This window comes from Manis javanica, chromosome X, assembly GCF_040802235.1.
Source record: "Manis javanica isolate MJ-LG chromosome X, MJ_LKY, whole genome shotgun sequence".
NCBI classification, from domain to species: Eukaryota; Metazoa; Chordata; class Mammalia; order Pholidota; family Manidae; genus Manis; species Manis javanica.
Genome location: NC_133174.1, coordinates 112,619,088 through 112,690,722, shown reverse-complemented (window position 1 = coordinate 112,690,722; position 71,635 = coordinate 112,619,088). Strand labels below are relative to the sequence as shown.

At 45.8% G+C, this 71,635-nt stretch overlaps 1 protein-coding gene across 3 annotated transcripts; it reads left to right on the top strand.

Annotated features, from left to right (window-relative positions):
• The first annotated feature begins 42,376 nt into the window (after positions 1-42,376).
• Positions 42,377-68,957, top strand: XPNPEP2 (X-prolyl aminopeptidase 2). 3 transcript variants are annotated; one of them, XM_017663853.3, is made up of 21 exons: positions 42,377-42,709; positions 44,934-45,007; positions 46,485-46,595; positions 47,767-47,830; positions 48,759-48,863; positions 49,107-49,193; positions 50,085-50,231; positions 52,870-52,971; positions 53,635-53,716; positions 54,000-54,195; positions 54,984-55,073; positions 56,276-56,385; positions 57,101-57,178; positions 58,320-58,391; positions 60,364-60,424; positions 61,627-61,696; positions 62,163-62,267; positions 62,700-62,759; positions 63,194-63,270; positions 66,073-66,162; positions 66,815-68,957. In XM_017663853.3, the coding sequence occupies exons 1-21, from the start codon at positions 42,661-42,663 to the stop codon at positions 67,007-67,009; spliced, it is 2,025 nt and encodes a 674-aa protein (XP_017519342.2). In that variant the 5' UTR covers positions 42,377-42,660; the 3' UTR covers positions 67,010-68,957. The 3 variants fall into 3 exon arrangements, with proteins under 3 accessions (XP_017519342.2, XP_017519343.2, XP_017519344.2); XM_017663854.3 differs by lacking the exon at positions 54,984-55,073; XM_017663855.3 differs by lacking the exons at positions 46,485-46,595; positions 47,767-47,830.
• Positions 68,958-71,635: the final 2,678 nt, after the last annotated feature.

Sequence of the window (71,635 nt, the reverse complement as noted above, 5' to 3'; positions counted from 1 at the left end):
TGGTGTCCTTCCACCTCCCCTCTCCAGAGCCTGTCCACCTCACTCCTGCCCAGAGCTCCAGGCCAGCCCGTCATCTCCTCAGCTTGAAGATAACGGCCCCTCCAAACACTGCTGTCTGCCAAACCAAGGTTGCTGGAAGAACTGACACTGCCCCCTTAATGGCCAATCATAGTTGAACCTCTTGCTGTAACTTTAAACCGTGCACTAATGGAGGCCACCAGACTTTTAGCAAGAATGAAAATTTTGAAGTTTGAGTTCTTCCTCAAAGATGTATAAAATAAGTGCTAATGTGTTAATTTGTAAGTAACAATCTCTTAATGTCTGGGCTGGTTAACTTTAGTTGATGTGGCCCAGCAGGGGCCAAGACTGTGGAGTCCATCCCATGGCAGACCACTGTCTTTCATTCCAGTCCTAGCTGTGGACTAAGCCCTAACTGAACCCTGACCCTGACCTTAGCCTGAGCTCCCAACCCTAGTCTGCCTGCTTCAGATGGCATGTGAAAGGCTCAAGTCAAAGCCATTCCCAAGGTAGGCAGAAACAACGTAAAGACATCTCATGGGAATGACATTGGTTAAATGGTTCCTTCTGTCTCAATAATGAGCCCTCACTGATTCTGAAGATGCACAGAATAATCTCCCCCAAAGAATGATAGAGCTTTGGAACCTGCCCTCTAGACACTTGCCATCTCACTGGCTGTGACAGCCACTAGGAGTCCAAGGCAACGCATGTAAGGATAATGTGTTCTGTCCTGCTGGATCAAGACTCAAGGACCTGGAGGGGTGTGATGCCATGGTGAGGATGGGCCTAGGTCAGGGAAGGGGGTTGTCAGGCCACGCTGGGTGCAGAGAGCACTCTGCTGCTCTCTCATAGATCTTCAGGAGCCTTTCTCCTTCCTCGATGCACTTGGGTTATACCAACCTCCAGCAAGAGAGCCAAGGATAGGCCTACTGGTAAGACCCACTGTCTGGGAACTCAGCCCAGCCCTCAGCAGAGAGACTTGGCCTCCATCCTTAACATGAGCAGACCCAGCCTGAGACTAGGAAGTGTCCTGGTGTATTTTCCAGGCCAGCCCCACTTTCCCACCTCCCAGCACTTGGTCAGACCATGTGTCTAGAATTCTGGGTCAGAACATGTGTTCCCCATAAATAAGAAACCTAGAAAGAAAATGTGGAGCAGTTGGCTGCAGCCAACCCTTGTCACCTCAGTCATTCCAATGTCCCCCTCAACAACAAAGTCTTCTCCAGCCATCTGGAGCCAGCAAGGTTCTTGCTCAAAGGTTTCTTCTACTCCAGAGACTTTATCACTTCCATCTTCTGCACACTCGGGTTTTTCCTGGGATCTAGGCTTGCTGTGGGGCTCTCCAGGGGATGGATGGGCACCAGAGATCTTGGTACCCCTGATGCAAAGCTATTCCAAGCATGACTCATAAATGGATCCTTATGTCTAGCTATTTCAGAGAAAGTGCTCACTCCCCATCTGCTGCCTAAGGAGCCGAGTCTCTCCATCAGGCTGGGAGCTCTCATGGGCAGGGCCTACCCTTTCTTCCTTCTTGTGCTCCTGGGAACAGGGCTCTTGCACCCAGTGGAGGGCTAAGGGGGATCACTGGGAAGGGAAACCAGGAGGAGGCACTTCTTCAACCAACAGGTGTTGGGTACCCACTTTGCCCCAGGCTTTAGACTAGGTCCTGGAAGCACAGTATCAAAGCAGACCTGGTACTTGGCCAGGAGCAGCCAAAGGTGGGCTTTGATTCACCACCACTCAGGTGGTCTGTGCAGGGGGTAGAGATGTTAACAATAGCCCTAAAGGAAAGCTGTTGCTGCTTCTCTCCCTGGTCTGCCCCCTCTGCTCCAAGGCAGACCTGGGAACCAACTCCTCCTCCTCCCCTTGGCCTTCAAGGAAACACCAGTCTAGTTCCTTGTAGATGTATGAATGAATGCTCCCTGTGATCTTTCAGCCGACCTGTGCTGCTTGAGGTGGGGAAATGAGTGCAGGAATGTGCTGGTGAGTTGTGGGTGGCTGACCAGGGCCAGTGGAGCCACCTCCAGTCAGGATCTTCAGAGAAAGCATCTCGTCCTTCCCCACTGCCCTTCCCCAGCAGCCTCCACACCTGCCTGCTCTGAGTAGACACTCCAGCAAGGCAGCGGGCTGGGAGCCAGAACTGTACTGTGGAGGAGGCCCAGGCCGATTGTCGGGCCTGGATTGCCTGGCTGAAGGGGAGAAACAATGCCTTGGGAGCAAACCAGTGAGGACTGGCCCCAGGCAAGGTGGTAAGGTAGAGGTCTCAGGAGTCTGCAAGGATGGTGTGGTGTGCCCGAGGGGGCACTGCTCAGCTCTCCCTCCAGAGAGCCTGCGGTAGGGAGCAGAGTTCACAGACAGCCACAGCTGCTCTGCTACGGCATCCACGGTGGTGCTGGCACCACAGCCATGTTCCCCGCAAGCTGCTCCCAGCCAGTGACTAGTCTGGCAGGGAGGACCAGTCCCAGCCCTACCCTGCGATGTGGGACTCCTCCAACAGGCAAACCTTGCTCAGGGCTTTCCCACCAATCTGGCCAAGACTTTCTCAGAACTGTGCTGCAGTCCGTGACTTCCTGCCCAAGCCTCTTCCCTTTTCCCTGGCCTTTCTCAGGCATCAGTTCCACATGATGGTGGGAAGCCTCTCCCTGCTACTCCTGCTTCCACCCCTGTATCCTTCACAGGTATTTCCCCCAATAAGTCGCTTACACATTTAACCCCATCTTGATGTCTGCTTCTCAGAAGACCCACACTGACAGTAGGCAAAGATTCTGTGGGTCAAGACGAGCAGCCTAATAGATACATATTACTCTCTGCAGCCCAGAAGGTCCAGGGCCCACAGGCAAGAGAGCATTGTTTTGCCAGGTCTGAGGGAGGAAATGAGCATGGGCTCCTTTCTGATGGCCTAGGAAGTGTCTCCACCTCACACAATTCCAGTCCTGCTGAGGAAGACCTGTACCAACTCTCCCCCTCAGCTCAGGGGTCTCCAGTTTCCTCAAGTAGAAGTCCAGGAAAATTCCACCCCCCACCACAACATGTCAAAGTATTTATTCATTTTTAATTCAAAAAAGAAATCCAGGTGTACCTCACTTTACCCAAGAACTGTGTCTTTGAGAAGTTGAGTGCAAATTAAATTGGGGGAAACCAGATCCTACTGTACATGCCTCAGGAGGCCCACAATGAAAAGGAACTCTGCAGTACATCAAAAGCTGGTCAGCAGGCCATGTATCTGAGTTGAAAGACAAGTTGACAGTAAAGCTGATGATAAAAGGTCTCCTTTCACCTGCCCCCAAGGCATTTTTACAAGGTGGGTATACTGTAACGAAGTCAAGCAAACAGTGATTCCAGCAAGTCTCTGGTCTTGGGGAGCTCCCAGCCCAGTGCGGAGATAGACAGGATCCAACTGGAGAATAGGCCACAGAGGATGAGTTTGCGTAATATCTGGATGGTGACACCACTTCAAGTTCACTAATTCTAAAAAGCAGGATTGAATTTAGGCAAGAATCATCAGGGAGGCCACTGAGGGTCCCTTTCTGCCTCCCCTGTCTACCCAGTGGCTCCGGAGTCCTACTCTGCTCCCTGGGCCTGGCCAAATAGCTGGCTGCCTGAGGAGGCGCTAGCATGGTGCCCAGTGCCAGAGATAAGGGGAGAAGATGTGTGGGCTGGTTGGAATGTGGCCAGCCCGCAGGGCCCAGCTGCAAGGCACAGGGCTAGGTTGACAGTGCTGGCCAGTGGAGGCAGAGTGACAACTGCTGCTATTGCCTCCAAAGTATCAGTTGAGGTTTTCTCCTTCTTTGGGGTTTAGAAACTCTTTCCATTCCTATCATGCCTTTGTTTGCTCTAGTTTTCCTTCTCTTTGTAACTGTTAATGGTTGTGCCTGGAGATGAGGCAGGGAGGGCAGGGCAAGAGCCAAAAGAACAGTGTAGTCAGCAGAATGTATTCTGGGGCCTCACAACTTCTCCTATAGCACCCCTCCTCCCATTCCTGTTGTCTGGGCCTTATAGGCAGTCCCTCCCAAGGCTTCTTCTCAGGTGATGACTAACAGGGCTCCCACTCTATCCTATTTTATCCCCTATCACCACTTCCCTAGACTGTAGCCCATTCTCTCAGCATCCAGCTCTGTGCTGGTAAATGAGGACATTCGATCTCTTCTGGGCCACCTTCTTCTCTTATTGGACATCCTCTCCCTGGACAGTCATTACCATGGCCTCAGTTACCATGTTTATGCATCAGCCAGAGAAACTTTGTGAAACTCCAGGACATTCAGTAGAAACCCCAAGAAAAGTCGTATCTTAGCAGTAGGTATAATCTAGCCCCAGAATAGATGCTACTCTAGGCCTCCTCTAATGAACTTTTAAACAAGTCTGGAAAGGCTCAGGCTGATATGCAAGTGATGTAACTGCCTTTCAGAACAAAGTTAAAGGAAGACAGAAAATCCAGGCACTCAACAATGAAGCATTTACAATATCTAAGATCCGGTTTTAAAAATTAGTAGACATGTGAGGAAGCAGGAAAATGTGTTGCTTCCATAGCCAGGGGGAAAAAAAGCATTCAATGGAAACAAAGCTAGAAATGACAGAGATGGTGGAATCAACAAATAAGGACTTTTAACACAGCTATGATAAACATGTTCAAGGACTTATAGGAAAACATGAATACAGTGAGGATAGAATTTTTTAAGTGTGTGTGTGTCTATATACCAAAAAGAATTTCTAGAGATGAAAAATACAGTATTTGAAATAAAAAAGCCTCACTAGATGAGCATAACAGCAGATTAGACAATGCAGAAAAAAAGATCAATGAACTAGAAGAAATAGCAATAGCAACTATCCAAAACGAATCACAGAGAAAAAAAGGCTGATAAAAAGTTAACAAAATGAATGGGTAAACAAAGCGTCATATATCCATACAATGGAATACTATTTATCCATAAAGAGGCATGAAGTACTGATACACACTACCATATGGATGAACCTTGAAAACATTATACTAAGTGAAAAAAGCCAGACACAAAAGATAACAATTTATATGATTCCATTTATGTGAAATGTCCAGAATAGGCAAAACTATAGAGACAAAATGTAGATTACTTGTTGCTTAGGGATGGGGGGTAGCTAAATAGTATGGAATTTCCTTGGAGGTGAGGAAGATGTTCTAAAATTGACTGTGATGGTGTTTGCACATATCCGTGAATATACTAAAATATACACTTTAAATGGGTGAATTGTGAGGTATGTGAATTATGTTTCAATAAGCCTGTTGTCTTTTAAAAATATTAATAGAACCTCAGTGACCTATGGTTCAGTATCATACAGTCTAACATATGTGCAATTAGAGTTCCAGGAGGAGCTGGAGCAGAGAAAAAAATTGAATAAATAATGACTGAAATTTGGCATGTCTGATAAAAACTATAAACTACAGATCCTAGAAGTTCAACATAGTGCAAAAAGGTAAAAAGAAAATCAAACCAAGGCATATCATAAGAAAATTGCTGCAAACCACAGATAAAGAGAAAATGTTAACATAGCCCTAGAAAAAGAGATGCATTATGTTCAGGGGCATGAAACTAAAGATCACCACAGACTTCTCAACTGAAATGTTCCAAGTCCAGAAGACAATGAAGTGAAGTCTTCAAAGTATTTAAAGACCTACACTATAAGAAATGTTAAAAGAAACTCTTCAGGTTGAAGTGGAATGATACCAGACAGAAACACACACTTACAAAAAGCAATGATGGGCACCAGAAATGGTAAACATGTAAACATGTGGGTAAATATGAAAAGATTTGTTTTTGTTTTTCTGCATTTAAAACTTTTTCTATATGGATAATTGGCTACTAAATGCCACTGACTTCTTCACTTAAAAAGTGGTTAATTTTATGTTTTCTGACTTGAGCCTCAATAAATTATTTGAAAAGATATAAATTACTTTTTAAAAAAAATATCATTGGCATACAACCTTATGTACTGTATAACAAATACACAACACCATAGTTCATTTACCTGTATTATCAAGTCCTCACTGCCTCCAGTGAGGTCACTGTCCATCAATGTAGTCAGATGTTACAGAATCATTAACTGTATTCTCCATGCTGTACTACCAACCCTGTGACCAACCTATATTGTGACTGTGAATTATTGTGCCCCTTAATCCCCTTCTCCCTCTCTCCCCACCCAATCTCCCCAGCCCCTCCCCCTTGGTAACCACTACTCCCTTATCGGTTAGTATGAGTCTACTGCTATTTTGTTCCTTCTGTTCTGCTTTGTTTTTATACTCCACAAATAAGTGAAATCATTTGGTATTTGTCTTTCTCTGCCTGGCTTACTTCACTGGGCATAATACCCTCTAGATCTATCCATGTTCTTGCAAATATGGCAGGATTTCTTTCCTTTTTATGGCTGAATAATATTCCATTGTGTATATGTACCACCTCTTCTTTATCCATTCATCTACTGATGGACACTTAGGTTACTTCCATATCTTGGCTATTGCAAATAGTGCAGCAATAAACATAGGGGTGCATATGTCTTTTTGAATCAGGGATCTTGTGTTCTTCAGGTAAATTCCTAGGAGTGGAATTCCCAGTTCAAATGGTATTTCTATTTTTAGTTTTTTGAGAAACCTCCATATTGCTTTCCACAATGGTTGCACCAATTTACATTCCCACCAACATTGTAGGAGGGTTCCCATTTCTCTGCATCCTTGAAATCATCTTCTATTTCTTGTCTTTGGATAGTGGCATCCTAACTGGTGTGAGGTGATATCTCATTGTGGTTTTAATTTGCATTTCCCTCATAATTAGTGATGTGGAGCATGTTCTCATGTGCCTGTTGGCCATCCATACTTCTTCTTTGGAGAAGTGTCTGTTCAGATCCTCTGCCCGTTTTTTAATCTGGCTATTTTTTGGGGGGAGTGTTGAGGCATATGAGTTCTTTTTATATTTTAGATGTTAACCCCTTATCAGATAAATCATTTATGAATATATTTTTCCATGCTGTAGAATGCCTTTTTGTTCTGCTGATGGTGTCCTTCACTGTACAGAATCTTTTTAGTTTATGTAGTCCTATTTGCTCATTTTTTATTTTGCTTCCCTTGCCCAAGGAGATGTGTCCAGGAAGAAGTTGCTCATGTTTATATTCAAGAGAGTTTTGCCTGTGTTTTCTTCTAAGAGTTTTATGGTTTCATGACTTACATTCAGGTCTTTGATCCATTTGTTTTGAGTTTACTTTTGTGCATGGAGTTAGACAATAATCCAGTTTCATTCTCTTACATGTAGCAGTCCAGTTTTGCCAACACCAGCTGTTGAAGAGGCTATCATTTCACCATTATATATTCATGGCTCTTTTATCATATATTAATTGATCATATGTGTGTGGATTTATATCTGGGCTGTCTATTCTGCTCCATTGATCTATTGAACAGACATGAGTCTGTTCTTGTGCCAGTACCAAATTGTCTTGATTACTGTGGTTTTGTAGTAGAGTTTGAAGTCAGGAAGCATTATCTCCCTAGTTTTGTTCTTCTTTCTCAGGATTGCTTTGGCTATTCAGGGTCTTTTGTGGTTCCATATAAATTTTAGGATTATTTGCTCTAGTTCATTGAAGAATGCTGTTGGTATTTTGATAGGGATTGCATTGAATCTATAAATTGCTTTGGGCAGGATGGCCATTTTGACAATATTAATTCTTCCTATCTATGAGCATGGGATAGATTTCTATTTATTGGTGTCTTCCTTAATCTCTTGTGAGTGTCTTACAGTTTTCAGAGTAAAGGTCTTTCACCTCCTTGGTTAGGTTTATTCCTAGGCATTTTCTTTTGGATGTAATCATGAATGGAGTTGTTTTCCTGATTTCTCTTTCTGCTAATTTGTTGTTAGTATATAGGAATGCAACATATATCTGTGTATTAATTTTGTATCCTGCAACTTTGTTGAACTTAGTTATTATTTCTAGTAGTTTTTGGTGGATTCTTTAGGGTTTTCTATGTACAATATCATGTCATCTGCAAATAGTGACAGTTTAACTTATTCCTTACCAATCTGGCTGCCTTTTATCTCTTTGTGTTGTATGATTGCCATGGCTAGGACCTCCAGTACTATGTTGAATAAAAGTGGTGATAGTGAGCATCCTTGTCTTGTTCCCAATCTGAAAGAAAAATCTTTCAGCTTTTTGCTATTAAGTATGATGTTGGCTGTGGGTTTGATACACACCCTCTATACCCATTATGTTGATGTATGTACCCTCTATTCCCATTTTGTTAAGACTTTTTATCATGAATGGATGTTGAATTTTGTCAAATGCATTTTCAGCATCTATTGAGATGATCATGTGATTTTTGTCTTTATTTCTGTTGATGTGGTATAAGATATTGTTTGACTTATGAATACTGTACCATCATTCTTGCATCCCTGGAATAGATCCCACTTGGTCATGATGGATGATCTTTTTTTTTTTTTGAGAGGGCATCTCTCATATATATTGATCAAATGGTTATTAACAACAATAAAATTCTGTATAGGGGGGTCAATGCTCAATGCACAATCATTAATCCATCTCAAGCCTAATTCTCGTCAGTCTCCAATCTTCTGAAGCATAACGAACAAGTTCTTACATGGTGAACAAATTCTTACATAGTGAATAAATTCTTACATGGTAAACAGTGCAAGGGCATTCATCACAGAAACTTTCGGTTTTGATCACGCATTATGAACTATAAACAATCAGGTCAAATATGAATATTCATTTGCTTTTTATACTTGATTTATATGTGGATCCCACATTTCTCCCTTTATTATTATCATTATTATTATTTTTAATAAAATGCTGAAGTGGTAGGTAGATGCAAGATAAAGGTAGAAAACATAGTTTAGTGCTGTAAGAGGGCAAATGTAGATGATCAGGTGTGTGCCTATGGACTAAGTATTAATCCAAGCTAGACAAGGGCAGTAAAACATCCACGGATGCAGAAGATTTCTCTCAAAACAGGGGGGGTGAGGTTCTGAGCCTCACCTCTGTTGATCCCCACTTTCTCACCTGATGGCCCCCCTGCGACTGTGCCTGTCTTAGGTTGTTTCTCCCTTGAGGAATCTTACCCGTCTCTGGCTAACCAGTCATCTTCCGGGGCCATACAGGGAAATGTAAAGTTGGTAAGTGAGAGAGAAGCCATATTGTTTGAAAAGGTTAGCTTTTTACTTCTTTGCAGATTTATGCCCTGTGGCTTCTATGCCCAGCACTTGTCTTGAGGTATCTTTACCACCTGGAGGAATTATGATACTCGGTAAATTCGATATGAGGCACGAATTCTATTTAAGGGTTGTAATTAGGAAGGAAGAAGAAAAGCTATAGAGGTAGCATATGGAAGAAAATATGGGAGGATTGATTATTTCTTTGACATATCTTCTTGTAGAGTAACTTAAGCATGTATAGGTTTTAAACTACTAACTAACTTGCACTCACATATTAACATAATAGGAATACGGTGACATAAACAAAGCAAATCTATAATTACCATCCATCTCCAGTGAAGCCAAGAAAACCATTTAGGCACCCTAGGCATTTGTGAAAATTTGTCTATGATATGATGGATATTGTCCAACTGTACTTGAACAGTCTGAGAGAAATCAGACAAATTAAAGCAACCCATTTTTGGGATCTGTTCACATCCCATATGTTCTTTTAACCGTAGATAGTCTATAGTTATAAGATTTTGGAGTGCTACAACTTGCACCCCTCCCAACTCCTGGTTGAGTTCTAACAGTACAGATCCGGTCAAGTTCGTTGTCTCACTGTATGCACATGCCAGCCTAGACATCTCCCTCTTCATTCCAATGGCAAGTCCAGGAAATGGTGGGGTGGATGCAGCCACAACCGCAGCATCGTCCAGATCCCTGTGGAGGCTTTCTGATGATCATCCCCTGGCACAAGTCCTCCAGAGAGTGCTGATGCCAGAAGCTCCTCCTCATATCGTATCTTAGTTCATTTTCTGGGTATCCAAGCTAGGCCTTGATCTTCTGCATAGAAACAAACAGACCCTATGCCCACACTTTGACATGCCCTCTATACCACTGTGTAGAACTCATTGGAGGTCAGCACACAGGAACTGTTTTTTTTATTAAGAGAAAGGAATATTATCAGAAAGGAGTACCTCCATAGCTGATCATCTGACACCCTTTAAGTGGTCAACATTAAGGATATTTAAAGCATGTGTTGATCTTTGATTTACCAATAGTTTTATCCTATCAAGGAGTAATCCCCCTTTTCTTTCTTTCTTTCTTTTCTTTTTTTTTTAATCTTTAATCTACACTTACATGAAGAATACTATGTTTACTATGCTCTCCCCTATATCAGGTCCCCCCTAAAAACCACATTATGCTTACTGTCCATCAGCTTAGCAAAATGTTGTAGAATCACTACTTATCCTCTCTGTGTTGTACAGCCCACTCTCCCCTTTCTCCTTCCCCCATGCATGCTAATCTTAATACCCCCCTTCTTCTTACCCCCCCTTATCCCTCCCTGACCACCCATCCTCCCCAGTTCCTTTCCTTTTGGTACCTGTTAGTCCATTTTTGGGTTCTGTAATTCCGCTGCTGTTTTGTTCCTTCAGTTTTTCCTTTGTTCTTATACTCCCCAGATGAGTGAAATCATTTGGTATTTCTCTTTCTCCGCTTGGCTTATTTCACTGAGCATAATACTCTCCAGCTCCATCCATGTTGCTGCAAATGGTTGGATTTTTCCACTTCTTATGGCGGAGTAGTATTCCATTGTGTATATGTACCACATCTTCTTTATCCATTCGTCTACCGATGGACATTTAGGTTGCTTCCAAATCTTGGCTATTGTAAATAGTGCTGCGATAAACATAGGGGTGCATCTGTCTTTCTCAAACTTGATTGCTGCGTTCTTAGGGTAAATTCCTAGGAGTGGAATTCCTGGGTCAAATGGTAGGTCTGTTTTGAGCATTTTGATGAACCTCCATACTGCTTTCCACAATGGTTGAACTAATTTACATTCCCACCAGCAGTGTAGGAGGGTTCCCCTTTCTCCACAGCCTTGCCAACATTTGTTGTTGTTTGTCTTTTGGATGGCAGCTATCCTTACTGGTGTGAGGTGATACCTCATTGTAGTTTTAATTTGCGTTTCTCTGATAATTAGTGATGTGGAGCATCTTTTCATGTGTCTGTTGGCCATCTGTATTTCTCTTTTAGAGAACTGTCTGTTCAGTTCCTCTGCCCATTTTTTAATTGGGTTATTTGTTTTTTGTTTGTTGAGGCATGTGAGCTCTTTATATATTCTGGACGTCAAGCCTTTATCGGATCTCTCATTTTCAAATATATTCTCCCATACTGTAGGGTTCCTTTTTGTTCTATTGATAGTGTCTTTCACTGTACAGAAGCTTTTCAGCTTAATGTAGTCCCACTTGCTCATTTTTGCTGTTGTTTTCCTTGCCCGGGGAGATATGTTCAAGAAGAGGTCACTCATGTTTATGTCTAAGAGGTTTTTGCCTATGTTTTTTTCCAAGAGTTTAATAGTTTCATGACTTACATTCAGGTCTTTGATCCATTTTGAGTTTACCTTTCTATATGGGGTTGGACAATGGTCCAGTTTCATTCTCCTACATGTAGCTGTCCAGTTCTGCCAGCATCATCTGTTGAAGAGACTGTCATTTTGCCATTGTATGTCCATGGCTCCTTTATCAAATATTAATTGACCATATATGTTTGGGTTAATGTCTGGAGTCTCTAATCTGTTCCACTGGTCTGTGGCTCTGTTCTTGTGCCAGTACCAAATTGTCTTGATTACTATGGCTTTGTAGTAGAGCTTGAAGTTGGGGAGTGAGATCCCCCCTACTTTATTCTTCTTTTTCAGGATTGCTTTGGCTATTTGGGGTCTTTGGTTTTTCCATATGAATTTTTGAATTATTTGTTCCAATTCATTGAAGAATGTTGCTGGTAATTTGAGAGGGATTGCATCAAATCTGTATATTGCTTTGGGCAGGATGGCCATTTTGACGATATTAATTCTTCCTAGCCATGAGCATGGGATGAGTTTCCATTTATTAGTGTCCCCTTTAATTTCTCTTAAGAGTGACTTGTAGTTTTCAGAGTATAAGTCTTTCACTTCTTTGGTTAGGTTTATTCCTAGGTATTTTATTCTTTTTGATGCAATGGTGAATGGAATTGTTTTCCTGATTTCTCTTTCTATTGGTTCATTGTTAGTGTATAGGAAAGCTACAGATTTCTGTGTGTTAATTTTGTATCCTGCAACTTTGCTGTATTGTGATATCAGTTCTAGTAGTTTTGGAGTGGAGTCTTTAGGGTTTTTTATGTACAGGATCATATCATCTGCAAATAGTGACAGTTTAACTTCTTCTTTACCAATCTGGATTCCTTGTATTTCTTTGTTTTGTCTGATTGCCGTGGCTAGGACCTCCAGTACTATGTTAAATAACAGTGGGGAGAGTGGGCATCCCTGTCTGGTTCCCGATCTCAGAGGAAATGCTTTCAGTTTCTCGCTGTTCAGTATAATGCTGGCTGTGGGTTTATCATATATGGCCTTTATTATGTTGAGGTACTTGCCCTCTATTCCCATTTTGCTGAGAGTTTTTGTCATGAATGCATGTTGAATTTTGTCAAATGCTTTTTCAGCATCTATGGAGATGATCATGTGGTTTTTGTCTTTCTTTTTGTTGATGTGGTGGATGATGTTGATGGATTTTCGAATGTTGTACCATCCTTGCATCCCTGGGATGAACCCCACTTGGTCATGGTGTATGATCCTTTTGATATACTGTTGAATTCTGTTTGCTAATATTTTATTGAGTATTTTTGCATCTACATTCATCAGGGATATTGGTCTGTAATTTTCTTTTTTGGTGGGGTCTTTGCCTGGTTTTGGTATTAGGGTGATGTTGGCTTCATAGAATGAGTTTGGGAGTATTCCCTCTTCTTCTATTTTTTGGAACACTTTAAGGAGAATGGGTATTATGTCTTCTCTGTGTGTTTGATAAAATTCGAGGTAAATCCATCCGGCCCCGGGGTTTTGTTCTTGGGTAGTTTTTTGATTACCATTTCAATTTCTTTGCTTGTAATTGGTTTGTTTAACTTTTGTGTTTCTTCCTTGGTCAGTCTTGGGAGGTTGTATTTTTCTAGGAAGTTGTCCATTTCTTCTAGGTTTTCCAGCTTGTTGGCATATAGGTTTTCATAGTAGTCTTTAATAATTCTTTGTATTTCTGTGGAGTCTGTCGTGATTTTTCCATTCTCATTTCTGATTATGTTGATTTGTGTTGATTCTCTTTTTCTCTTAATAAGTTGGGCTAGAGGCTTATCTATTTTGTTTATTTTCTCAAAGAACCAGCTCTTGGTTTCGTTGATTTTTGCTATTGTTTTATTCTTCTCAATTTTCTTTATTTCTTCTCTGATCTTTATTATGTCCCTCCTTCTGCTGACTTTAGGCCTCATTTGTTCTTCTTTTTCCAGTTTTGATAATTGTGATGTTAGACTATTCATTTGGGATTGTTCTTCCTTCTTCAAGTGTGCCTGGATTGCTATATACTTTCCTCTTAAGACTGCTTTCGCTGCATCTCACAGAAGTTGGGGCTTAGTGTTGTTGTTGTCATTTGTTTCTATATATTCCTTGATCTCTATTTTGATTTCTTCATTGATCCATTGATTACTTAGTAGCATGTTGTTAAGCCTCCATGTGTTTGTGAGCCTTTTTGTTTTCTTTGTAGAATTTATTTCTACTTTTATACCTTTGTGGTCTGAAAAATTGGTTGGTAGAATTTCAATATTTTGGAATTTACTGAGGCTCTTTTTGTGAGCTAGTATGTGGTCTATTCTGGAGAATGTTCCATGTTCACTTGAGAAGAATGTATATCCTGTTGCTTTTGGATGTAGAGTTCTATAGATGTCTATTCGTTCCATCTGTTCTAGTGCGTTGTTCAATGCCTGTGTGTCCTTACTTATTTTCTGCCTGGTAGATCTATCCTTTGGGGTGAGTGGTGTGTTGAAGTCTCCTAAAATGAATGCATTGCAGTCTATTTCCATCTTTAGTTCTGTTAGTATTTGTTTCACATATGCTGGTGCTCCTGTATTGGGTGCATATATATTTAGAATGGTTATATCCTCTTGTTGGACTGAGCCCTTTATCATTATGTAGTGTCCTTCTTTATCTCTTGTTACTTTCTTTGTTTTGAAGTCTATTTTGTCTTATATTAGTACTGCTACCCCTGCTTTCTTCTCACTGTTGTTTGCCTGAAATATGTTTTTCCATCCCTTGACTTTTAGTCTGTGCTTGTCTTTGGGTTTAAGGTGAGTTTCTTGTAAGCAGCATATAGATGGGTCTTGCTTTTTTATCCATTCTATTACTCTGTGTCTTTTGATTGGTGCATTAAGTCCATTTACATTTAGGGTGACTATTGAGAGATATGTACTTATTGCCATTGCAGGCTTTAGATTTGTGGTTACCAAAGGTTCAAGGTTAGCTTCTTTAGTATCTTACTGCCTAACTTAGCTCACTTATTAAGCTGTTATATACATTGTCTGGAGATTCTTTCCTCTTCTCTCCCTTCTTATTCCTCCTCCTCCATTCTTCATATGTTGTGTGTTTTGTTCTGTGCTCTTTTTAGGAGTTCTCCCATCTAGAGCAGTCCCTGTAAGATGCCCTGTAGAGGTGGTTTGTGGGAAGCAAATTCCCTCAGCTTTTGCCTGTCTGGGAATTGTTTAATCCTGCCATCATATTTAAATGATAGTCGTGCTGGATACAGTATCCTTGGTTCAAGGCCCTTCTGTTTCATTGCATTAAGTATATCATGCCATTCTCTTCTGGCCTGTAGGGTTTCTGTCGAGAAGTCTGATGTTAGCCTGATGGGTTTTCCTTTATAGGTGACCTTTTTCTCTCTAGCTGCCTTTAAAACTCTTTCCTTGTCCTTGATCCTTGCCATTTTAATTATTATGTGTCTTGATGTTGTCCTCCTTGGATCCTTTCTGTTGGAGGTTCTGTGTAATTCCATGGTCGGTTCGATTATTTCCTCCCCCAGTTTGGGGAAGTTTTCAGCAATTATTTCTTCAAAGAGACTTTCTATCCCTTTTCCTCTTTCTTCTTCTTCTGGTACCCCTATAAGACAAATATTATTCCTTTTGGATTGGTCACATAGTTCTCTTAGTGTTGTTTCATTCCTGGAGATCCTTTTATCTCTCTCTATGTCAGCTTCTATACATTCCTGTTCTCTGGTTTCTATTCCTTCAATGGCCTCTTGCATCTTATCCATTCTGCTTATAAATCCTTCCAGGGATTGTTTCACTTCTGTGATCTCCTTCCTGACATCTGTGATCTCCCTCCGGACTTCATCCCACTGCTCTTGCATTTTTCTCTGCATCTCATCCCATTGCTCTTGCATTTTTCTCTGCATCTCTGTCAGCATGTTCATGATTTTTATTTTGAATTCTTTTTCAGGAGGACTGGTTAGGTGTGTCTCCTTCTCAGGTGTTGTCTCTGTGATCTTTGTCTGCCTGTAGTTTTGCCTTTTCATGGTGATAGAGATAGTTTGCAGCGCTGGTACGAGTGACCGCTGGAAGAGCTTCCCTTCTTGTTGGTTTGTGGCCTTCCTCTCCTGGGAGAATAGCGACATCCAGTGGCTTATGCTTGTCAGCTGTGCCCAGACAGGGCTTCTGCTACCTGCCCGTTTGCTATGGAGTTTATCTCCACTGTTGTTGTGGGTGTGGCCTGGTTGGGGCTGCTCCTCCAAAATGGTGGAGCCCTGTTGGAGGGGGAGCTGCCGGGAGGCTATTTATCTCCGTAAGGGGCCTCTATGCTCCCTGTTGCCCAGGGGGTTAGAGTGCCCAGAGATCCCCAGATTCCCTGCCTCTGGTCTAATTGTCCTGTCCTGCCCCTTTAAGACTTCCAAAAAGCACTCTCCAAACCAAAACAACAACAGCAACAACAAAAGAGGAAAAAGGAAAAAACGCGTGATTTTCTTCGTCCTCAGGCGCCGGTCCCAGGCACCTGCTCACGGGTCCTGCTGCCCTGCCTCCCTAGCACTGGGGTCCCTGTCCCTCCAAGGCCTCCAAAAAACACTCGCCAAAAAAAAAGGGAAAAACACGCGATTTTCTTTGTCCTCAGGTACTGGTCCCAGGCACCCGCCCACCGGTCTTGCTGCCCTGCCTCCCTGGTATTGGGGTCCCCGTCCCTCCAAGGCTTCCAAAAAGCACTCGCCAAAAAAAGGGGGAAAAACACGTGATTTACTTTGTCCTCAGGCGCCGGCCCCAGGCCCCCGCCCACTGGTCCCGCCGCCCTGCCTCCCTAGTATTGGGAATAATGCGCGATTTTCTTTGTCCCCAGGCACCGGTCTCAGGCACCCGCTCTCCAGTCTTGCTGCCCTGTGTCGCTGGTATTGGGGTCCCTGTCCCTTTAAGGCTTCCAAAAAGCACTCACCAAAAAGAAAAAAAAAAGGGGGAAAAACGCGTGATTTTCTCCGTCCTCAGGCGCCGGTCTCAGGCACCCACTCACCAGTCCTGCTGCTGTGCCTCCCTAGCATCAGGGTTCCTGTCCCTTTAAGGCTTCCAAAAAGCACTCGCCAAAAAAAAAACCGCTCCGGTTTCTTTCCACCCGCCGGGAGCCAGGGGGAGGGGCGCTCGGGTCCCACCGGGCCGGGGCTTGTATCTTACCCCCTTCGCAAGGCGCTGGGTTCTTGCAGGTGTGGATGTGGTCTGGATATTGTCCTGTGTCCTCTGGTCTCTATTTTAGGAAGAGTTTTCTTTGTTATATTTTCATAGATCTATGTGTTTTTGGGAGGAGATTTCCACTGCTCTACTCACGCCGCCATCTTGGCTCTGCCCCCTGGATGATCTTTTTCATGTATTTTTTGAATTTGGTTTGCTAATATTTTGTTGAGGATTTTTGCATCTATATCAGAGATATTGGTCCATAATTTTCTTTCTTGTGGTGTCTTTGTCTGGTTTTGGTAATAGAGTAATGCTAGAATGAGTTTGGAAGTATTCCCTCCTCTTCTACTTTTTAGAATACTTTAAGAAGGATGGGTATTAGCTCTTCTTTAAATGTTTGATAAAATTCATCCATGAAGCCATCTGGACCAGGAGTTTTGTTTTTATGTAGTTTTTTGATTACCAATTCGATTTCACTGCTGGCAATTTGTCTGTTCAGACTTTCTGTTTCTTCCTGGGTCAGTCTTGAAAGTTGTATTTTTCTAGGAACTTGTCCATTTCTTCTAGGTTGTCCAATTTATTGGCATATGATTTTTCATAGTATTCTCTAATAATTCTTTGTATTTCTGTGGTGTCTGTTGTGATTATTCCTTTTTCATTCCTGATTTTGTTTATGTGTGTTCAGTCTCTTTTTATCTTGATACATCTTGCTAAGGTTTATCTATTTTGTTTATTTTCTCAAAGATCCAGCTCCTGGTTATAAATGACTACTTAAAGCAAAAATAATAGCAATGTATCCTGAGGTTTATAATATAGAGAGAAGTAAAATGTATTACAACAATACCACAAAGGATGGGAGGGGAGAAATCAGTTTGCTGTTTTAAGGTTCTTACTTGTACGTGAAGTCATATGATAGTATTTGAAAGTAGACTGTAATAAGTTAAAAAATGCTTGTTTTAAACCCTACAGAAATTGCAAAAAATGAAACAAAATACTATAGCTAAAAAGCTAATGGTGGAGATAAAATAAAATAGTAAAAGATTTCAATTATTCCTTGATACTTGTCCCTCCAGGAGGTGGAGCTTAATTCCCCTCCTCTTGAGTGTGGGCAGAATTTAGTGACTTACATATGGTGAATAAAATTTGAAAAAGGAGAAACGGTAGTTTACAGTAGAGAAATCTGCCAGACACCACCATAACCAAGTAATCAAGGTTATGATCAACAGTTAGTCATGTTGATGTCACATAGCCCCCTGATATGACAAGGGCACATAACCTTGATGGTTTTCTTCCCCCAAATCCATAACCACAGACTCATCAAGAGAAAACATCAGACAAACCCAAATTGGGAGGGATGTTCCACAAAATACCTAACTAGTACTCCTCAAAACTGTCCAGGCCATCAAAACCCAGAAAAGTCTGAGAAACTGTCACAGCTAGGAGGAACCTAAGAAGACATGATGACTACTTGAAATGTGGTATCCTGGTTGGGATCCTGGAATAGAAAAAGGAATTAATGGGAAAATCTAAATGAAGTCAATAGTCCAATTAATCATATTATACCAATGTGGATTTCTTAGTTTTGATAAATATACCATGTTTATGCAGCATGTTAACATTAAAGAGATAAATACATCTTGTTTATGTAGATGTTAATATTAAAGAAGGTTGGATAAAAAGTATATAAGAACGCTCTGTTCTATCTTTGCAACTTTTCTGTAATGGATGTTGAATTTTGTCAAATGCATTTTCAGCATCTATTGAGATGATCATGTGATTTTTGTCTTTATTTCTGTTGATGTGGTATAAGATATTGTTTGACTTATGAATACTGTACCATCATTCTTGCATCCCTGGAATAGATCCCACTTGGTCATGATGGATGATCTTTTTGATGTATTTTTTGAATTTGGTTTGCTAATATTTTGTTGAGGATTTTTGCATCTATATTTCAAAATAAAAAGTTTTTAAAGAAGATACTCAACCCAAAAGAGGGTAGAAAAGGGAAAAGTTGATAAAGCATAGATGGGAATAATAGAAAACAGAGAACTGGATGACCTAAACTCACCCATATCAATAACTACATTAATTGTGAATGTACTCTTAAAAGTCAAAGGTCATCTGTAATGTATAAATAACAAAATTGGCCTCAACTTATTTTTGCTGGCTTTAAAAACATATTTTAAATATAAAGTCACAGATAGGTTAAAACTAAAATGATGGATGAAGATACACCAGGTATGGCTGTATTAATTTCGAAGTAAACTTCAAGACACAGAATATTACCAAAAGTAAAGACATTTATAATGACAAAAGGGTCACTTCATCAGTTCAATATAACAATCTTAAATGTGTATGTACCTAATAACAAGTTTCATAATACTAGCAAAACCTGGCAGAACTGAAACAAGAAATAGACAAAGTCACAGTTAAATAGACAAAGTCACAATTATAGTTGGAAGAGTCAACAGTTCTCTCTCAGTAACTGATAAAACAAGTAAACAGAAAATCAATCAGGATGTAAAACACTTAAACAGCACAATGTATCAACTTGACCTAACTGACATGAATAGAACATGACACCCAATATCTGCAGAATACACATTCTTCTCAAGCACATGTGGAATGATCTGCAGGACAGATCATATGCTGGGCCATAAAATGAATCTTAATAAATTTTAAAGGACTGAAATCATAGAGACATTGTTCTCTGACCTCAACAGAATTAAATTTGAAATCAATGAAAAAAAGATGTCAAAAAATCCTTGGGAAATATTTGGAAATTAAACAACACACTTCTAAAGAATTCATGGGCCAAAGAATAAATCAAAATGGAATTAAAAAGTATTTTTAAATGAAAGAAAATGAAAACAACATAAAAAAATTTGTGGGATGCCTCTAAAGCAGTACTTAGGGGAAAGTTTATAGTACTCAATACCTATATTAGAAAATAAAGGTCTCAAATCAATGACCTCAGCTTGAAATTTAAGGAGCTAAGAAAAGAAGAGCAAATTCAGCCCCAACGAGGTAGAAGGAAGGTAATAATAAAGGTAAGAGCTGAAATCAATGAAATAGCAAAACAAAAAGCAAAAAAAGAGAAAATCAATGAAACCAAAAGATGGTGCTTTTGAAAAGATCAATAATATTGATAAACTTCAAGGTAGGTGGTACTAGTGATGTGGTTGTGTTCATTTGTCTAAACTCATTGAATTGCACACTTTAAATGGATGTATTTGTCTATAAATTATACCCAAAGAATGGACACTTCACAAAGAATGACATATAAATGGCCATTGTATAAACATGAAAAGATGCTCAACATTATTAGTCATCAGTGAAATACAAATAAAGTTACCATAAGATATGAGTATACGCTCACTAGAATGGCTGAACTATTTAGAAAATAACAATTCTGAGACAGGGACCATGGGTGTAGTCAGAGTAGTGTGAGGGCCTCCAGAAAAAGCAAGGCAGGATATTTACAGTCAGAGCAATGTAACTACATGCAAGGAAACCCCCTACCAAACTCTGTGTTAAACATTAAGCTCTAGAGTCATTCTTCAGTGAGATCAGTTGATACTCCCCAGATAAAGGAAAGTAGCCCATGTTTTTATTATACTAATCATTTGTAATCATGTGTAAGATTCACTTTAGCATGCTAAAAGGGACTTAATGTCTCATCAAGGACAAACATCCTAAACCACTTTAAACAAGTCCACACCCTAAGCCCTTTATCAGTTCCCCCAAATCCTCAACTACCTATAAATCCCCCAAACAACGCACCATCCTGGGCTCTCTTGTCCCCTCCTGGTGGAGCTCTGTCCTCTCACTGTATCTCTCAATAAAAGCCTCTTGCTGGCTCTCCTACCTTGGGTGTCATTCTTTGACTCCGCAAGCAAGAACCCCGGCATCAATATCAAGTAGATACAAAGCAATAGGAACTCCCTTACGTTGTTGATTAGGGTATAAAATGGCACCACTGTTGTCTAAATCAGTCAAGTAGTTTCTCATGAAATTAAACATAAGCCAATGCTTTGGTCCAGTAATTCCCCTCCTAGGTAGTTACCCAAGAGAAATGAAAACATAGGCCCACAAAAAACCTTGCACAAAAATGTTTAGAGCAGCTTTATTTATATAAACCCCAAACTAGAAATAGCTCCAGTGTCCAGCAATGCATGAAAAGATATACAAATTGTGGTATATCCATACACACATACAATGGACCTAATGGTATATCAATATACATTGTAATTTGTCATCAAATATACAATATACACTATGGTATCTTAATAGAATGGCTATTCAGCAACAAAAAAGAACATACTACTGAAACATGCTACAATATGGAAAACCTCAAAAGCATTATGCTAACTGAAAGAAGCCAGACACAAAAGGCTAAATACTGTATAATTCCATTCATGCAAAATTCTAGAATAGGTCAAACTAACCTACAATGACAGAAGGCAAGAAGCAAGATGATAAGGTCAAGGGTGGGCAGTGAGAGTGAGACTGATGGCAAAGCTTTTCGAGGAAACTTTTTGCTTGATGAAAATGGTGTACGTCCTAATTGCAGTGGTAGTTTTACATACATGGTGACTCCTTGGGCTCAGAGCTTGGGAAAATACATTTTGTGCAGCCCCTGTCTGTAGTTGTTATTTGAATCACCCAAAATCAGTGTGCCAGTGCCATTCTGCACAAGTTCATGCAATTGCATCAAAGAAATACTGCACTGGCTAGTGGAGTGATTCACTTGTCATGCTGCCACCCTGGAACCAGGGCCCAACCACAAGTCCCATAGATGATCCCACAGTGAGAATCCTGGAGTTCCTTGGGATATCTGGTGGGCTCTAAGCATGGGGTGGGGGAGGGATCTAGAGATTCAAAGAGTGCCTCAAAGGAGAGAAACATGGATCAGGTCCCGTGTCAACCTGGGACCCATTCGGTACTATGGGCCGCCCAACCTTAGGATATTGCTGGCCCTGGCTGCCCCCAGACTCTAAACTTTGAAACTGAACATTTTAAGGAAGATGTTGCAAAGCACAGGCCCCCTAACACTGAGATACAGGGTACAGGAAAGGAGCCCCATTTGCCCAGTTTTAAGGTGGTATGGGTTACATGGGTATATATATTTGTGAAAACTCATTGAACTGCACGCTTAGAAGGTGTGCATTTCATTGTATATAAATTATGCCTCAATAAAGCTGAGAATAATTACTAGCAATAAAAAAACATCCTATTGCAGATTCTCAGGACCCACTCCAGGCAAAATCAGGTTGTTTTCTGTCTAGACTCTGGGAAATCCTTATCTGCTGGTTCTCACTGGCCTATAGGATCACATCCAAGCCCTTTATGTTAGCATATGATGCACTTCCTAACTCAGCCCTGACCTACCTCACCAGCCTCCTGATACTCCCTTCCCTGCCCCATGCTCCAGATATACTGAACTTTGAACTAATCCCTATCACTGAACTTTGAACCAATTCCAATCACTCCCCTTTGCAGTCTTGTGGCTCTACGTATTAGGTTTCTCCTGCTTGAAATGTCCTTCCAGAGCCACACCTCCACCCAAGGAATTCCTACATGTCTTTCAAGGTCCATCTGGCATGTCACTTTGTTTGTGTGCACTTCCCGGAGCCCCAGAGTTGGATGACCCTTCCTCAATATCCCTTCGAGTCTTGGGACAGTTTTTATGACTATGATACTTGTCAACAGTGGACTTCCGGTACCTGTCCTGGGATCTTCTCCCATACCAAACTGTAAATTCTCCCAGGGCAGGGACCATACCTCTTTCAACCCAGCACCTAGCATAGTTCCTGGAACATACTAGATTCTCAATACAAGCTATTAAATGAATGAATGGGTCAGTGAGTCAGTGATTGAATCTGTTCCCCTTTTGTGACTCTTGAATGGAATCTGTGATATAATAAGAAATACATATTTGGTCATTCATATGACCAAATATGTATTTCCCAGGTATTTTTGGTTTTCATCCACAGTTCCTGAAAACACTGCAGAGTCTTAAATGTGGAACAGGTGTTTTGTTGTGTTAATGAGAGACTTTTGGACCCTCACCCAAGGTGGGGGGGTGGCGCTGGAGGTTGGATAAGCCAATGGTCAATTGGTCAATCCTGACTATGCAATGAAGCTCCCGCAAAACCCACGAGAAGAGCTGGCTCTCCCTCTCTATCTCTGTCTCTGCTCTGCTCTGCTCTACGCTCTGCTTTGTCTGCTCTGCTCAGTTGGATCGTGCTTCTTGGTCGGAGAGAGCTTCTATGCTTGGGGAACCAGAATGCTCCCTTGTGCCACTGAACTGAGCCAGGCCCCAAGCTCCACGAGGATAGAAGCTCCTTTATTTGGGACCTTGCCCTGTGTCTCTCTTCATCTGGCTGTTAACTTGTATCCTTTACGGTATCCTTTATTAACCTGGTAAATATAAGTTAAGTGTTTTCCTGAGTTCTGTGAGTCACTCTAGCAAATTAATTGAACCTGAGGGGGAGGTCGTGGGAACCTCCAGTCTGTAGCCTGTAGGTCAGAAGCACAGGTATTTGCCTGGGGCTTGTGACTGGAGTCTGGAGTCGGGGGTGGAGGGCAGTCTTGCAGGATGGAGCCCTGAACCTAGGAATCTGGTGCTGTCTCTGGGCAGGTAGCATCAGAATTGAGTTGAGTTCTCCCACATCCTGCTGGTGTTCAAGAATTATTTGGTGTAAGTATGTGTGAGAAGACCCTCCCACATGCTTACCCCCACTGGAATGGGGTCCAGGTACCCGAATGGAGTTATACTACTATTACTGCTGTGTATAATATTGTTACTGTTATACATATATGTAGGGAAGAATTGCACCATCTCATTTGTTGTCAGAGATGTCGCAGATCCTTCATTAGGGAGTGTCTTCACCACAAAGAGTGACCTATAAGCAGAACATTTTAAGAGCTGATCCCGCCCAGAGAGAAGGAGGACCTGTTTGACCACAGGTTCATTTTAACCCACCAGATCATGCCAGTGATATATTTCAGCTTATCCAGGACCTGTGCTTGTGGGATGGCCAGGGCTGGGTCTCCATCTGTGGCCAGCAGTAGGTGGTAGACACCCACTGTCATCACCATCATCAACACTGTCCTCCAGTGGGCACTTCTGATGTGTCGCATGCTGGTATAAACACTTTTGTATATTAACACAATCTGCACAATAACCCTAGGAGGAAGGGGCTATTGGTCTGAGCCAATATGAAATTGGCAATATGCAACCTTTCTTAACCTGCAGCTTAGCATTTTCATATGGTTCAACTTAATATTACCACCCCCTTTTTTTGGAGCTGAGGAAATCAAGGTTCAAGGAGGTGGAGTCCCTCCCATAAGTTTGATCATCTAGTGAGTGGCTGAACCCAGATTTAAATGTTCATCCATCTGACTCCAGAGGCCAGGTTATTTCCCTCACACTGACCAGCTTCCATCAGCTGTGAAATTCTGGCTATAAGTCAATCCACAGAGGCCAAGAGGTCAGACAGGGGTGGGTCTGGCTAAGGTTTCAAATGATCCTTTTGCAGGGGGGATGAGCTGGCTTGGCCTGCAAGTGTTAGCCTTTTAGTGGTCATGTTTCCAATTTCTTACATTCTCTGCCTCCCCCAGAATTCACCTCCTCCAGCACGTATGCACACCTGTGCACAAGCACGCACACACACTCAGAAGGGGAGAGCCATGGAGCTGACTCCCACACCACACTGCAGTTGCCTAGACTGGTCTATAGGCTCTGTGGCTTGAGACTCCTGCCCCAGCCTTGGTGCTGCCCTCAGCTGGCACCCGGAGGAGCCACTGCATTTTCCCCTCTACTGTGGTGATGGCTTGACTAAGTGCTCTTGCCCTGGGGAAAAAGATGGGCAGAAGCTTGAATCTGAAGTCAAAGGGAATGCCTGGAGTCTGAAAGGGCACAGGCAGCAGGCGGGATGTCCTGCCAAGGGTCTTTGGGCCTTGGGCACAAACGGCAGCAGGTGGTATAGACCCCAAGCCCACTGACATCGCCCCTGCCCACTTACTAAGCCCTGTGAGCCACCTAGGCCTGGCAGTGTTGGGAGCTGGGAAGGGAGGACACATGGTACAAAATGCAGTGCCCTCCCCCACCCCCTGAGAGAGGGTAACAATGACTCCAGTTCCTAGTGGGATGGCAATGACAGAAATTCTCCTAAATTAGGGCTGGGCAGAGAATGGAGGCCAGGGAAATGCAGACTTGGGCAGAGCTTTAGACATCAGGTGGGCATGAGAGGCCTAGCTGGCAGATGGAAGGAGAGCTGGAAATTCAGGCAGACCCCCATGATGCTCTGATTTGAGATGCATGTTGGTGGGTGGAGAGCCAGGCTGGCTGGGAGGTGGTATGGAGTTACAGGCCTGGGCCACCGGAAGAGAGAAGCTTCCTACAAGAACCCCAGAAGCCTCTGGCCTTTCCTGGCGTAGCTAGAAAGAGAAGCAGACAGCCCCAGGATCTTGATGAAAGATGGCTTAAAGTGGCATCCTCCTGTTTCTTTTCTCAGGAGGTGGCCGCCTGACATGCTGCAAAGCATACTGGGCTGAGAGTTAGGAGTCTGAGAGCTAGTCCCATCCTTGCTCCCTGAATCCTTCCCCCTGCTGGGCCTCAGTGTCCCTTTCTGTACAGGTGATGAGGCAGGATGGGTAGAGTGGATTCATGGTTTTCAAACTTTTTCACTTTGGAGCAGTTTCTTTAAACAAAATCTGATGTGGCAGCTCAACATGTAAGGTAGAAGTAAATAGACTGCTCCTGCCTCCCCCTTCCCTCCCCAGAGCCTCCACAGCAACTCAGATCCCCGTCTAAAGACCAGTGGCTTAGATCAGTGGTCTTCAATGTTGTGCATGAACCAGCAGCCCCTGGAAGGCTGCTTAACCCAGATTTTTGGACCCCACCCCCAAGTTTCTGATTTCCTACATGTGGGATAGGGCTGAGAATGTGCCCTTCTAACAAGTTCCCAGGTGATGTTAATGTTACTCATCCAGGGACCACATGTTGAGAACCACTAGGTTATATTATACCTGTGGGTCTTCCTATGATTCATGCTCAGTCATGCAGTATTCATGTTAATCTACCTCAGATTAATCTATGACATTCAAGCATGGAAGAGCACCTGGCATTGTGTCTGGCACATAGTAGGCACTCAGTCAAAGTTGGTGGGAACTAATTCTAAATGCCCTGCCTATAAGTCTCTTTAGGGATTAATCTGTGCCAGTGACTGGGCAAGGGATTGACAAAGGCATGAGCCTGTCCTTTAATGAGTTTATGGTCTGCCATGTCCCTCCACCCCCCAGGAAATAACACCCCCACTAATTCCACTAATAGAGGTTATTCCATGTTAAGCACTCTCCTTCCCAGACATTCTCTTTTTTCTGGTTCAACTCCCTGGGAAAGGAGTAGCCATTTGGTCCCCAACCCCTCAGTTTCTCAGATGCTTTCCCCTTGTGTAGGGAGCACGGCCTCTACCCTCTGTGATTTCCTCCAGGGCAAAGACCTGACCCGTCCCATTCTTCCCAGCATCACCCGTGGCTCCTAGCCCACTGCCTGGCAGAGTGGGTACTTGATGCAAGTTTGCTGAATAGAATAAAGGAAGCAGGAGGGCCCCAGGTGGACCTGGCCCATGCAGGCCACCAACCCCTCAATCATGCCTGGCTCAGAGCCCCCAGTCCCAGCCTCTGGTCAAGGCTGCTCTCCTGGGAACTTTGGAAGGGTGTGTAGGGAGTGGGTTCTCTGGCCAGATTCACCGGGCATTGCGGCCCCAGAGGCTTTGCCAACTGGCTCCAAGAATGCCTGGGGCCTCCCATTCCCCACATCCTCCTTTTCAGTCTTGCCACTTTCTTAAGTAAATTGGCACAGACCCTGGTGACAGACTTGATCATTTCCTTTTGCTTCGTGATTGTGGTAAGTGACTGCCAAAGGCCTGTTCCTGAGTAGTCAGCACATTCCTCAGGGCGGCGAGTGGGAGCCCATCTGCTCCTGGAGCGCTTCCTTTCCTTTATTGTGCTATTTTGGCTCCAATTTCCCATTTGGACAGGAGCATCTTCCAGCTGGTGGTGAAGGGGAGAGGGTGGAGAGGAGTGCTACAGCCTACCTTCATTTCTCCCTCCCCTCCCTGGTTTCGGGAAATAAATCAATAATAATCCTACTGTGTGCCAGGCACTACTCCACGCTGTACACATATCCAGGCAGTTTATCCATATAACACCCCTGTGGAGAATTTACAAATACAGTATCTATTTTCCAGATGGGGAAACAGGCTCAGAGAGGTGAAGTGACTTGCCCAAGGTCACACATACATGATGGACCTGGGACTGAACCCACATAGGTCTGGCTCCAGAGGCTGAGTTCTTCCCCATTAACTCTATTGCTTTGCCAGGCTTGGCTTCTTGAGGTTCTAGATCTGGGCCCAGTGGTATCTGACGCCATAGCCTCTTTCCCTCTTCACTGTCTGCCAGCAGGACCTAAGGTCACTTCCAGTAAATATGGAATCCTTGGCATAGCAAAAGTTGTTCACTATAATGACCCACTAATATAGTGTTTGAACTCCCAGATCCTAGGCCAACAGGAGAATGTAGACTTTACCCCAGGGTGAGTAGCAAAGGGCTGATGTAAGAATGCGAAAGAGCTGTCAGGAATCAAGTGCCTCTAGAGCAGGTTGCCGGGAGGAACTGAGGCCCAGAGAGCTCCCAGCCAACCAAAGACCTAGAGGGCTTATGCGCTTCATTGCTATACTAGGGGTTAAATAGCTAGGTAGTCTTCAGTGGGAGTCAGGTGGTATCTAAACACTCTCCCATATTCACTCAATCCATTCAATCCACACAACCACCTCTTGAAGTAGGTACTATTGTTACCTGTATATCCCTATTTCACAAATGAAGAAGCTGAGGCAAAGGGAGGTCAAGCAACTTGGCTAAGGTTACACAGCCAGGAAGTGATAGATGTGGGATTTGAACCCAGACTGTTGACCTACACTGTTGGATCTCTGATGTGTGCTCTTAACCACCACACTATGCTACCTCTTCACACTGAGGTCATCTCAGAGACCTTGAGTGTTACCATAACCACCTCCATCTCTTCATATTGCCCTGCTATTCCAGGTGAACATGCCCTTCCCAGTAACCATAACTGGAGTCTCTGGAGTCAGACAGTCCTGGGTTCAAGTTACAGCTCTGCAACTCACTAGCCATATGACCTCTGTTTCTCTCTGTGACTCAGTTTCCTGATCTGGAAAGTGGGGATAATAATGGAAATGACCCCATAAGGTGGTTGTGAGCATTTAGGTCAAGCCGGGTAGATTTCCCCATCACCACCACCACCTCCTCTCCTCCAGGCCAGCTCCAGCATCCTGCAGGGGGAAATGGTGCTTCACGCCCTTACACTTATCAGTCTCACCCTCCATGTCTGTTTCTTCCTGTTCCAAATGAAAGGCAGCCTTCAGTTACAGATTCCTTAGGCTTTTCAAAGCTTGGTGATTACAATTCCTCCCAGGAGATCAGAGAAACCCATTTCCCTAGCATTCTAAGCAGGAACTCTATTGTCATTTGATAACTCAAACATGGCAGAGGTGGCCCAGCCCATCCCCTTTCCTCTCCACCCTTGGTACAGGCAAAAAGAGATAGCCTCGCCGAAACTTATTCCAGCTGCACCTCATGGCCAGTCTCTCAGAGAGAAATTCACAGCAAAGAGAGGCACCCATTTCAAATATTTACTTACAATCAAATATTTCATTGCTACACCAGTGACTGTGGAAGCCAGTCTGTCCTTCTTGCTTAAACAGAAAGTGTTCAGGTACTGGGCAGGGAATATAAATTATCCAGTATTTATATTTGAGCTCTCAGATCCTGGGAAATAAATCAACCTTCTTCAGTGTCTTTGTCCCATAATTCCAGTCTCTTCAAGTTGTCTAGTACCAGCTCAGTGGCATAGAGCAGAGGGCTACGTACAAGCAGGCCAGCGGGATTAGATAAGGAAGGCCCCTCATCCACAGGCTGAGCCCTAACCCTGTCCTCCAACTGCCCTTAATCTCACTCACAGGCTGAATGAGGAAATTCAAACCTAGAGAGACAAAGCAACTTGGACTGCATCACACAGAAGCAATCCTCCACCCCCAGCCATTACTGATGAGGAACCTTCAGCCCATGTTTATAGCCACAAAGAACAGGACTACAAGCGTGAGGATGTATCGGTGCAAAGGGATCCCTATTACTAAGGTTCCAACTCAAGGCACAGGTGAGTGGACAGCGCATCTTTGTCTCTGAGGGAGAGCCCACTGTTGCAGTCTTCCCAGAGCGCTGGGACTGTTAAGAAGGATTCTTGCCTAGGGAGAGTGATTTGAATGATGAAAGTAATCAAATAAATGGTTATTGAGTGCAGTCCAACCTCACTTACTCAAACTAATTGGAGGTAGCCCTTCAAATTAGTGAACCATCTGTGTTGTAGGTTACTTGTAAAGAAATGAAGCTTTATTGCTTGGAATAACTCACGGTAACTCTAAGTGGGCTAACAAATTGTAGCCTAATCGGGGATTTAGGAAACTTGCCTTAATGAAGTGAAAAGAATACCCAACATCAACCATTTGTATGCAAATGGTGCTTCCTAAGGAGTGACAAAGTTTGCTGCCTTGAAGTACGGAAATCCAGGGCACTGAGTCCATTTTTTCAGATGGCTCTTTCAGCCAAGACTGCGCAAGGTAAGGCCAGGCGGGACCTATCTAAATGGAGATCGAAAAGCCATCTCCATTTATACTCATGCAGTGTCTTCTAATGGAGGTTTTACTGTAAAAGGAAACAATTGGAGAGTGACCTTAGAAGCAGCAGGTGCAATCCATCCACAGATGGAATAAAAGATGGTTTTGGAATACTGTCACTTCCTTTCATTTTTTTTCCTAAGAAGACATTAGGGAAAAAAATGTTACCAAGGCAAGTCAGGTTCCTCAGTGTTTTGTCAAAACCCGGAACAAACATTAAGAGGAAAAAAATCTGAAGGTCGAGGAAGGGAAATAAACAAGAAGAGTAAGTAAAGCATGAATCATCCATTACCACCTGATGGCTGCTTAAAAATAAAAATAAAACCATGGGAAATAGAGTCCATGCCACAGTTTGGCATTTTGCTGGAGGACCTGGCATGGACTCTGTGCCCTTTTATCTCACAGAAGGAACTGACCTTTGGCTTCTGACTTGGATTGCCTTTTCCTCAAGGCCTCAGACAGCACACGGTTAGATGCTGCGTTCCCAGCACCAGCACCCACTTCTCTCCTGGACACTGGGAGTGCGGACAAGAGAAATACGTTTTATTTGCATGCATTTAATTGCTCTCTCTTTCTTTCCCAAAGACTTTGAAGTGGCTTACAACAATAAAATAACGGTAAAATAGTACCAGAGAGCCAGGACCAGGATAAATATCAATAGAACTTTTAAAAATCAAGTGTAAAAATACCCCGAAGATCATACGGAGTTGAACTACAGGGAGCTAAAAAGAGCAGAGCTGAGATTCAACCCACGTCAGTCCAAAGGACCATCTCCTGAAAGAGCACAGCCTCCCCAGATAGACCAATCTATAAGTATGATCTTGGACCAGATATCTAACTTCTCTGAGCTTCCATTTCCTCATTTGAATGATGGACCTAATAAATACTACCTATTCCATAGAGTGTGCTATGAGGATTCAATGAGATTATGTCTGTTAATCACTGATCTCCACTGTCCAGCAGAGGACCAATTCTCAATAAATGGTAGATATGAAAACTGATAGAAGTCAGCCTCACAGTATGCAACACAAAGCATTTGCCCATGTTGGTGTCTCATTTGATCCTCACACCAGCCAGGACTTGGGCCCAGGATCACAGAGAAGGGAGAGCAAAGGAAGGGGGAGTCCTTAGGGAGAGTTTCCTGCAGGAGGGAGTGCTCCAGATGGATCTTTGAAGGGCAGGTAGGATAGGAGGAAATGGAACTGAAGTACGGATTGGGGATGACATGGCAGTGTATAGGGACAGTAAAGAAGACCCTCCCTGCTGGAGCAGAGGGACAGGTAGGAAATAAGGGGAGGGAGGGGAGAATAGGGAAGGATCAGCTCCTGGAATCTCTTGACTCTGGCCAGATGGTGAAGGAATTTGGATCCCATTGCACAGGAAATGGGGAGTCATTGAAGAATTTTGAACAGGTTGAGCAGGGGAAGGATGTGACATATTGAAAGGGATGTTTTCAAAGGTGGAGTCTGTCTGCTGCTGTCTGCTATGTGCAGGCTGGGTTGGGGGTTGGGAGGAAGCAGAGGCTGGCAGGCCAGCTGCAGTGACCCAAAGAAGAGACAGAAGGTGAGAGCTCAAGCTAAGGCAAGGGGATGGAGAAGTTGGGTGAGTCCCTATTCCAGTCAGGCAGACCAGAGAGGGGACAATTTGCAACAGACATACTTCCCTTCTAAACTCAAAATTCCATGAGGACAGGGACCATGTATGCCTTGTTCATCACTGTAGCCCCCAAGATCTAGCATAGTGTTTGGTACATAGTAGGTGCTCAGCAAGAGTTGAATGGATGAAGGCATTCATGCATGCTTGTATGCAAACACTGAATGAGAATAACAATAGTGGCTTGGTCAACAACAAGCAATAGTACAAGGAAAACAAAGTAGAGGATCGGCCAAAAAATCCCATTGCTTTGACTAACTTTCTCTCACTATCCCTGTACCTACATTGACAGTCTAGTGTTGGAAGGTAGCCCAGGAGAGGGCCAGTGCAGGGTGGGCAAGAAGCCACCTAAAGCAGATCACATGTCAGTATGAATCTACCACCTAAAGCACACCAACCACATGTCCCCCAGATGGTTCACGCAATACAGGAACATCACAAAGAAGGTAAATTATGGATGACAGATTTTTTTTTCATGGGGGTACTTATTTTACAAAAGAATTAACTGAGAACCACTTGAAGTAGCAAAACTGCCTTGCTATTATATTTAATTTGAGACCAGTATTTGAGTTACTGGAATTGGATTGCAGTCCAAAACAATGTAGAGTTATGATAAAAACCCTGATTTGGGTGTCTGGAGACCTAATCCTCAGTCTAGGCTATTGCAGATTACGGTGGTTCAGAGCATAGGCACTAGAGTCAGGCTGCCTGAGTTTTCATCTTAGGTGCACCAAGGTCAAGTGGCTTAGCCTTTCTGAGCTGCAGTTTCCTCTTCTGTAAAATGTGATAATAGAACATTTGATTCTGCCTCATAAGGTTTTTGTGAGGGTTAACAGTGGGTTTTGTAATGGTTTGGTTCATGGTACCTGCAAGGTCTGATACGTGTTGACTTTTACTTTGAATCCTAACTATATGACATTAGGCAAGTCATTTCCCCTCTCTGGGCCTTGGTTTCCTCATGAGCCTGAGGCTTCTTTCATCCCTGCTTTAAGGAGGTGGTCCTGTGAATTCATCATCTAACGTACATAAGGGTATCTCCACCCTGTAAGGTTCCTAGTTGATTACTCTGCCCTTAGAAGGCCCACTGGGACTCTGAGAAAAGAGCGAAGAAAGAGAAGGCCCTGAGATAGACAAGACTAGGAGACATGCATTTTCCTTAACATACTTGGTAAACATCCCAACTCAGCTCCCCCCACTAAATTCTATCCCCCTGGGCTCCTCCCAAGCCACTCTACTTCCTTAATCATCTTCAACCCAGGCCCTAAGGAAGAGCCAACCCAAGAGTACTTCTCTTTTCTGGATAGCTTCTTCAAGCTACCCCACATTTAGAATTAAGACCCCAAGTTCTTCCTTTAGGTTTCTCTTCCCACCTCCCACTCCAACTCGGGGAACTGCAATCATATCAACCTCTGCTGCCCTCTGCTGTCTGGCTCCAGATATGCTGACTCCAGATGGTCAGGTTAAGTCAGCTTCCAGACATCTATTGGTTTCTCCTAGCTGCCACCCTAATGTCAGGAATAAAATGTGGGTGGTCTTCTGCAGCACCAGCACTCATCCCTAATTACTACAAATGCACACACAGTCTTCCTTATTCAGACCCAACATACCTGAGCCACAGCTAGTGTAGCCCATGAGTTTAGAACTGTTGACTTCAGCAAAGAAGGCAAGTTGCTAGAGCCTGCTGTATTCTCATCTAAGCCTCCTTCACACACATTTCACAATCCTTTATTGAGCATTTGCTCTGTACAGGGCACTATGCTAAATGATGCACATGTGAGTCCTTTTTTGCAGAAGCAGAAAGACTGAGCACAAATTCTTCTGGAATAACAAGTGGCCTCAATAGCCAAAGTAATCAACTCCCAGATAGACCAAAGTAATCTTAGCCAAAGTAATCTTGGAAAAGAAAGATAAAGTTGAAGGATTCACTTCCCTGTTTCCAAACTTACTACAAAGCTACAGTAACCAAAACAGTGTGGTACTAGAATAAAGATGTGCACACAAGTCAATGGAATAGGATTCAGAGTCCAGAAATTAACCCTTATGTTTATGGCCAATTGATTTTCTGCAAGAGTACCAAGGTCATTATACAAAAATTAACAAAAAATGAATCAATGATCTAAATATAAGAGAAAAAAATATAAAACCCTTAGAAGAAAACATGGTGGTAAATGTCCATGACCTTAGATTTGGCAATGGATTCTTAGATGCGACACCAAAAGCAGAAACCACAAAGGAATAAAATAGATAAATTTGATTTCATCAAAATTTAAAACTTATGTTCATCAAAGAGAATTATCAAAAAAGTGAAAAGACAATCTACAGAATGGAGGAAAATATTTGCAAATCATATATCTGATAAGGGCCTAGTGTCCAGAATATATAAAAAACTCTCACAACTCAACAACAGACAAACCAATTTTAAAATGAGCAAGAGAATTGAGTAGACATGTCTTCAAAGAAGCTATACAAAGGGACAACAAGCACATGAAAAGATGCTCAGCACTATTAGTCATTAGAAAAATGCAAATCAAAACCATGAGATACCACTGCACACCCATTAGGATAGCTATAATTTAAACAAAACAAAACAAGAAATAACAAGTGTTGAAAAAGCTGTGGAGAAACTGATACCCTTGTACACTGGTGGTAGGAATGTAAAATGGTGTGGAAAACAGTTTGGCGATTCCTAGAAAGGTTAAACATAGAATTACCATATGACCCAGTAATTCCACTCCTAGATATATATGTCAAAGAATTGAAAATAGGTGTTGAAACAAAAATTTGTACATGAATGTTGATAGTAGCACTCTTCACAATAACCAAACAGTGGAAACAGCCCAAATTTCCATCAACAAATGAATGGATGAACAAATTGTGGTACATCCATATAAGAATGGCATGTTATTCAGCTGTCAAAAAAAGAGTGAAACACAGGTACATGCTATGACATGGATGAACCTTGAAGACATGCCAAGTGAAAGAAGCCAGGCACAAAAAGTCACCTAGTGTTTGATTCCGTTTATAGGAAAGGTACAGAATAGTGAAATCTACAGAGACAAAAAGATTAGTGGTTGCCACAGGTGTGAAGAAGAGGGAGGAAACCAGTATGGGGTCTCATTTTGGAGTGATGCAAATGTTCTGGAAGCAGATAGAGGTGGTGGTTGTACAATGTACTGAACATACTAAATGCCACTAAATTGTTTACTTTAAAATGGTTAGTTTTATGTTATGTGAATTTCACCTGAATTCAAAAAAGAAAGTAGGGGCTGTTTCATTAAGCAAGGTGTCACATTCATCACGTGCTATTGGTCAAAACAGCCACAAAATCCAACCCAGCTTCAAAAGAAGTAAATGTAGTCCCCCATTCTCAATGGGAGAACACCCCAAAGGTCTTGGTGACTCAAACAAGAGCACCTGTAGTGGAGTGTTAGGGGCTAAAATTAGGCCATGGTGCATGAGGGTGGATGGAAAATTTGACAGAAAGGTATAAAACACCTGAATCAATACAAAGATATGGTATGTTCCAGCATAAAAGTACTCAGTCTTATAAAGATACATATTCTCCCCATATTAATCCATACATTTAATGCAATCTGAACTTGATCACAACACAGATTTTTATAGACATTCTTCCCAGATTAATCCATACATTTAATGCAATCTGAACTTGATCACAACACAGACTTGAGCTGATCTTGAGATCATCTAGAGAAGAAAATATGCAATTATGACAAAGAAGTATTTGAAAACGGGGGTGGAAGGCTTAAACTACCAGCTCTCAAAACATAAAGACTATAGTAATTAAAACAGTGTGATGTTCCATGGACATATAATGCGGAAATGACAGCCTCTTCAACAACTGGTGTTGGCAAAACCGGACAGCTACATGTAAGAGAATGAAACCGGATTATTGTCTAAACCCATACACAAAAGTAAACTCAAAATAGATAAAAGACCTGAACATAAGTCATGAAACCATAAAACTCTTAGAAGAAAACACAGGCAAAATCTCTTGAATATAAACATGAGCAACTTTTTCCTGAATGCATCTCCTTGGAGAAGGGAAACCAAAGCAAAAATGAACACATGGGACTACATCAAGCTAAAAAGCTTCTGTAACAGCATAGGACACCATCAGCAGAACAAAAAGGTATCCTACAGTATGGGAGAATATATTTGTAAACAACATATCTGACAAGGGGTTAACATCCAAAGTATATAAAGAAATCACATGCCTCAAAACCCAAAAAGCAAATAACCCGATTAAAAAATGGGCAGAAGATATGAAGAGACAATCCTCCAAAGAAGAAATTCAGATGGCCAACAATCACAAGAAAAGATGCTCCACATTGCTAATTATCAGGGAAATGCAAATTAAAACCACAATGATATATCACCTCACACCAGTTAGGATGGCCAACATCAAAAAGACCAGGAACAACAAATGCTGGCAAGGATACGGAGAAAGGGGAACCCTCCTACACTGCTGGTGGGAATGTAAATTGGTGCAACTGCTGTAGAAAGCAATATGGAGGTTCCTCAAAAAACTCAAAATAGAAATACCGTTTGACCTGGGAATTCCATCCCTAGGAATTCACACAAAGAAAACAACTTCTCAGATTCAAAAAGACATATGCACCCCTATGTTTATTGCAGCACTATTTACAGTAGCCAAGATATGGAAGCAATCTAAGTGTCCATCAGTAGATGAGTGGATAAAGAAGATGTGGTACATATACACAATGGAATACTATTCGGCCATAAGAAAGAAACAAATCCTACCATTTGCAACAACATGGATGGACCTAGAGAATATTATGCTCAGTAAAATAAGTCAGGCAGAGAAAGACAAATACCAAATGATTTCTCTAATTTGTGGAGTACAACAATGAAGCAAAACTGATGGCACAAAACAGCAGCAGACTCACAGACTCTAAGAAGGGACTAGCAGTTACCAAATGGGAGGGGTGAGGGAGGGCGGGTGGGGAAGGAGGTAGAAGGGGATTGAGGGGTATTATGATTAGTACACATGGTGTGTTGGGGGTCATGGGGAAGACAGTGTAGCACACAGAAGACAAGCAGTGACTCTGTGGCATCTTACTACACTGATGGACAGTGACTGCAATGGGGTATGGGGGGACCCAATAATATGTGTAAATGTAGCAACCGCATTGGTTTTCTTGTGAAACCTTCATAAGAGTGTATATCAATGATACCTTAATAAAAAAATAAAAATAAAAGGGCTCTGCAAAAATATATAAATAAATAGATAGATAAAACAGTGTGATGTTGGCACAGTAACAAACAGATCAGTGGGACAAAACAGAGTCGAATACACGCCCATGTATATGTGCAAATATACACTAAAGAAGCATTGCAAATCATTAGGAAAGCTGTACTAGTCAGTAAATGGTGTTGGGACAATTTGTTGTCAAATTGGAAAAAAACCCACAATACTGTTAGATCTGCACCTTTTATCATATCTAAACATAAATTCCAGATGGAATAATGAACTGAACACACATGCACTCAAAAATAATAATCTAAAACTCTATGAACAATTTGGGGATAGTATTTCCTTTTCAAGTAAGTCACAAGTGCTAGAAATCATAAAATAATATCTTGATAGATTTCTTGACCATATAAAAAAATAGTCTCTAAAATTAAAAACAGACAAAGCTAAAAGGGACAAAACATTTGTGGTATATAAATATTTATAATGTCAAATAGATAATGGAGGGATATGCAAAATACACAAAGATCTTTTTAAATCAATAAGAAAAAGACCCCAATAGTAAAGTAAGCTAAGGAAAGGAACAGGTGCTCAGAGATAAAATAAATATATAAATAGAAGACAAATAAAATATAAAAACATACTTAACTTCTAGTAACAATTGGGTAAATACAAATAAACCAACAAGAGGCCAATTTTCATCCATCAAGTTGACAAAATTTTTAAACATTGATGATATCTGGTGTTGATAAGGTTGTAGAAACAGTTGTTTTCATACTCTGTTGGTAGAGTGTAAATTGGTAATTTTCTTGAAGGGAAATTTAGCAGAATCTACTGAAATGAAAAATGTACATTTTTCTACCTTTAGATGTGGATCCTGGAGAAATCCTTCTATGTGTGCACAGATTTTCAGTACACTTATTTTGAATAATGCAAAGTCAGAAACAACTGGAACATCCATCAGTCATGGAATACAGGTAGATCAGGGGTTTGAGGAGAAATGTAAAGGCCTGGAATCACCTACAAGGGCAATGGGGAAGGGAGTTGACTCAGGACAAGTAAAAGGATTGTCAGGCAGCATAAAAAGACCTGCTGAGGTTGGACACCATGAGTCCGGAGTGCCTACTGTCCACAGAGTTGTAATATTTTTTCCTGTGGAGAAGACAGATGGTTCACATACCCTGGGGTTCACTCATTTATTCAACAAATATTTACAAGTGTCTACTAAGTGCCAGACAGTGTTCTAGGCTCTGGGATACAGCAGTGAACAAAATAAACAGAGTCCTTGCCCTCATGGAGCTTGCATACTAGTAAGAGAGTATGGACAAAAACAAACAAGTAGACATATAATATAATATCAGGTCCATGCTGTGAAGATAGGAAGGTAAAGAATGACAGCAGTGCTGTTTAAATAATGAGATCAGGGAAAGCCTCTCTGCAAAGGTGACATTTGAATGGAGGTCTGAATAAAGTAGAGTAAGCCATGTTGATATCTGAAAAAAGAACACTCTTATTAGTGGGAACAGTATGTGCAAAGGCCCTGGGGTGGGAGCATGCTCTACTTGAGGATGGAGATTGGCAGGATGGATATAGTGGAAGGAAAAGAGACAGGAGAATTAAATGTGTTAATACAAGGAAAGCTGGAGTGATGGGTTATATCATTTGGACCAAATAGGGAGTGAGTGAGACCAGGGGATGCTGATAAATGGACAGCAAGAGCATTGGGCAAGTGACAGGAAGTTTCAGTAAGGTCAAAAAGCAGGTGTAATAGTGAGGAAGAGAGGACTCTGGCCAGAAAGGTAAGAGGATGTGGCCAGAAAATGAGGGGCTTGGGTTCAGGATAGCAAAGGATGGTGATCCCAAGCAATGGCAGGGCCCAGGATGCTGCTTTTGGGGTGGGAGGCTGAAGAGGAGTGAGAAAAAAAGGGCTAAGTGATATTTGAGGTGAGACTTGAAGAAGAAGGGGTTCACAGGGCAGCAGAGGAAGGATGGGCCTTCCAGGTGAGTATGAGGGGCAGAGTGGTTGGAGTGGACATGGCAAGGAGAGAGGCAGAAGCTGACAGAAAAGTAAGGTATCAGACTAGTGAAGAAGACAGGTGGTTGGCAGAGTGCCTGAGGACCACCAAATGGAGGCTCGAGTGGAATCCACTGGAACCGTACAGAGCCACAGTGGTGCTCTGGCCACATATCTCAAGGTAGCGCAAGGCCTCTGAGGGGGCCGCGCAGGTTTGCGATGTGACTGACTGGGCTGAGCACCCAGCCAGGGCTCAAAATCTCTCATCTGTGCCCATAGGACAGAACCAGGTTAACTGGCTCACTGCAGGGCTCCAGACAGGCCTACCGCACCTTGCTAATAAAGTACCTGGACCATGTTCACCACCTTATTCCATGAGGAGGAGGAGGAGCCACAGGCTGCTGGAAGCTGCTGGAAGAGAGCCACCCACTGCATCCACCAATCACAGCAAAGTCCAGCCCTCACCCTGAGGGGACAAACCCCCTTCCTGCAGTCTGGCTGGCTGGGCAGTGAGGTCCTGCATCACATCACAATGAAGACCAGCTTCTATGAATGGACCATCCCCCCCACCTGAACCCACCCCTACTCTTGTGCATACGTGCATACATGACCCAGGCAGGGCTGTTTTTTTGCCAAAGGGGGGCAGATATGATAGAAGGGGCACTCAACAGCACCATGCAACCTCCTGGAAGCTAGGCAGTTGTCCCCGTCCAGGTCATTCCTTTCAGATTAACAATGGTTAAACACTGTTGGGGTTTAGCATCAATTCACCAAATTTGTATTGAGCTGCTCTTTGCTGGGCTCTGTCCTTTACAGAAAGCAAAGACTTAATGCAAATCTTTTAAAATGGAAGCTCAAACAAAATGTGACAGGAGCCCCCACAGTGGAAGATGAATTTGAGGTGGATGTCAGGGCTCAGTGGTTGAGGTGACTTTTGAACTAGACTCTGAGGGATGGAGTAAATTTGGCCAAGAAGAGATGGGTGATGGACATATTAGGGAGGTCGGCCTTGACCACTGAACTGGAGAGATTGAATTCTATCTTTAGGGTAGTGGGAGCCATGGAGGAACTTCCAATGGCGGCAGGAGTGAGGCCTACTGGAAGGAACAGGGGCTTGGAAGGACCCCCCAGACTGCTGTTTGAGTCCTAGCTCTGCCACTGATCAGCCAGGACCTGGGCCAAGCCACTGTTCTCCTCCAGCCTGTCTCCTCTTCTGCAGGTGAGGACCCCAGCTATCTCCCACCACAGCAGCAAACCTGATAGAAGGGCAGAAAGGGGCTTTCGAAGTGGCAGGCATGTGCTATGCCCGCATAGCCGAGGATGTCCAGGCGCTCAGCCTCTGAGGTCACATTAGCAGTTAGATCCGAAGTCCCCTTCCCACCTGTATGACTGCAGGACTTTAAGCTCCCTTTCAAGGTTTCACCCTCATTATCTTGAGACATCCCCAGCGTGGTGTTTCACAATGCTGAGAGCCCCTGGGGCTCTCTGACTTTCCTGCTGCCACAGGCTGACCCAGCCCAGTGGCCCGCCCATGGCCCCGCCTGCAGTACCAGTACCGTGGCTGCACCTCTCCTGCTGGCACTGAGCCCCTGCCGCTTCCCCAGGTTGCCAGGCTGCTCCCTGCCACTGTGGCCTGGGGCTCTTGCCTCCTTTCTCAGCCCTGCCTTGGGTCCCACTTGTCCAGCGGGTCCCAGGGCAGAGCTGCTGTGGTGGTGGGGCTACAGCTCCTGGCATGCTGGTCGCTTTGCATTCATTTTCTCAGTCCCACACACAAAATGTGTTGTTTTGGTGATCTGGACTGTGCTCAGGATGCCTACTGTCACCCAGCAGAAGAGCACGCAGGTCGGGTAGGTGTATCCTGATGAAGCTAGGGAGGCATTGTGGCCTCAAGAGGGCAGATCCAGGTTGGAAGGCAGGGTGACAAGCCTGGGGTGGGATCCAGGTCCAGAAAAAAAAAGGCATGGACAGGAGGGCCCCTGAAGAAGATGCTCTCCAACTTGAGGATTTGCCCTTTAAGCTAGCCTCAGAGCACAAAGTAAGACAAGCAGGGATGGGCAGCCTGCACAGGCCACAGCCACGTTCTAGTGACCTGTGGCTCTGCCAGGCAACTCTGATACAAGGACTCCTGGCCATTTACCCTCTCCACTCTGAATCGTTCTTTCCGCTTCAGTCCTGTTGCCAGCTTGGGGTCAAGTCCCCCAAACTGATGAGTAAAGATATTGGTTTCAAGATAAGGAGATAAGGGAAGAGCTGAGGGTGAAAGCAGGTGAGGTTATTATCGCCACCAGGGCCAAGACAGGGACCCTGAGGACAGAACCAGGGGGTGGAGTACTGCGTGCGGCCTTGGTAGCCTCCGAGACCATTCCCGGGCAGAGTCCAGAAGATGGGGGAGGGATGTCTGCTCAGGCTATCTGCTTTCGGGATGGGCACTTCAGCCCAGCTGATCTTTGCTTGCTCTCGGATGCCAGGGGCAGACAGAACAAGGTACGATGAGACCGGTTTCAGTTCTGGTTAAGCATTTACAACACATACAGCATTTGCCCCTACGCAGGCCCAGTCTGAGAGCTTCACAAACATTAACCCATTTAGTCCCATCAGACCCCAACTTAATACTCTTATTACTCCATTTCACGGGCAAGAAGTCACTTGCCCAAGACCAGGCAGCTGGCGAGGGGGAGCAGGGATTGAAATCTGGGCAGCCTGGCTCCTAGGCTCACTGCTGAGGGCGGGGCTGCTTGCCTGAGATGCTGTCTCCAGGATGCCTCCCTGTGTGACCCCATCAAGTCTACCTGCTTGCCCTTCAGAATGGCTAACAGAGGGCACAGGGGAGGAGAGGGTCTTTGAGGGGACACTTCCCCAATCCTCTGGTCTCTGGGAATAACTGCGCTCCCAGTCTTGGAATGGGGTGGTGTGGGGCAGCGAAGAGTGGGAGTGGGAGCAGCCCCGGACCACACGGGGTTCTCACAGTCCTTGTTCCCAGTCTGTCCTCTGAGGCTGTGGGCTCTGCCCGCTGCTTTTATTCCTGGAAGTGGAGTTCACTGAACCTCCTCACTCATTTAGCTTCCTCTCCTTCAGGGAGTCCCATGAAGGTCCCTTGCCCTCCTCAAAGTAGTCTATTTTGTTGTATTCAGATGAATTATTTGAAAGCCACCCTAAATTTGTTGTGGATGTAAGCACAGTATAAATACATTAAAAATAAGATCAAAAGAATGGGTGGTTTGCCTTTGGGGTCCTCCAGGCTAGGTGAGCACCTGTCCATGGAGTGTTGTGGTTGTCTCTCCAAAGTATTCCTTTCTGGCGAAGGTTCCAGAGGGCATCTGCTGTGACCTGCCTTGGCCCCACTGCAGCAGTTGCCCCTGACGTGCAGAGTGTGGAGACAAGTTTTCCACTTGTTTCTCCACTTTGCAGTTTCTCCACTCCCCACTCAGCTTCTCCAAATGGCCCAAACTGCAGGGGAGCCAAAGCCCTGTTCTAGAAGCTATGACCGAAAGGGTATGTCCGGTTAACCAAATTTGCCTACTGGGAGCCCCAGAACTTCCCTCCTGGGTCTTCTTTTCTGCCCTGATCCCTTCAAATAGGCCTTTGGGCCTTCATTGCCTTTCAGTTGTGGATGGTGCAAACAGCTAAATGGGACTCCTCCATCTCCACTGCTGTCCCAAGAGAAGAACAGTTTTCCTCTCTGTCAGTGGCTGGTGGCACTTCTACAGAGTGGGCTTTCTTGAGGGGACTCACCCCAGCTCAAGAAAGTAACTCTCCAGATGTAACCAACTTCCCTGAGGGGTATGGTGGGACTTCCCAAACACTAGGCAGAGAGGACACTGGCTTTTTCTTAGACAGGCCAGCTTGGAGGAAGAAGGATAAACATCCATCTCAAAGCAAAAGTGCTGCTATAGCCAGAATTCAGGGTGGGGGAGATAATGGGAAACAGCTTGCTGGGGAGGGAGGGGAACAGAATTCTGGAATGGCTGAGGCTGGCTGCTGAAGAGGGGGTTGGGAAAAGCAGGTTGATTGAGACCAGCTGCTGCTCCTCTGTCTCAGAGATCTTTGGACTCTGCCCGGGGCAGGATCACTCCCTATTACTGGTGATTGGGAGCCAGCAGAGACTGCCGGGGGAGCTTCTCCACCCACCCTGACTCCTAGAGCCCACAGATACAGAAGACCAGAGGGGGACTGTCCGTCCACCAGCCAGACGCCTCCTCCCCATCACCAGCCCCCACCCCTTGGCTGCTCCTGCTCTGGAAAGGCCTGGAGGAAGAGGCCAGGGAGACAGCCCCGCCCATTCTTCCCTGCCCCTCCATCTACCCAGCAGTGGCATCTGGAGACCCCATGGCCCAGGCGCACTGGTGCTGCTGCTCATGGCTTGTCCTCCTCTGTGGTATGTGAATCTTGGCCTTTCCTTCCCATGGGGAAGGGCAAGTCCAGCTAGAGAGCAGCTTTAGCCTCTCCCCTCTGGGCTTGAAAGGGTTGGAGTGAGGGCTGGAGCCTAGGTTGTGTCTTTTCTCTTGGTCTTCCTCTCTGTCTTGAGGATGAGAAACTCCAGGGCCAGCTCGTTCAGGCCCTGAGACTCAGGCCAAGTCTGGTTTGGCACCTTTCCATCCCTACCTGTTAAAAAATGATTCTGGCACTTGTTAAAAGAGTAAGGAAGACTTTATTCAAGACTGCTGCAATAGGGGCATTGCAGTAGGGGAGAGAGAGCAGGCTCAACTCTGAATACAGCAAAGACAGCTGAAAACTTACAGCCAATGTATGGAGTGAGGGGTCAGGGGATGGAAAATTACTAAGAGGAGACACCTAGGGTGGGGGAATTCTTGCAAAGCTGGCTTAACAAGATTTTTGCTGAAGGCAGGCCAGGGTGGCCATATATCAAGGGTGGGGGATTCTCTCTAAACTGACTTAGTAGGATTCTTAAGACTGGGGCCATGCAGGCCCAGCAAGGACAGTATGGACATGGAAGGCCAAAGTCAAGTTCCAGTCAAGAAGAGGACTCAGAGGAGCATCACTAAAGTCTGGTCTGTGTCACCCCTGTGGTGTCCTATTTTTCCTCTTTGGTTGCAGCTAGGTGCCCAGCACAGCACCCTCCATGCCCCCTCTCCAGCTGTAGGGAGGCCTCCCTTCCCTTCCCTCTCTGTCAGCCGAACCCTGCTCATTCATTCAGCACCCAGCCCCTCAGCACCCTCTCAGTGCCAGGCCTTGTGCCAGGGAGCACAGAGTGGTTCGGCTATAGAATCTGCCCTTGGGAGCCACAGCTCTGACTCAGAGAAACATAATATGGGTGTTCAGAGAGCATGGGTTGGCTGACTCTTGCTTCTTGTGTTAGCATCTTAGTGCTACCATTTTGCCAGGTATCTATTCCTACAGAAATGCTGGTTCATTTCCTTAAATCAACAGCATGGGTTCCATCTCCTCCTTAAATTTATGAAACCAAGACTATCAGGCAGGGCATTCATGGTGTTAGATGCCAGCCACCCACTTTCCATCTGTAGCTCAACCCACTTGGAAGGTAAAAGTAGAATGTCTCCCTATACTCAGGACCCACTATCCTTTGGGGAGATGCCCCCTAAAAGGCCAGGAGGCTGGAAGGAAGGACAGACTATCAGAGACCAGTGGACTTTCAGGGCAGAAAGGCCCAGAGCCTGTAGGACTTAGCCCAGTGCCTGGCACTTGGTAGGCACTTAGGACATGTCTGCTCCATGGATACTTTGTGACTCCCCTTGAGTCACACCAAATCTGAGGCAAAGCCCAAACTGGAAACTAAGGCTCAATATACTCTGCCCTTACTTGTGGCACTACTCTTCTATGGTTGGCTTTTTTGTACCCAGATGTCTTGGGTTCAAATCCCTGCTCTACTAGTGACTCACTGGCAAAATTTGGGTGAGTTACTAAATCTATCTGGGCCTTGGCTTCCTCCTCTATAGAAAGAAGACAGTATACCTACCTCGCAGGGTTGTTGCAAGTATTAAATGACATACTATATATAAATTATTGAGTTCAGTGTCTGGCACATAATAGGAACTCTTAAAATGCTAACCCACCTTCCCCACCAGGTGATGATGTCAGAATGGTATTGCCTGTCCAATATATTTAAAAAGAGCCTGGAATGATAGACAGAAATTTAGATCATAAAAAATGCACAAATGGGCCTTGAATTTAAGCAAACCCAATATATACAAAATTAGATTTATAGAAGAGTAAAACAAAGGTGGGGTTATTATTTAGTGATATCCTCTAGAGCATTTCAAAGAAAATTTGGTCACAAAAATTTAATTTACACACAACTTTTCTGGTTCAGTAAACCCTGAAAAAAATCCAATTAGATTAGAAGGAAAAAATTGATTTAATGAGCACTGAAACCCATGCAAAACTGGAGATCACTTGTCAGCGGGACAGGTTTCTTTGATTGTGGCTCAGGGTGCCATCCAGTTCAGCCTGATTCCTCACAAAATGTGATTATTTTTATCCTCAAGTAGACTTGGACAGCATTTTGTGTTTCAAATGATGGAGGCCCTGCGGGGATGGGGGAGACTGGGGGAACACGTCCCTGAGCTTTCTAGAAGCTATCTGGTCTCCAGGTGACCATGGATTTTTCTCCTGGTTTCTAGCTTGTGCCTGGGCCCACCCAAAGCCAGTGGACCTGAGAGGAGAGGATGTGAGAAACTGTTCAACCAGCCCTCCGGTAAGACCTCAGCCCTGTCCTGCAGCTCCCCTCCTCATCCCCCACTGGCTCAGTTGCTAGCCTCTCCCTCTACCAGGATTTCTCCTGATTTCCAGACTCTGGGGCCCCTGTTTCTGATTAACATCCCTTAGGGCTGGCAGCACATTCTCAGGTGTCTGATATCCACCCCCATCCTTCCCTCCCACCCATTCCCACAGCAGGTTATCGCCTTCCGTCCAGGCCTGGGCCTGGGCAGCCTTGATCGGGGGAGGGACAGGGCCGGGAAGCAGGATGAGAGGCCCCTAGCTAGCCTTTGGCTGAGGCTAGGCAGATGTGAGGAGGAGGATGGGTGGAAAGAAAACAAAAATTCTAGAAAAACAGCCAAGAGGGAGGAAGACAGAGGGCTAGAATAGCCAATGGAAGGACAAGAGGGAGACCTCAGGGTGTAAAGAGGCGAGAAGGCGAAGCACATTGGAGCTGAAAGGCTGTCAGCTTCCCAGCTGGAGACAGAGGCATTCTCTCCACAGCAGAGTAGAGCAAAAGAGATGCCCCAGGCCGGGGAGGGCCAGAAGGTGAGAGGTGGTGGGCCTGCCAGCAGCCCACTGAGCCTCAGGGCCAGTAGGGTACAGCCGCTTGCAAAGGCCGCTTCATGAGAGCACCGGAGCAGGCCAGTGGGCAGGCAAGCCACATTGCTTTCATATTAAAGCAAACACGGTTGTACCACTGAGTAAAAGGCAAACCCAACCAGCCAACCAAGCAAAAACCCATGCTTTTTATTTTAAAGATAAAACAATCTCTAAAGAAATGTGTGGCTTGGAGGGGATCTTTCAGGACAATGTGCCAAAATGCTGTGGGTACTCATTCACTCACCTCTGCCAGCTGAGACCAGTCAGTGGAACCTGAAGAAGTCCTCAAGGCAGGGTTGCAAGATGAAATACAGGGCACCCAATTACATCTAAATTTCAGATAATGAATAGTGTTTTAGTGTAAGTATGGCCCGTGGGCCATACTTATACTACAACATTAATGTTGTTTATCTGAAATTCAAATGTGACCAGGTAGGTGGCCTGTATTTTTATTTGCTCAGTTGGATGCCCCTAAGGCATCCAGAGAGAGACAGTCCTCCTGGCCTGGCCCAGTGCGAGGGCTTAGACCCCTGCGGGTCTCAACACACCCTCATCCCAGACCCAGGTCCCATTATTGTCACAAGGGGTCCCTCTGCAAGTTCCTGAACCCTTCCAGCTCTACTCAGCCCAGAGACCTTCATCTAGACTGACCCATAACTACAGCTGCTGCCCCATTGCTCCAGGCCCGCACAGTGCCCCACCCCCAATGCCTGCCTAAGGAGAGGCTTGTGGCTCCTCTGGATGCTGGGGGCCCCAGGCACCATTTTCTCTAAGCAGTGTGTGTGTGTGTGTGTGTGTATGTGTGTGTGTGTGGTGTGTGTGTGTGGTGTGTGTGTGTGTGTGTGTCTTGGTATCTTCCTGTCTCCTGTCAGTACCTTCCAGTTACTGCAGTCAACACCACAGTGCAGCTCATAGCCCTCCGCCAGCAGATGCTCACCTGGAATCTCTCTGCCTACATCGTCCCTGACACGGATGCCCACATGGTGAGGGATGGCTTCTCCCTCACCCTTGCCCTCTCTGGTACCCTGCGTCGGCCTCTGAGAACAGGCCACAGATAAAAGGGTGTTAAGGCTCAGAAGATGAAGGCAGAGAAAGAACTCAACGGGCGAAAGGAAGTTGCTGGAGAGCTTGGACATGGCAGTTTTTGGGCAGCTGAAAGAATGTATTCCTTTACATAGGGGAGAAGACATTGCCAAATCTCCTTGACCTCAGGCAGTGAAACTATAAGCAACTTGAGAATTAATTCTGCTCAATTCCTAGATGGCAGATCCAGAATGAATGTTTAGGGCAGCCCAGCCATAGTTGCTTAGAATGTGGGCTAGAAATTGAACTGGAAGAACTCTAGGCTCACATGCAGCCCAGCCCTTCCCATAATCTGATGGATGGAACATTGAAATGATCTAGACTCCAGCCTATATGAGTTTTGGGGGTTGGCAAGGGGAAGGAGAGCAGACAGGAAACAAGACAGTCTGCAGGAGAACTGCTTTTCCCAAAGCAGTGCCCTTGCCCAGCCAGCCACCCTTCCCCACCACTGTTTGCACCTCCACCCAATCCACCATCCCAGCACCAGTCTGTTTGGAAGAGAAGGCATTTTCAGTATCATAAGATGGCTTGAATTAGTTTTCCCATCTGCTGGGAAGGGCTAAGAACCTTGAGTAGGTGCCTAAACTTTTCTAAGCCTCAGTTTCATCTTTGGCAAAATGGGAATAATGGGATCTGTCTCCAAGCATTGTAAGGAATGAAATACAATAATGTGTAAAGCCCTCTGCAGAAGTTTTTATGATGTACCCAGTGTACTGTGCTAGACTGGAGAGTGGGAGGGGACAGCTGGAGGGGAGAACCCCAAAGAACCAAAAAACTTGATCCCATCCCGCACAGAATTTGCATTCTGGCTGGGAGACAAGACTCCTTTGCTGAACAGTCTAGTACTGGACTGTGAGGTTTAGACTCCAGAGATATAGTTGTTCAAAGGAAGGAAAGATCCTGAGAGCTGGGAGAGTTTCAGAGGGTTTCCTGGAAGAGATACCCAGCGTGTCTGGGCTTATAGGACTGGTTGAATTTGACCAGACAGAAAGAGCTGGGATGTGGATGGCGGCCTTCTTGTGTGATCTGACTCCACAAAGAAGGCTAATGATGGTGTTGTTAATTTCCTAGAGCGAGTACATTGGTAAACGTGACGAGAGGCGTGCGTGGATGACAGGCTTCACAGGGTCTGCAGGTGACACCCCTTACCTGAACCCGATTGTTTCTGTTGGTAGGCCTAGAGCTGGTCTCAGAGACCCTGCTGTGGCTGGTTCTCAGCAGCCAGGACCCTAGAACCTAACGTCCAGAGGTCCCTGCTACTCTCTCTCTTCCTTCCCTCCACCATTCCAAAAAGGACACACATCTCATAGCCCACCAGCCACACTTCTGCATGAAGCAGATGGCCCTCCTGCCTTCCTTCCTGTGCTAGCTGGCCCCTGCCACAGCCAGGCCCAGTTTAGCATTCCCTGGGTTCCATTTCTGGGGCAGTCACTACCTCCACATCTAGCTACTAGGGGCCTGCTGATTCCCTTCATAAAATGAATGGCTCACTTGGGGACCAAGTTTTACTTCGCCAGTCCTCTTATGGACAACATCACCTCACATGGCCAAATGAGACATGAACATAGAAGCCCTTTATCGGGTCCCAGTTTCTGAAGGAGTCTCCCACCTGATCCTGGCCCCTTGAATGAAATTCAAGCTTCTCCAGCTGATCCTTAAAGATTCCTTTTCTGCCTGTCCTCAGCTAAGCCCCTGGATTAGTGTCCCTATCAGCCACCAAATCTTGACACTGACTACTACATCATCTTCCCTGAGGGCCCCTACCTGCAATATTGACCCTTTTGGACTGCCAAAAGCAGACCCCGCTTATCCTGCTAAAAGTCCTAATGGCCTGCTTAGGAGGGGCTCTCAACAAAAAACCCAGGATCCCAGGATGCCTGACCCAGGATCCCTTTCACCTGGCTTGCCCCAATGCTCTCTTTAACATCTGCCTCACTCCTTCCAACTGAGGAGATAAGCTTTTTCCAGAGGCCCCTTGTGACATTCCCAGAGCCAGCACCGCAGTGCACATGCACTAACTAAAGCCTTCATTCCCACCTCCAAGTTTCCCTGTTCTGCTCCAGGAAGTGCAGTGGTGACCATGGGGAAAGCAGCTCTCTGGACAGACAGTCGCTACTGGATCCAGGCTGAGCGGCAGATGGACTGCAACTGGGAGCTCAATAAGGAAGGTAAAAGGGCTACACGGACTTGTCCCCCAAAGCCTGGAACCTAGACTAGGTTTGGGAATGTACATGCACGCAAAGCCATGCTGGGCCCCTATGGGAAGCTTGGGAAACTTGAAGCCGTCCTTAACCTTTGAGGCTGATATCAAGGAGGCTACACATGGCAGGACTGTCACAGACAAAAGCCTGCCTGGAGGGCCTGGGGGGCCCTGGAGATTATCTGTACGTTTTTTCCTATTTTTCTCTCAGTTGGCACCAGTCCTATTGTCAAGTGGCTCCTCACTGAAGTTCCTGATGGAGGGCGTGTAGGCTTTGACCCCTTTCTCTTCTCCATTGGTATGTTATTTCCTCAGTCCTTGCATCTGTCCACGCCAGTAAGAGTGACTCAGCTCCTCCGGGATGTAGAGGCATACCTTGGGAGATGAAGCAGCAGGGTGGCTCTAAAGTTAGAATGTTTGATCTTGAGGTTGCAGAATATTTTGCAACAAGGATGTCTCCATGGATTGTGTAATAAAGATATATTTAAAAGAATGAATATAGATTTTTTTTTAAGTCATGAATGCAGAGACCCAACCTAGGACACTCAGGGAAAATCATTAAGCTCTAGCAGATGAATAAGCCAGTATGTCCTTAAATCCAGAACTCTGCGAATTATGGCACTAGAATCACGTGGTAACCCTTTTCTAGAAGGCAGCTTAGAAGGGTCAAAGTTGCTGAGTGGGCTTCTGCATAAAGAAGCAAAGTCCCCACCCTCCAGGAATACAGGTTCCTGAGCTATGGGGTCCCAGACAGCTGGCCAGCCTGTTCCCAAGTGTAGAGTCCTCAGGAATATGTACTGAAAGGCTCCCACTTCAAAACTGGCTTCTTTGCCAGCCTTTCCAATGGCCTGAACATCACCAGTCTTTTGGGCTGTGACATTGAAACTCAGTTAAAGTGGACAGTACCAAAAGGAGAGTTCCCCAGCCAAGCGCACTTAAAAACATGAGCTTAGCCAATTGGTGGTAGGCAGTGTTGGGGTGGACTTGGGGGCAATTAGGCTTTGAAAGCAGGAAGAAGAGGCTGAGAGGACAAAGTCAGGAGGGTCAGACTGCCCGAACAGGCTCTGTGCAGCTAGGGCCCATAGAAGTGGAGCAGGAGGCTGAGTGGGCAGGGCTAACTTTGTGTGAGTTACAGTTTTTCCTGAGGTGTAAACAAGCAGGGGATAAGTGATGCTTCCTGTCTCTACAGGCTCCTGGGAGAGTTATGACGTGGCCCTCCAAGGCTCTGGCATAGAGCTGGTGTCCATCACAGCCAACCTTGTGGACCTGGTATGGGGCTCAGAGAGGCCTCCAGTTCCAAACCAGCCCATTTACGCCCTGCAGGAGGCATTCACAGGTGGTTCCCTAAGCTTCTCCTTCCCAGCTTATAGCAACATGGGTCCTTGCTGCTGCCCCTTTGGCTGAAAACCTTGTCCTAAGAGGTACCAAGACAATGGTTCTTCAACTTTCATGTGCACCCAAATTACCTGGGGTGTGTGTTAAAACTGCAGATTTCTGGGCCCCTTCACCTCAAAGAGTCTGAATCAAAAGGTCCTCAGACCATATTCAGAAAATGCTGGAATAAATAGTATTAGGACGTGCAATGAGAGGGAGCAGAAAAGGAGGAAACAAGGGAGTCATAAAAAGAAGAAAAAACCCCACCCCTTTGAAGAGAGAAAAAGCATGCTATGAGTCTGGTAGTGGAGACCAGTTTGGATTGAATCATTCAAACCTTGACTTTGGGCCCTCCTGTAATAAGGAATTTAGATTTACAATGGCTGCAGTCAGTTGGGTCCAGGGTAGGCAAAGGAAGTCAAAACTCAGCATCAGTCTGTGGCCTAGATTAAGGTACAAGTTTTGGCCAAAGCACAAAAGAAAGTTAATTGGCCCCCAAAATTCTAACATCCATAATCTTGACCTCATTGACATCATCTAAATACATCATAAGAGAACAGTATGCTCTATAATTCCTGTAAATAGTAACTAAAATCCTGACCAGGATTAGGCTATTGATTATGAATCAATGTCTTGGCCACCACCACCTCCTACCTCCCCGGGAATTCTGAATGAGCCAATGACTTGGATTCCTAGGAATATTGGGCAATCTGAGAGGCCCCTTTCCACATGCAAGTCCACATGTACTTCTTGTTTGAAATGGAGTCCAAAAAGCAGGAGGGAAATTTCAAAATAGGGATGATGAAACAAGTTAAAATTGTGCCCAATTTTCTTTATCCGTTCTGATGTAACTTGCAGAATCATTCTTTCTGCATCTCAACACAGTTTTTAAAGGCACTTGCTATCCAAGACGGTTTAGTCATAAATAAAACACATCCCATTCAGATAAGGAAGGGCTCAGTTATGTCAGGAAGGGGAGGGATAAAGGGGAGACCCTTCCAGGGACAGGTGAGAATTCACATGCATTTCGTTGCTTCCCACAAGCTGTTAAGCTGCAAGGAAAAGTCATCCCAGGAGCCAGAGGTGGGCCTGGAAGCCCAAGAACAGAGTTCTTGAGTCTCTAAGCTTTACAGGGACAAGAGAGACTCTCTCTCCAGCAACTCATAGGTTTTAGAGGCAAAGGGGAAAGGGACGAACATGAAAAGTCAGTTACTCAAAGGTACTTGTATGCATCAGACAATTTAAATTTGTTTTCAGTTGTCTCAAAAATATATCACATCCATGAACCTTGGAAAAATAATTCGAAGTGAAACCAGTCAGAGAAGGCCCCATATTGTACCATTATATTTGTATAAAATATGAAGTGCAGGCAAATCCATAGACAGAAAGCAGATTGGTGGTTTCCAGGGGCTGAGGGACAGGGGAATGAGGAGTAACTGCTTAATGGCTACAGGGTTTCCTGTTGGGATGATAAAAATGTTCTGGAATTAGATAGTGGTGATGGTTGCACAATCTTGTGAGTGTTCTTAAAGCCACTGAATTGTGCACTTTAAAATGGTTAAAATGATAAATTTTGTGATATGTGTATTTTACCACAATAAAATAAAATAAACCTTAAAAAGTATTATACCCAAGGCTTTGGTTCTTGTTGAATAGTTTTACCTGTTTGCATAGTTTTTTAATGGCATCAAATTACCTATGCTATTCTCTGAGCCCAACTAGGACTCTTAATGCTTACCACCTTCTGCCAGCAAATTCCTAGCCCTTCCTAGGGACAGACTCTTTATATGCATTACAGGGAGCAGGAATCAAAGATGACAAGTAAACCCCTAGAACCTGGGTACAAGCATCTGAGAAAGTACAGCTCTGTGACACAGTTTTACGGACAAGTTTGGAGACTGAGAATGTTAAGCAAGATAGACCAGTGTCTGTACAGATAGAGTGAACCATGTAAACAAACAGATCTGGATCCAAATCTCAGCTCCACCCCTTGCCAGCTATGAAATCCTAGATAAGTCACTTTACCTCCCTGAAGCCACAATTTCCTTATCTGTAAAATGGGCCAAGCAAGAATTAAAACAATGTACACTAGGTGCTTAGTCCAGACCCATGGTTTATTAAGCCCCAGGGTTACTTCAGGAAGGAGGCTTGAACATGATCCAACCCTATCCCATCACCCTTCAACTAAGGCTGCTCTCCGATCTCTGTTCTACCTGCTTAGAAAGTTATACCAGACTTCCTGTATACCAAGACACCATTCTACATGCATTACAAATGTTAATTCATTTGATCCCCATAACCCTATTGAGGTAGATACTATTATAATCTATCCTCATTTTACAGATGTGTAAAATAAGACACAGAGGGCTTAAGTAATTTGCTCAAGGTCACCTAGCTAGTAAGGCAAAGCCAGGACTTGAACCCAAACAGTCTGGTTCCAGAGCCCATGTCCTTAACAACTACAGAAGTAGGAGTTTGTGTGAAGAGAGTTCTACTTTTGAAGAAGAGGAAGACTACTGACCTAAGGGAGGCTGCTCAGGAGCAGACTGCCAGAGGGAAGGTTTGTCACTTACGGTTTCTTTGGGCTTCTTTGCTTCTAGGGAGCAACTGGCAGGAGAAAGTATCTGCTATCCGCAGCCAGATGCAGAAGCACCACAATGCTCCAACTGCCGTCCTTCTGTCGTCGCTGGATGAGACAGCCTGTGAGTACAGGTCTGCAGATATGGGTGGGCGTCTAGGTCCCCCCAGTCCTCTGGGTCCTACAGCACAAGTCACCTCCCCTAACCACCACATACTCTCCAGTTCTGAGAGCTCCATGACTGTGGCCTATGGGAATTAAGAAGGGTAGGGGGCAGGAGATCATAGCTGCTGAGTAAGGAAGCCAGGAAACCCAGAGCAGGCTGGGGCCAGCCTACAGGCCCCCAGAGCATGAATGGACTGACCATGGTGTCAAAAGCTTTCTATCTCCTGAAGGGAAAGAGGCCCAGCTAACCCCTCTCAACAGCCTGGCCACCATCCCAGGGCACTTACCCTTCCAGCCTCAGCACCCAGTGCAGCCCTATTCTGTCCCAATGTGGCTCAGGGCTTCTTACCTGTCCCCAGCCCTGGGTGTCAGAGATTCTGGAACCCCATGGAAACTGTATGCTGAGAGCTAGCTGAGTACCTGCATTTTTCTGGCAGAAAGGGTCCACAGTGCTCATCAGCAACCCAATGACACCACCCCATCTCCACAGACTGAGAAAATTCAGGGGCAGGTGTGCTGGCAGGAATCTTTGGGGACCAAAGCAAACAGTGGGCATTAATGTCCCATGTGCTTGCCTCAGGCAGATAGGCCTCAAAAGGGCCTCGTCAATTCTCTTTCCCAGGGCTCTTCAACCTTCGAGGCAGTGACATCCCTTATAACCCCTTCTTCTACTCCTACACACTGCTCACGAACTCCTCTATCAGGTATGGCTTTTCCTTGGCTTGCAGTCATGGACTTCCTCCCACTTGCACCCCTTCACTGCCCCACCACAAACCCTGCCCCAAAGTGCAGCCTTCCCAGGAGCATGGTGTCTACCCCAGCAGAAGAAGCTTTTCCTCACCCTGACCTCTTTTATACCTTCTCCAAATCTGGTCTGCTTGGATCCATGGCACAGACTTCCTCTGACCTCTAGGAACAAAGGCCTCTGATCCTTTGTGTTGCCCTTAGAGACACTCAGGACCCTCTTGGTCTTCCCTCCCCACCTAGGTTATTTGTAAATAAGAGTCACCTTCACTCTGAGACTCTGCAGTACCTGAACTTTGGCTGCACAGGCCCCATGTGTGTGCAACTTGAAGATTATGGCCAAGTTCGTGACAGCGTCCAGGCCTATGCCTCAGGAAGTGTGAGGATCTGGATTGGGACCAGCTATACTACATACGGGCTCTACGAAGTAATACCCCAGGTGGGTCTGCCAGGCCCCAGCCTGGGCCAGGCACTGCCCTCCTCCCGCCTGATTAAGTCTCAATCTAAAGTAGAACACAGCCCTTTGGCCATTCAGGTAATGGATCAGTCAACAGGGATGCAGTGAGTCCCCTTCTAGGCCTCCTGGGAAAGAGACAGAAGAAGAGCAAGCTGGGTGTCTGTCCACAGAGAGCTCAGAGACTGCCAGGGAGGCTAGAGGGAATAGGGCATCTTTCCACAGAGACCTCAGAGACTGCCAGGGAGGTCTGAGGGAGTACAGCCTGGAAGAGCAGGGGCTCTGAAGCCACCAAACCTGAGAATGAGTCCTGGCTCTGCTCAGGACTGACAATGCAATGGCCTTGTTCAAGTGGCTTAGCCAGTCTGGGCCTGTTTCCTTATGCGTAAGAGTCCCAACCTCAGAGGACTTCCTCTGAGGAGATTTAGAGGAGATGGTATGTGTAAAGCCCCATGCCTGTTGCCACACAGCTTGTGCTCAGTAAATCATAGCTGTTATGATATGTGCCAGAAATTCATGATGTCAGAACAGCCCATCACCTGGTGAAGGCCAAGCTCTAATCTATCCCAGAGCACTGGTGGGTCCCAGAAGGAGAGTTAAGCTGGACACGGAAGACTGGGAAAGACCTGCATAGAAAAAAAGCACAGACAGGAAGTCATAGCCACTATAGGGAACAGCAAGTCTCCCCTCAGTCAGGCTTGCCTGCCAGTCCTCTTCAGACACTGCTGTGCCCTGGAGGTGCTCCCAGATCCTTTCCTCTCTGCCCATAACAGGAGAAACTAGTAAAAGACACCTACTCCCCAGTGATGATGACCAAGGCGGTGAAAAACAGCAAAGAGCAGGCCCTCCTCAGGGCCAGCCACGTAAGTCCATGGGCAGGCCGACTAGCTTTTGGGGAGTCTCAGTCTGGTGGGTTAGCAAGGAGACCCTACAGTATCGGAAGAGCCTGAAGAAGCCCTCAATAAAATAGAAGAGTGGACACCAAACTCCTGGGCACCCGCCTATGGTTTGCCCCCTTATCCTAACATGGTACAGTGGTTTAGAGCATGGGCCCTGGAGCTACAGTGTCTGAGTTTAAATCCCAGTTCCTCCATCCACCTCCTAGCTGGGTGACTTTGGGCAAGCTGCCTCAACTCTCTGGGTCTTAGTGACCTCATCTGCAAAATGAGGATCATGATAGTCATCTACAGCATAGAGTTGCTCTGAGGAGTAATAAATAAGCAAACATATATACTATGAGGAACATAGAATAAATAGTAATATATAATTAGTATATGTTTAAATATATTATAATGCACATTCATATATTATATGTACATGTGTGTGTATTTGTACATTTACATACATATAATGTATACAAACAAATGTATCATATAATAATTATATACATACTTGTATAACATAATTTGTATGTTATATAAATATATAATACTTGTGTGATTATATAAATGTTATAAATATATAATTACATACAGAAAATACAACTTTAGATATTTTTTTTGCTTGGTGTACCACCTGGCACGTTCCAAGTCCTAAATACATGTTAGCCGTAATAATTTCCTCACCCTGGCAAGAGGATAGCTCACTCTTTCGGATATTCCTGTTAAAATAAGGATAAACTGACTCATTTTGAAAAGCTTTTTCTTATGGAAAATTTTGAACATATACAAAAGTGGAGAAAACAGCATACTGATCCACATGCACCATCACCCAGCTTCTACAGTTATCAGCTCCTGGCCAGTTCCTCTTTGTCTACAACCCCACGTTCATTCCCTCCACTCACCCTCTGCTGCTGGATGATTTTAAAGCAAATTCCAGATAGCAAATAGTTTCTTCTGTTAACACTTCAGTAAGTATATCTAAAAGATAAGAACTTTCTTGAAAACATGACCACACTATGATCAGAGATATAAATATTAACAAGAATCCCTTAATATCATTAAATAGCCAGTGATGCCCTCGCATTTTTAAAATCTCAGCTCCCATAGCAGCCCCCTGATCTCCTTCATCCCGGAGCCCTGGCCACGATGATTCCTCAGCCAGATTCTCTGCTTGCCCACTCCAGGTGCGGGACGCCGTGGCCGTCATCCGCTACTTGGTCTGGCTGGAGAAGAACGTGCCCAGAGGCACGGTGGATGAGTTCTCCGGGGCAGAGTTGCTGAACAAGTACCGAGGGTAAAGAACCACCGCCGTCCGTTTTGGCTGACTAGCTTTTAATGTGGGGGTAGGGGTAAGAAGTGGGGGCTTGGTCTCCTAATTTAGCCGGAAAGAAGACCTTCCTTGTATTTAGGAGCCTCTCCTGAGCAGGGAGTGATTGGTTCTTGGGTGGTGGGCATGCTTCTCAGGGGTGTTGAAAGAGGGACGTGAAGGGCCACAACCCAACAGTGCCCCCTAGTGTCTTCTTCAGGCACGGCCTACTCTCCCCCGGGAAGGCTGACTCAGGCCAGGTAGGGCTCCTGCGCCACTTGAAAATATCAAGTTGGGAAGAGAGGTTCCCTTCAGGCATGCGTCGGTCAGGCCATAGGCAGACTGTAGGTCTGAGGTGCAGGATGCTGCCCCGGAGCTGGGGGAGTTTTCAGATACAGGGAGCTAAGTTTCTTCACTCTTGCTTTACCATGAACTCAATGTGGGACATACAGGCCTTGGTTTCCCCATCTTTAAAATGGAGGTGGATGGGGAAAAATTGGTGTCCCTCCTTCTTTTACCTGAATGCTCTATAAGTGACAGGTTTGAGCCTGGGAAGATGGAACTGGGAGGTAGGCTAGGAGAACCAAATGAAGTCTGGCTGAGGTTAGAGGCAGTCATGATCTTCATTTGTCTGGTTAGATATCCTGGGCCCACTCTGGCCCCTGAGCCCATTCATTGACCATTCCTGTTGTGTACATTCCAGAGAAGAACAGTTCTCATCTGGACCCAGTTTTGAAACCATCTCTGCAAGTGGCCTGAATGCTGCTCTGGCCCACTACAGGTACTTCAGGAGAAGGAATTTTCTAGGGCCCTGTGGGGGATCCTGCTATATGTGCAGGGGAAGGGAGTCTGGAGGAAGGAATGCTCTGGAACTCGAGTGCACATTTAAGATTTGGGGCCTTTAGCACTATAGGGGCTGCAGGTGGGCAATGGAGCTCAGTCCAGGGTTTGGCGTCCTCGGAATTAAAAAGCCTGAGCAATTTTCCCCCAAGAGGCTGGGTCTTTTAGATCTCAGGGCTGGAGGAACTAGAAGGGAGGCAGGTCTACTGCTGAATGCTTCCCCTTGGCTTCCTGTGAGTTATTTATTTTAGCTGGTTCTTAAAACTCATGAGTACACAGTGAGAAAAGTGTGTTCACTCAGCCTGAACCAGCCAAGGTGGGCCCAGGATGTAGGCTAGCCAGATATTTGGCCCCATAGAAAATAAACCCCTGCAGGCCTACCTGATAGAATTTGGGGGACCAAGCCCACCAGAGCCCTCAGCCTGGCCTGGGCACAGCAGGGAGAGGTCAGATGCCCTCCAGGGGCCGGGCTGGCCTACCCCAGAATTCCCTCCTTTGGCATCCCCCAAGTCTTCAGCTAACTTGGCCACTCCCTTCTCCCCACTGAGAGTGGCAGCTCCTCAGCCCCACTAATTCTTGCCCTCCAGCCCCATCCCAGAGTAGCCTTCCTTGCCGTGCCCTGGCTTCTCAGGGCCTCTGCTCTCAGAGGCAGCAGGAAGTTGGAGAGCACTGGGCTGAGCATGTGGGTCCAGGCCCAGCTCCCTCCCAGCTTTACTGCCAGGCCCCCAGGCAAGCCCCTTAGCTTCTTCAGGCCTGCTTCCCCTCATGGGACAGGGGATGGCTTCCTTGGGTGCTTTCTAAGGCTCTCCAGGCTCCTGCATTCTGGGCTTGTTCCTTTCTCGCTCCCTGGGGACCAGGACCTTGCTTGGTGAGGGAAGGATGAACAGATGTGCACTAAGGACATGAGCGGCAGAAAGTGAACACTCTCCCTGGGCCCTTTGGGAGATGATGACTTCCCCAGTGGAGTTATCCTGGAGGCCCTCCCCCCATGGATGAGGGCGTCCTCTGCTTCCACGCAGGACCCCCACCCTGCTCAGTGCACGGTTAGGCCCCTCCTTTCTTAGCAGCTTTCCCCTTCCTAGCCCAACCAAGGAGCTGTACCGCAAGCTGTCCACAGATGAGATGTACCTGCTGGATTCTGGGGGGCAATATTGGTATGTACTCCCCACCCCACACTGGCCCAGCTGTCTTGGCTCAGAAAGCTCTGGCCAGCCAAGAGCTGGTCAAAGCTTTCCCTTCCTGGGTGTGGATCCTTCATCCCAGAAAGGAGAGGCCTGGACTGAATGACCCTGAGCATCCTTCCCATCTTCCCACCTAGGGGTCCCTGCACAGTGGGAAACACACAGGTCAAAACAGGGGGCTGCCCATGCAGCATCTCTGTGAGAAGCAGGAAAAGACTGCTTGCTCAAGTAAAATGTTTTTTAAGCCCACATATTATTACACAGTCTGGACAGCCATGCTTAGCAGCCCTGCCTGGCTGCACAAACAGTGCACCCAAATTCTCACCCATCACGCATACCCTGGACACTGCCAGCACCAGGCATCCTCCTCAGTACCTGATCCTCCAGTGCACAGGTGAGGTGACCATGTCAACTTGGGGGTGGGGGCAGGATCAGGCCTCCAAGAGCAGCAGGCAGGTGAGAGAAGCAACTTTAGGAGACACCCAGAGCACAACTGGGACAGGGCACACCCATCAGCATGGGTATGTGTCTGTGAGTGGGTATGTGTGTATGCTCTTCTGAGTATGTGCATGACCATGTGTCAGGTTACATAAGAGGGCACTCTTCCCTGCTCCAGGACTCTATAGTCTGTGTGTTCATCTATGTACTCTTGTTAAAATAATATATAACTATGAAATGAATGGCACCCCTTTAGATGTGTTACCCTTGTACAGTGCACAACCTGAACACCCAGACATGACAGCCATGCAGAATAGGTAACACCATTCCTTCCAAATGTGTGACCAATCATTCACACAGGAACTGAGATGAAATGAACTGGGAGATGTTCTCAGTAAGCTTAGGGGAAAAGAAAGGGAGTGCTGAACTGTTGGAGGTGCAAGAAGTAGTTTTGAACAGTTTCTCATCCTCCATCCTATAGAAATGGTAAATGTGCCAATGACAAAGGCGCTTTGCTTGTTCTTAGCAGAGGTCTGGGAGCCAGTGTGGCAGGTGCTCAGCCTAGCAGCCTTTGCTACTCACCAGTTTGGCGCTGTGTGTGCTTGAGATCCAATGAGCAAAGAGGAAGTGAATTGGTGGGCGTGTTGCTGAATTGGGGCATGTTCAGAGCAGGGTGAAGCTGGGGAAATGGGTGCCTTACTTCCTCTTCTCTCCTCCTGAAAACGTCTGCCATGCCCTGTGATCTGCTTCCAAGGAGGAGTCTCAGTTCCCTGGGACCATTTCTTCCCTCCTCCTCCTCCCCCAGGGATATCCCTGGGGGTCATGTGGGTGAAAAGCTGCAGCTGGTGGTTGGGAGTCAGACATTTTGGCTTCTGGCTTCAGTTCCCTGGAACTCAGCGAATCTCTGGGTTATATCAATGTCTACAATGGAGAAAACCTTGTGGCTGGCAGTCAGTGCTTGCTCCAGGCCCGGCTTCACTGAAGCCCGGAGTGGGAGACGGCTCGCTACCTCAGCTGCCTCATCTGTGAAATGGGGATAATGAGGCCTGCTCTGCTACCATTCCTGGGGAGCCGCAAAAGTGTCCTATAAATGGTGAATAACTATCAGAATGTTATCATCTCTCTGACCTCAGTTTCTCCATCTGTAAAAGTGAGACAATCCCCCCTACTTCCCTGAAAGCCCGGAAGAAGCTTTGCTTTCAGAGCCAGCTTGAGCCAAGGAAACCCGGGTTTACAAAACAGAAAGGACTGGTAGCAGAGCAAAGAATGTATGTGGGGAATCAGAATGCTCAGACACCACAGGGATTTCGAACTTGCAGAGCCCCTTCATGCGCTGATGCCGAAGATGGGCATTTGATGATGTCAGCTATCCCCTTCCTTTCAACCCCATCTTATCCCTGCCATTCACACCGCAGTGGAAAGCACACAGGAAGCTCATAGCCATGACCATGATCCCTACCCCCAAGTACTCACCAGAGCTGGACAAGCTGATTTTCCTTCTCCATAGGGATGGAACCACAGACATCACCAGAACAGTTCACTGGGGCACCCCCTCTGCTTTCCAAAAGGTAAGCAAGTGCTGGACCCAGATTTCTCCTACCCACCCTCATTCAAGGGACACCCAAGCAGTCATTCTGCCAAGAGCCCTTTCATTTACAGAGGCTAAAACTGAGGCCCAGAGAGGTTAAGTAGTTTGCCCCAGGTCACACAGCAAGTTAGTGCCAGAAAACTCAGGGCTCCCAGCTACTTCCCAGAGATATTTCAGGCCACCAACGGGGCCTCAGCTCAAGCCTATCATCATCCAATTTCAGCAAATCAGTGAACAAATATTTATCTAGTGCTGTCTGTACACCTAGCCCTGTGCTCAGCAAAAAGGAGAGAGGCATTCCAGGCAGAGAGAAAATGGCACAAGCAAAGTCTCAGAGGTGGAAAACTGCTGGAGGCTTTCAGGGAGCAGTGAGGGCTGGTCTGCTGGGGGCAGAAGCTGGGACAGGGTCTGTGTGTGCTTTGGGGCCTTGGCAGAGGGTGGGGGACAGAGAGCAGGGGGCCACATTGACACGTTCAGCAGGCAGACTGTGGCTCAGATATTGTGCTGGAAACAGAGAGAGAGAGGGAAAAATCAAATGTTGGCCAGTCCTCCAGGAGCTCACAGTTTAGTGGGTTGAATCCACTGCCCCAGGTTATCATTCAGGAGTGAGCAGGAGAAGAGATCATTGTCAGCCCACTATCAGGTCCCCCAAAACTTAAGGCCTTAATTAAAGGACATCATGATAATGGCCATAAGGGTGCTGACCTCTATTTCAGCACTTACCTTTGGAGCACCTTGTGTGCATGAGCCTACCTATCACTCCCAGCAACCTTGTAAGCTAGTACTATGATTATCCCATTAGACAAGGAAACTGAGCCAGAGAGTGGTTCAAGTTCCTTGCCCAGCGTCTCAGGATTTGGGAGTGGCCAAGTCAGAATTCCAGCCCAGGGAGTTTACCTCCCACCCCCTACTGTCAGGCCTCCGCTCACCACCATGTACAAGCATCCCTATGGACCAGCCAAAGAGAACTGCATGGACCAAACCCCAGCTTTGGGCAGGTCCTGCTCAGCCTCCTGTGGCCATCGTCTAGAACCTGGGTGACCACACATGAGCGTGCACTTCCCCCACCAACACAGCCCCCAACAGGCCTGGGCCCACACCTGCATGCACACAGGCAGAGCAGCTGGGGAGTCCCAGGCTCCTCCTCTCATGCACCGCATTACCTCTCCCTCTCCTCATCAGGAGGCATATACCCGTGTGTTGATAGGCAACATCGATCTGTCCAGACTCATCTTTCCTGCTGCTACATCAGGTGGGTTTTGGAAACCAGACTGGACCCAGCCCACCACTCTGGGAGGATAGTGGGGCAGGGATTATATCATTATCCCATCCATTGTATAGATGAGAAAATCTAGCCCAGAAAGTGTGCCTCACCCAAGGTCAGACAGAAGGTTAGTGGTGGAGCCAGGCCTTGAACCCCGGCCACCTACCTCATAATCTAACAGGGTAGCTCAGAGGTGAGGGAGGTCACTATGGGCTGCAGCAGTCACAGAGGAGTCCTGGAGGAAGAAGGGCATTGATAGATGGGGAAAATTGTAGTAGAGTCATCAGTCCAAGTAATGGGTACAATGTGGATGGAGTACACAGGAGATAGTGCTGCTACCCTGCCTGTCTGGAGCCACTCTTTGCAGGTGCCATCCTGGTACCTGGGTCTGGGACAGAAGAGCAGGAAGGGGCCAAGTGGACAGCCTGGATCCAGCCAACTAATTCTCTTCCAGGGAGAATGGTGGAGGCCTTTGCCCGAAGAGCCCTGTGGGACGTTGGACTCAATTATGGTCACGGGACAGGCCACGGCATTGGCAACTTCCTGTGTGTGCATGAGTGTAGGTGCCTCCTTAACACTGCCCTGGGGCCCCCCCTCTCATGAAAGAGTTAGAGCATTTCACAGGTACAAAAATGAGCAAGGCCCACAGATATGCAGTGACGCACCTGAGGTTACCCAGTGGTGGCAAGTGACGTTCCACAGCATAAGAAAGAAATGCTGGCAGCCAGCCACTCCTGCTGCTTGCTTGGCATCTGGGAGGGCCTCAGAGACAAGAGTGGCAGGTCAAGGCCTAGCAGCTGGCTGGCATACCCCAGAATAATAAAAGCCAGAGCCAATCTGACTTATACCAGCCCCAGGCAGACAATGATGCAGTGGACAAGGGCTGCTAGAGATGCCCATGGACCCAATTTCCTGCTCTTTCCGGAGCCCGCTAGTTTCTCAGCCAGTGAGTACAGAAGAGGTGACACCATGCTTACATCTCCCTTTTCAGGGCCAGTGGGATTCCAGTACAGCAACATTGCCATGGCCAAGGGCATGTTCACTTCCATCGGTATGGCTCTTAGGCTCTTCCACCCCCTCCCACTCCCAGCCTAGCCCAGGACTGCAGTCTAGGGAGCACCAGCCTTCAGGGAGCACACCAGGCACAAGGCCGCCTGTGTTCCACCACTGGGCTCCCTCACCACCCCCATCCCACCCCAAATGGATTGTCCCACCCAAACCCCAAGCCCCTTCAGTCCATACGCTCATTGTGCCCTTGGGAGTTGGCTCCTGGCTGTACATCCAGACTCCGCAGTCTCTGGGCAAACACTGGGGTAACAGGACAGTGGCACACAGGGAGATGGAGTGGAGTACCCAGGTGAGGTACAAGGGAGGGTCAAACCGGCAGGTTGGGGGCAGTCGGGCCCTCAAAGCCACTCCTTAATTGATAGAGGCAGCATGGGCTCCCCCTCCTTAATGCCCACCAGCATTTTCTGTGTCTCCCAGAACCGGGCTACTATCAGGATAGAGAATTTGGGATCCGTCTTGAAGATGTGGCCCTCGTGGTAGAAGCAAAGACCAAGGTAAAGTGTTATGAGATGCGCTGGAGGTATGGATGGCATGGCAGTGACTTCAGGCTGCATGGGGCATAAGGAAGGTCAGAGAAGAAGGGCACTTGATATGTGGGCATGAATTTATTTGGAGTCTTCTTTGGCTCCAGAAAAAGTCCATAAATCAGAGGTTTTCAAATCTGTTTACACATTAGAATATTAGAACCATCTGGAGAGCTTTTTTTTTTAAATGCCAATGCCCAAATCCCACTCTAAACCAAATGAATTAGTATCCTTGCCCTAAATCATTGATTCTTAATGCACATGATAAGTACCATGGGAGCTTGTTAGATATGAAGTTTCCACATAATAGCAACCAACAAGATGAAATTTCTAGATATAAACTTAAAAAGACTTACCTGGGGAAACTCTCTACTAAGGGACATAAAAAAGATTTAAATGGTACTTTCTAGAAAGGAGCCTTGATGTTATAAAGATGTCATTTCTCCCTAAATTAATCCATAAATTCAAGCCAACCTCAATTTCAGTGCTAACTAGATGCTTTGGTAACCTCACAAAATGATAGTAAAGTTTACTTGTGAAAATAAACATGCAAAGATGGCTAGGTAGCTAGGAAAATTCTGACAAAGAGAAGCAGTAAGGAAAACCCTTCTAGATATTAGCACATATGATTCAGCAGCCGTAACTAAAACAGGATGACACCAGAGAAAGGAGGGACACATATAACAATGAAACAGAATGGTTAGTCTGGAAACAGACCCTCTAATTTCCATAATCAAAATGGGAATTTAGTTTGCAGTAAAGATGGAGTTTCAAAGCAGTAAAGAAGCCAGATTGTTTAATAAATGGGCAGGGGATACAAATGGCTCATCGTTTGGGGGGATTAAGCTGAAGACCCTCACTGGTATACCAAAAAAAAGTTCCAAACAGATCAAGATTTAAAGGTGAAACCATAAAAGATCTAGAAGAACATCTATATAAATCATGTATCATCCCAATGTGGAAAGGGGCATTTCTATGCAAGACTCAGAAACCATGAAGAAAAAGATGGATGACTTATGAAATTAAATTTTAAAATGTCTATATGGAAACAATACCACAAACAAAAGTCAAGATGTATGACAAATAGAGCACATATGACAGAGAAAGGATGAACTGCCTTCTTTTACCATGAGCTTTTACAAATCAGTAAGACAAAAAGAGGGAAAACAGAAAAAAAGAGGCAAAGGAGATGAAGAAGCAATTCACTAAGATCAACACAGATGATCCATAAATGTGAAAAGATGCCCAACTTTATTCAAAAGAAATATAAACTTCGAATTATAAAACAAGACACAGGGATGAAAAGTACAGCATAAGGAATATAGCCAATAGCATTGCAATATCTTTGTATGGTGACAGACGGTAAGTACACTTATGGGGAGCATTTCATAATGTATATAATTGTCAAAATACTATATTGTACACCTGAAACCAATATAATGTGGTGTATCAATTATACTTCACTAAAGAAGAACAAAGTTAACTGTCTGAAGACATTTTTAAATGCAGTCAATTTCAACCTAAAAAAGAATGGATAATACAAATCAAAACAATTGTTTTGTTTTCAATTCAAATTCAATTTCAACTCAAAAAAGAATACAAATCAAAACAACAAAAGAGTACCATGTTTTGCTTACCCAACTGGCAAAAATGAGTATGTGGGGAAGTGGGCAGTCTCATACACTGCTGGGGGAAAGTACAAACTGGTACAGTCTTTCTGGAAGGGAGTTTGACAATATCTGTCAAAATACCTATTTAAAATGCCTGTACATTTTGTCTCAGCAATGCATCTGCCAGACAGGAACCTTCTGGACATAGTTCCAAAAGGTCACCAAAATGTTTGTTTATAGGTTGATGTTGATTGTAATAGTATAATTGATGATATTGTAAAAATTGATGATAATAGTAAAAAAAGTGGAAACTGTGTAAGTGTCCATAACTGGTTAAATAAATCATCATCCACATGCCTTGGACTCTTACATAGCCCATAAAAAAGAAGAAGGTAAATCTTGAGCTAATACGGAGTGCTCTCCTAGGTTTACTATGGTGCGGGGGGAGAAAGCTCAGAAAAGCGTATATGATAGGATCCATTTTGCATGAATTTTAAAAATATACACATATGTATCCTGTATATGCCTAAAATGTATTTAGGAAGGAAACCAGGCAGGGAAGAGACTTTCAAATTCTATTGTGTATCTGTATTTGTAGTTCGAATTTTCTAAGCACATATATGCAACAGCTCTCTGGGAAATGGAAATTATGGGCTGTTTTTTTTCTTTATACTTATCTCCATATATAGATCAGTTGACAGATACATAAACAGAGATATCGGTGGAGATAGAGACATAGATTAGGTAGATAGATATAAAAAACTAATAACTCATATTAAAATTGAAGTGTAGGTTCCTGCCCTAGCCCTGCCCAGATTCTCACCCCAATGGTCTGGGGAGTGAGCCCCAGAATCTACATATTTAACAAGCTTCCTAGGTGCTGTGGATGCACACACTTTGAGAAACTCAGACCTAAATCCAAGTTTCAGAAATCTGGAGGGAAGCACTGAAGGCGGGATGCTAAGTGGTAGACTGGGAGCCAGTAGGGCGGTGAGGTGGGAGGGTGAGCTTGTGGGGTGGGGAGAGTTGCCAAGGGGACTGTAGGAGGCTCAGGCCTACCCTGCGACTCGGCCTGACAAAGCTCAGTTCCCTGCCTTCCTTCAGCCTGGCTCCTCCTCCTCACTCATTTTCCTGCATTCCCACCTGCCCTGTGGCTTCCTAGTACCCAGGGACCTACCTGACCTTTGAAGTGGTGTCCTTGGTGCCCTACGACCGGAACCTCATCGACATCAGCCTGCTCTCCCCCAAGCAGGTGAGTGCCCCTTAGCACTGTCCACCCTTCAGCCTTCAGGTCAGTGAACCGCTGACCACCTCCTCTCCTACCCTGCGCTTCTCTTGCCTCTGCACTCCCTAACCCAAGACCCTCCACCCCTTCCCCTCTCCATGGAGGGTCCACACTGTTGGCACCTGTAGGCACACACTGGGGCAAGCCTCTCACACTTGCCAGAGACCCCAGAGCTTCTAGAACTCCCTAGTCAGACCAGCCTGTCCAGTTCACCAGTAGTGAATTCCTGGGGAGTCTGAGATTGGGTCTCTGGACTCTGCCACCTCAAGTCCTAGAATTACCAGCAATCCCTTCCCCTTTCTGGGCCTCAGTCCCGTCTTCTGTGAAATGGGGATAATAATACCTGCCATTCTTCCTCTCATTCCTGGGCCTGAAATCCACTCCCTCCCCACGCCTGCACCCTGAAAGTCACTCAGACATTAGTCACCTAGGCGAATTGCCTCTGAAAAGTCCCAGTAGCCTGATGATGGCTGGAGACTTATGGGTATCTGTGGGGTACCTCTGGGTACCTGGGCCACGGTGAGCCGCTGGCATGCCATAGCAGGGGACTGGATGGAACCAAGACCTCACCTTTTGGCAGCTCAGCCTGGAGAGGTCCTCACCTCTCTGACCTTTGTAGCTCCAGTACCTGAACCACTATTACCAGACCATCCGTGAGAAGGTGGGCCCTGAGCTGCAAAAGCGCCAGCTGCTGGAGGAGTTCACATGGCTGCAACAGCACACGGAGCCCCTGTCTGCAAAGGCCTCTCCAGCTGCCTCCTGGGCATCTCTCTTGGCAGTCTCCACTCTTGCCATCCTTGGCGGGAGCTTCTAGAAGCTTGGGATTCCCTTGCTAACCTCTTCTCCCTCAGCTTCCCTCACCCTGCACCACCTAAGCCCCAAGAGCCCCTACCAGCCCCTCACCTGGAAACCATTGCCTTAAGCCTCCTTCTACAGAACTGAACCCCAGGGGCACAGGGCTTCTTGGCCATAGGCAGAGTTTGGGGCCCCCTCTGAGCTTCCACACCCCACCCTCAGCTCCCAACCCCTATCCCCAGGATAGGAGAGCCAGCTAGTCCTTTTCCTTTTTTGAGCCCAGTAGGCCTAACCTATAACCTGGCAGAGCCTGTAGCGTAGCCACTGCCTCAACCTCTCTACTAACCACCCCCCCCCCCGCCAGAGCCCCTGGGGCAGCCTCACCCTCTCACCACCCCCTGGTTATAGCCAGAGCTGTTCTCATTCACACTGGCTCTTGACTTGGTCTTCCCACCCCACTGAGGCTGCCTCTGGCCACCCCCACCTGCTTCTGGCCTGACAGTGGCCTCCTGGCTGTAGCCCACAGGTGAAAGGACATCAGCTGACTCCAGGCTCCCTGCTGTGCCTGTAGAGGGAGAAGAGGGGAGGGTCGCTAAGTCCTCTGGTTGCATACTGCCACCCAGGGTCAGGCAGTCAAGCCTGCCCCACAGGAGAGCCCATAAACCCTGGGTGGGCCCCATGTCAATTGACAGGGGAGGGAGTTAAGCCATTGGAATTTGGCTACGGGTCAGGAGGGAATGCCTGGAGACTCTGGAATATGGCCCTTCCAGAAGTTGGGACTGGCCTGAGCAGCAGTACCCAATCACTATCCCAGACTTCCTGACACGTGGTAGCCCTTTTAACTTTCAGAGTGCAGCCACGCAGCCATAGTGACAACGCTATTAAATCCTCCAGCATCCTTTGGGTGACCTTTAACCTGTGTGGGCAGAGTCTTGGTTCCCCATTTTACAGATAGGAAAACTAAGCTCATCGTGGGGTGGGACCTGCTCAAGGACACACAGTGTTTGGTTGGGACATGGTAGGGTCGAAATGGGCTAGCAGACCGAGTTCTTTTGCCCTTCCTGCCCCTTCCGAGTTTGCTGCGCTTGCTGTTGGGGACAGGGGCGGGGGCGGGGTGAGGGGGAGATTTCTCTGGCCAGCCCAGCCGTTAGCCACCTGGGCTCACATCCTGCTAGATGCTTAAAACAGCCTGGCAACAAAGCCTGCCTCTGAGTTTTGCATTGTGTCTGCTGTGTTGACCGGTCTGCTGTTATCTGCGGCTTTTGTGGTGCCCAAGGAGGAGGTGGCAGGGGGCAGGGATGTGAGGTTCCCAGAAGCTCGGCTGGGGAGCACAGGCACTTGAGAGTGTGCATGTGAGCATGCGCAGGTTTGTATATTCACATGCGTGCCACGCTGCGCCAACCACCTCCTGTGCTAAGTCTATAACCTTGTGGGGCGGGGGGAGGAACTGAAGATAAATAAATGCCCCCTTGGGCTCTGGTCCTTGGTCTTGTGCTGTAGGACTTGTCAAATGTGGTCCAGGAGAGTGGGGGCCAGAACATTTGCTCAGTGGAGTGCAGTCAAGATGGGGAGAGAACCAAGTTTCTGGGACCGAGTGCTGAGCAAAGACACCAGGCTGAAGAGTCCCCCCAGCCTGGGACCACCCGGCCTAGTTTGCTGAGTGTGAGGGTGACCTGTGACAATCATCACTGCCGAGGCTTGGGTCCAAAGGCCCCAGCTCTGAGCTATCCTCGCTGAGAGCCTACAGCACCTGACAGCTGGCTGAGTCACTCGCTCCCTCCCCTGCTCACCCACAGTGGTAGTTGCTACTAATAAAATTCAAGTCGTCATCATGTCATCACTACCATTTACTGAAGGTTTAGTGTACCAGGCACTGTGCTTTATAAGCATTTGTAAATTTTATTTTATTGTGGTAAGAACAGTAAATATGAGATCTACCCTCTTAATAAATGTTTAAGTGTATAACACATTATTCCATTTTCCCACTTAATCCCCACAATGTCTGAGAAGGTATGTTTATTGTTCCAATTTTACAAGTAAAGGAAATGAATGAGGCTGATAGAGATTAACCAACCCACTCAAGGTCACTTGTCAAGGAAATGAAAAAAGCTGGACTCAAACCAATCAGATGATTCCAGAACAGATCTCAGAAAATGGTGGTATGGCTTTCACCATTTTACAGATAAGAGAACTGAGGCTCAACCAAAACCCCAACTGGTGAGCTGGGACTCAGACCCAACTAGTATTCTCCATGCCATGCTCCTTCCCCACAGCCTGCCTGCCCAGGCCCTTACCTTTGAGACCTGACACTTGCTTCTGGGATTCTGGCAGGCTATGGGCAGCAGGAGGGCCCCGATGCCTGACCAAGACCCACTCACAGGCCTGTCAGGCTAGGGCAGTTCATACGCTCCCCTTTCCTCCCCTCCGTGCAAGTCCCAGGGCTCTGCCTTGTCTCTTCCCCTTAACTGCCCTTTCCAATCCACCGTCTTGGGATAGAGAACCTTGGCCCCAGAAGCATGGCTGCAGAGGGGCCCCAGCCACCCCAGCACCTCCCTTCCTGTGCCCCAGATGGCCGACACCCTGACCATCCTTCTGGAAGGGCATCACTCTGTATCAGGCGGGGAAACATTCAGGGCACGCACATCAGGGCTAACCCATGCAGGGGCCCTTGAGATGTCATTAGGAACTGAAGATAAATAAATGCCCCCTTGGGCTCTGGTCCTTGGTTCTTATGCTGGAGGACGGAGCTTACCAAACCTGTCCTTGCCTACTGACTGCCACTGTGGAGCAGGCCATATGGAAAAGCCCCTTTTCCTAGGAGATTGGGTTCTAGGGTTCTAGTCCCAGCTGGGTGGTCTCACCTCTCTAGTCTTCAGTTATCTTTTCTGAAAACTACTGCCTTCCTCATGAGGTTATGGTGAGAGGCCCATAAGATCCGGATATGAGAGTACTTTGTAGCCAGGAAACCACACAGACATAAGATAATAACACTATTATTCGCCCAGCACAAGTTTAACTCTTGCCTCACTTTTGGAAGTAGGTAAGGAAAAGGTTTGGGACCCAAATTTTATGTGTAAGCATCAAAACTAGACAGGTTTTTGAGCAAGTGTCTCATTTGGGTTTTTCCAGCTATGCTCCCTGGAGTCTGAGGCTCCTCAGAAATGCCACAAGGGCAGCCACAGAAAGCAGAGCTCTAACCAAAAGCAGCCCTTAAGGGTTTCCCATAAAATTGCATGAGAAGCAGTTGCAGGGCCAGCTTCTGGGTGACCAACCTACACCGCTGTGCAGGTCCTTGTGCCAATGAGAGCCCTGTGCTTGGTTTAATGCTCCTCTGCCACCATCTTGAAATTTTCAACAATTTTTGGACAAGGGGACCTACATTTTCATTTTTGTACCAGGCCCTGCAAATCCCACAGGCAGTCCCAACTAGGAGCTCCATGACCAAACAAACAGAAGTGAGTTCAAGCCCTCCACTTTACAGATGGCAAAGCAGTAATGGCAGCCCAGAAAAAGGAAGGGACTTGTCCAAGGTCACATAGCCCATGGGGGCCAGAGCTAGAATTGAATCACCAACCTCCTCACTCAGCTTTGTGCAGGCTCCTCTCTCACTTTCCGTGTGTGCTTCTGTCACTCTGTTACTGCCCTTAATGAGCAAACTGAAGCCCAAGGAGACCTGTTTGAGGTCACGCAGCTGAAACAACAGTGCTAACAATAGAATGGAACCACATTTTTTGACACTATAAATCCTTTGTGGAATAGGAACGCATATGGGTAAGATGATAGATAGATACACACACATACACAGAGTCTAAATGGTTGATTTTTTAAATTAAAACTAAGTCGACCCACTCAGTTGCCAGCCAGCTGGCTCCTGCTCTTCAGGTGCTGGACCACGGAAGGGGCGGGGCTGGCTACTCTTCACCCAGCTAAGCCATCAGCAGTGAATTTTACCAACTCACTGGGCACTTCCTCAAATCAGCAGTTGGGCACTTTTGGTGCCCCCAAAAAAGACATGTGAGAGATTCAATAGCAACTGTTCATCCCTGCCCTCCAAAGCTCTCTCAGTTGGAGTGGAAAGCACTCCTCAAGTCCACCCAGCCAGCCCTTGCTCTGAAGCTGGCTCATCCCCTCACTTCCTTGTTTGTGTATGAAACAGGAACTGAGCTAGCAGCTTGAGCAGGGTGGGATGGGTGGTTGAGAAAGCCCCAGTGGTCCACAGCATGAGGCCATGAAGCTGAAAAGCTAACTTCCCACCTAGCATTCCCGAGTAGTTCTAGGCCCTCTTGCATGTCACATCTCCTGTGGGTGACTCTACATCAGGAGTGAGTGACTTACACACACACACACCCCACCCCTCCAAAAGCAAGGCCCATATTATCATTATCTTCACCAGAACTCATTGCCCAAGGACACCTGCCCAAGGTCACACAGCCAGCAACGGATGTACAGCGATTTGAATCCAGTTCTACCTGACTCCATTTCTGGGAGGTGTTCTCCTGCCCCTCCTCTTCCTAGAGCCCTAAACAAGTGTCCCCTAGACTGCTCAGCAACCTTTGTCCTTGTACCCTTGGAACAGAGTCCTAAGCAGAGCAGCCCAGTCCCTCCCTGTCTCCCACAGAAAGGTGCTGCCATGAGCCGTGAATGA

Coding starts and splice junctions, on each gene's coding strand:
- XPNPEP2 (XM_017663853.3), top strand. CDS start 42,661: ATGGCCCAGGCGCACTGGTGCTGCTGCTCATGGCTTGTCCTCCTCTGT. Junction 48,864..49,106: donor CTGGGAGCTCAATAAGGAAG/GTAAAAGGGCTA, acceptor TTTTTCTCTCAG/TTGGCACCAGTCCTATTGTC. Junction 61,697..62,162: donor CTTTCCTGCTGCTACATCAG/GTGGGTTTTGGA, acceptor ATTCTCTTCCAG/GGAGAATGGTGGAGGCCTTT.